A 56,811-nucleotide genomic window follows, 5' to 3' on the forward strand; every position below is an offset into this window, starting at 1 on the left:
TTGTTATTTAAAAATTTTTATAATTAAAAAAGTTTATTGATATTTAAAAATTTAAATTTAAAATTTAATTTTGTAAAATTAAATCTAATATTGAAATAAAGAAACAAAGTGAAGGATGATAAAAGGGAAGAATAATGATAATAATATCAGATTTAGTACATAACTGAAATAATATCAGATTTAAAATATTAAAAAGTGTAAAAAGACCAAATTGCCCAAACCCTCCAAAACCCCACAAAAGGGTATTTTCGACCGAAAATAGTGAAAATGATCATTTTTAAGATAAACCCTTAGTCCATATCTGGCTATATTTTTAAAGTCCAAGGACTATGAGCGAGATAAACCCATAGTCCATGGACCATTTTTGTAGTTCACTCTTCATAAAATTACGTCAAAAGTGAGATAGCGACATGCTTCCCAACTCTTGAATAAGACCATTTGTTCATATATATATCGAATTTGATGTGACCATCTGATGACGAATTATAATAATAATATGAATTATAATAATAATAATAATAATAATAATAATAATAATAATAATAATAATAATAATAATAATAATAATAATAATAATAATAATAATAATAATAATAATAATAATTACTATCTTCGTCGTGAGATGTGAGACATGAGACGTTTATTTTCAGTATGAAATATAAGAAAGTGGTGTTTAGCTAGTTAAGTAGAGAAAGAATAAGTAGGAAAGTGAACAAAGTAATGAAGATTAAAAGTGTTTAGTTTTGTTTTCTTGTTAAATGAGACGTGAGACGTTTCTTTTCGGTATAAAATTTAAGAAAGTAGTTAAGTAGATAAATAATCTAGTAGGAAAGAAAACAAAAAAATAAAGATTAAAAGTGTTCAATTTTATGAAAAGATGAAATGACTCAGTTACTTTGATACGTTTATAAAGTAAATACGAATTTATTAATAAGGAACAGATAGGGTATTATTATCGTAAATATATAAAGAGTGCTCTTCTCGGTGTATAATTGACAATAATCATGCATGCGTTTCATGCATTTAGAAAAGCTCAAAGCCAAAAATGCCCGAGCAAAGATCAAATGTACAAATCAAAGGTTAAAGAGCCAACAAATATAGCAAAATCAGCATCGGACAAAAAAAAAAACTAAAATTTGTAAGGCCAAGAAGTTTGCATGCGTTAACATGGGTTTTTTCACTCGAAATTGTAATAGAAAATAAAAATTCGTTTTAAAAAGTAACATAGAAAGGATCAATTATGATTTGGCACGTGAGAAAGAACGTGAACCCAAAAGTTGATTTCCACTTTCGGATTAATTTAGATATAATTGTCATCACTTGAGTGTATTAGAGTAAATAGCTTTGAGATTTGCACTAAATTGAACTATATATACAAATGTTTGTTCCTTTTGTGGTAACATGTTTTACAGTTAATATACTCTATCCGTCTTATATTATTCATGCTTTTTATTTTAGGTCACTAATTTGGAAATAATTTTCTAGTATAATTAAATTTATATTTTAAGTATAATAAGAGATCATTTAATATAAAATATTTAATTAACTTTATTATATTAAATAAATATGTTAATTTTTATTAAAAATATAAATAATTTAAGTAGTTTGGAATGAGTCCAAATAAAAAGTGTAAATAACATGAAAGAGAGGGAGCACTATATATAGTTATAATATACGCACAGTGCCACTAATTGTCTTTGTATGTCACCAAAATATTTGCACACTGCCACAACAACTGAAGTGGCAATTATTACATAAACTATTTTATTATTGGAGACATCTAAGTCAAATATGTCATGTTCATTTATATAGGTCCGATTATAACTCTTTGTTATTGAAATAATAATTTAGTCCATTTAATTAAATAAATATCACCCTCAGCTCAGAATGTATATGCATCATCTAGTCATGCGGTGCTATTTATAATATTTAATAATATGCACCATATAATAAATAACTCAATTTGGAACATATATATATATTTTGATTTAGATTGTGTGATTTAGATTCAATCCTGAAAATTATTACTCTCTTCATCGGGAGTTCCATTTTGTGGCTTGTTCACGAGTTATAAGAAATGTTAAGAAAAGTGGATGAAAAAAAATTAGTAAAATATATGTTTCACTTATATATACTCTTTTCGTTCAAAGGAAGATGACATCTACATATAAAAAATGAAAGTGGATCATCTACAATGGGAGGAGGGAGTATTAGTTTTAAATGAAATGTGAGTAAAATATTAGCCGTGAAAACAACCGTCGGTTGACGATTCTCAGTTTGTAGTCTGATTCAGTTGGCGTGCGACCATCGATTTGCTTTCAACATCAAGGTAGGTTTAAAAAGTTCCGTTTTTTGGTCAGAGACACTTCTAATTGTCGATTTTGGCCGTCAAACCACAACATAGTCGACGATTCACAGTGTTCTAGTAAACATCGTCATGATTTTCACAAACGTTTGGTCGATCTTTGTGTCAATCTTGAAATCATGTTCATTTTTGTTAGTTTTCTGTCCATTATTGAAGTTTAGTCGACAATTCACATTGTTCTACTAAACAACGTCACGATTTTCACTAACGTTTGGTCGATCTTTGTATGAATCGTGAAATCGTGTTCATTTTGTTAGGTTTCTGTCCATTATTGTAGTTTGTAGTTAATTACTGCTTTGGATTAGTGTTTTGGTTGATTTTGTGGAGGAAATCTTATGGTTTTTTTTTGTAGTTGTATCACAGTGGTTTGAATATACGACATACCAAAAATGACGACGAGAGGGAGACCATTTAAGAGCCAACCCACCCAAAATGAAGGTGAGCAGGATTAACATGATTTGGCCTTTTTTTCATCGATTAGTTGTACATTGTGGTAGGCGGAGGTGTACATTATGTGAACAAGAATGTTACTACTTGCTATGCTTTTGTTTGTTTTGAACGTACTGTCTATCATGGTTGTGTGGCTATAATTGTTGGTTGGATTGTTTCTTTTGTGTACATTATTTGCATGATTTTGTACATTATGCATATAAATGGATATTTAAATTACATTACATTTATATGTTACATTATTTATACCTTGCAATACATTACCTTAGATTAATGTGGTACATTATTTAACCTTTTCTGATGTATGATTTTGGGCAAGTTCCAAGCAACCTAGGGTGGCTTTTAAGGAAGCAATGGATGATGTAATTCCACTTGCTCTTGTGCAGAAGTTTCGACAGAGGTTGGCTGAACAATTGTAATGTACGACTATATATTCATTCCCATTATATTCAATATAATTGTAATGTACGACTATAGTTATTTCATGTATATTTCTCTTACTAAGTAATGTACGAGGATAGTATTTTAATGTATGTTTTTCTGATTTTGTTTGTGATCAGATGGGATACCATGATTCGAGAAACTCTCCAATGCTGAAAGATATAGAGAATGACAATGAGAAGCATATGCAAGATGAAATATTGATATTTTTTAACTTGTTTTCCAGATGTATTATTTTTTATACCTGCTTTAAGACATACATTATTTAGTAGTTAAGTATTACATTGTTTTGGAGTTATCCCACTTTATAATTTTATCCCTACTGTTATTATGTTATAAATTTACATTACTATATACTTTTGACCCATGGATTGCTGAATCCAAATGGCATGAATTCAATTTCCTTTCAACATTATTCTCTTCAATATGTACATTATTCACTGATCTGTGCACATTATTAGATACTATTGGTACATTATTTACTGTACCAAATCTTAAATGCATTAAAAATGAAATTTAATTCATGTGGTGGTGCTATAACCTAGCCCCATGGGTTGCTAAACCCAAGGGGAATTATTCAAATTCTCTGCCCTTTGTGATGGTTCCGTTTGTGAGTGGGTACTACAACCTAGCCCCATGGATTGCTAAACCCAAAGGACATGAATTCAATTTCCTTTCAACATTATTTTCTGATTCGTGCACATTATTAGATACTATTCGTACATTATTTACTGTACTAAATCTTAAACGCATTAAAAAATAAAATTTAATTCATGTGGTGGTGCTATAACTTAGCCCCATGGGTTGCTAAACCTAAGGGAATGATTTAAACTCTCTGCCCTTTGTGATGGTTCTATTTGTGAGTGGGTACTATAACCTAGCCCCATGGATTGCTAAACCCAAAGGGTATGAATTCAATTTCCTTTCCATATTATTCTCTTCAATCTGTACATTGGTCACTGATCCATGCACATTACTAGAGACTATTGATACATTATTTACTGTACCGAATCTTAAACGCATTAAAAAATTAAATTTAATTCATGTTGTGGTGCTATAACCTAGCCCCATGGGTTGCTAAACCCAAGTGGAATGATTCAAACTCTCTGCGCTTGGTGATGGTTTCATTTGTGAGTGGGTACTACAACCTAGCCCCATGGCTTGCTGAACCCAAAGGGTATGGATTCAACTCTCGTCAAACATTAAATACTTACAGATGTACATCATTTAGTATTACACATGTACATTAAAGGCCACTTGGCATAAATTATTTAGTTGTACTTAGCCTAAACATTATTCCTTGAAACACGTACATAATTCAAAAATGAATTTTGATGTATGGGTTAGTAATATTCCCTAGCCCTATAGATTGCTAAACCCTATGGGAATGGCTCTAAATCCCTTCTCGTAGTCAAGGTTTTGTTAGTGAGTCGGTACTGTACCCTAGCCCCATAGATTGCTAAACCCTTTGGGGAATGGTTTTAACTTCTATCACACATTAAACCCATTGTAATGTACATTATTCAAAGACAACATATACATTATACAACCATAATCGTACATTAATACAATCTACATTATACACTTAATATAGTACATTACTTGTCGAAAATTTACAAGCTGTAACTTACGAAAAGAAAACACGAAAATCTGTAAGCAATGGATGATTTCATGAAAAAAAACGACAATTGATGCAAAATAAAATTAATACAAAAACGAACTAATCACAAACAAATACAAAAGACCATAGATGTCAATTACACGACTAATACAATAACTTTCTATCAAAATTTATCAATAAAACAAACAGACGTCTTCAATTGAAAAAAGATGACAACAATTTCTCGAGAAGGTCTTCAATGGAGAAAAACATTAGGGGGAGAAGAAAAAACGATGAGGGAGGGAAGAAAAAACGATGAGGGAAAGAAGAAAGATTGTAGCGTGTAATCTGTAGAAAAATTGTCGTGATATTTGATAGAGATAATCAAGGAACTTACCATAACCAACTGATTTGTGTATACCAACAAAGCCCTTTTCGATTTTTTTAAATATTTTAATTAAATACAAGTGGCCCTATTTTTGGCCATTAGATCTTCAAATTATGGGGCTAAGATTTAAAGAGAAGATTGAACAATAATTAGAAAAAGGATATGAATGCATCCCTACTTCCCAGTCCACAAAAATAGTCCAATTTTCAAAACTGAAAAGTTTCTCTCTCATACTTTACCCATTTTTTCTCATCTCATACACTTTTTCTACTTATCTCTCATACTTAACTCACTTTTTCTCCTTCTCTCAATAAGACTCGTATCGTCATAGGTCTATTTTTTGTGGACAGATTGGAAGGGAAGAAAAACTCGTTACCCTATTGCCTACTCCATGACTGCCCAGATGACTGAAATGACACGTGCATTTGAAGCTGCCTTGTATGAGGATGAAATCCCAAACTCAGTAGAAGAAGCAATGAAGCACAAACACTGGAAGAAGCCATGAAGAAGGAGATGGATGCTCTTCTTAAGAACAATACTTGGGAAAAATGTGTAGAGCCAAAGGGAAAACGGCCAGTCGGATGCAGATGGATCTTCACTATAAAAAGACGAGCAGATGGATCGATTGAGAGATATAAGAAGGCAAGACTGGTAGCAAAAGGTTATACTCAGACTTATGGGGTGGACTATGCCGAAACTTTCTCACCAGTAGCTAAGATGAGCACATTGAGAATTCTGTTATCAGTTACAGCAAATCAGAATTGGCCTCTACACCAGCTTGACTTTACTAATGCCTTCTTACATGGAGAACTGAAGAAAGAAGAATTATACATGGAGGTCCCACCGAGTTATTCAAGTAACTTTGGCCCAGGAGAAGTATGTCGTCTAATGAAGACATTGTACGGTCTAAAACAGTCACCCAGGGTGTAGTTTGGAAGGTTTTGTCAGGCGATGGAGAAGTATGGATACCAGTAAAGCAACTCTGATCATACTCTCTTCCACAAACAGAAAGGTGACAACATAACCTGTATTCTGATATATGTGGATGATATGATAATCACAGGAAATGACACGGTTGAAATTGAGAAGCTGAGAGGAAATCTTTCCCAAGAATTTGAAGTACTTTCTGGGAATAGAAGTGTCACACCTCAACCCCTCTGACGTATACTCTTATAATAAATAAATCTCTTATCATAAAAGCAATCAATACACGTGTCTAATTCATAGAACACACATATTATATAAGTTCAAACCAACACTTATCCGATACATATTTCAAAACATCCTGTAAAGTAGTGGAACCATCTCACCACTCTATATACTATACATTTATCTACATGCAAAATGATGAGGAGAAGAAGGTTGCCAATACGCGCCAGCCGCCGAACCTGATTACACGTGGAGTTCCTATGACCTACGTCAGTCAAAACTTTATTGCTATCTTATTCCTGAAAAATTTAGTGGTTTATATGAGCCACAACTCAGTATGTATAAATTTCCACCTTCAATCTCACATGATATAAACATCAAGCATATTCTTTTATCAATACATATAATCAGAAACAATAAGTAACATAATTTAAAAACAAACCATTTCATATTCATATGCATATGCCACTCTATTCAGTTTATTATTCTGCAACAGTCAGGCCTGATATCTGCCCGGGATTCCTCTATGACCCGAAGGTCTCTCTGTAATTGGACTCATAGGTCCCTCCGTATTTGACCCGAAGGTCCCTCTGTAATTGGACTCATAGGTCCTCTATATTTGACCCGAAGGTCCCAATATGTTTGACCCGAAGGTCCCAATATGATCGACCCGAAGGTCCCAATATATCCACTGTGATTTCAGATCCAGGGCAAAACCGTCACAGATCCTCTTTAATCCAATGATTCACATAATCGGTATCATAAACATATCATTTGCACCAATAACATATCCATATCATATTCCATCAAATTATCCAATATATCTAAACAAACATGTCCATTTCAGCAATCAAATATTCATATCATATTCGACCACCAAAATCAAATAATTCATAATCATATCAATTTCACACCACATAATCCAATAATTCACTCCAATTCAACATATAACAATCAACCACATAACATATGTAAAACTAAAAGTGTGATTTATACACACCTTATCACGATAGGTAATCTAGTCGGGAACTTGTTCCTGCTTATCGCTCCACAACACGTGATGCTATTTGCCGAAAGCTATCTTCCCCTTCTCGTTGTTTTTGTTTTTTTTTCCTTCCACTGAACTCTCCTAAAAATCTCCTTTCTTTATATATATATATTTATGCATAAATATGAATACTAATTTACAAACATTCCTGTCGGTCACTTGCCGACTCATACATATAAGTTTGATAGTTTAACTCCAAGTGGCATGTTCTTAGTTAAGTACTAGTGCTACGCGTCACTTATATAATTAGTGATGAGGTGAAGATTACTAAAAAAATATCATTTCATATATTATATATAAATATATGAACATAGCTTAGTAATTAGAAAAGTACTCCTAGTCTAACACGTACATATACATAAGCATCTAACACATAAATCCATAATTCTAATTTAAAACTCAATTACATGTAATTATGTGATACATAATTGCTAATATCATGAAAGTATATTTCTAGATACAAAAAGTTATAATTAACTTAACCTCTCATAGTTTACTAAACACCATATGATATAGCAACCCACTCAAATCTCTAAAATATTTCATGTAATTATAATAAAATAGGTAATTATGCAATATGATGTATGAGTTGGGTTACGGATGTCACAATTCTTCCCCTCTTTAAGAATTTTGTCCGCAAAATTTGCTTTTCCCATGAGTTAATGCATCCAATAAAATCACTAACCCGTAAACAGATGTGGATAGTTCTTTCTCATTTTTTCTTCAGTTTTCCAAGTAGCCTCTTCGACCATGTGATTCCGCCAGCTAACTTTAACCATTGTGATCTTTTTTTTTGCAATTGTTTAACCTGTCGGTCTACAATATTAACTGGTTCTTTTATGTAACTTAGATTCTCAGAAATCTGTATATCAGGATCTTTCAGAACATGTGAAGGATCAGATCGATAACGTCAAAGCATACTGACGTGGAAAACATTATGAATTTGTACTAATTCCGGAGGTAGTGCTAACCTGTACGCAAATGGTCCAACTCTTTCGACAATATCATAGGGCCCAATATAACAAGGACTCAACTTACCTTTTTCCCCGAATCGCATGACTTATTTCCCCACTTCATATTCCATCTCTTTTCGATGCTTGTCATAATAACTCTTTTGTTTATCCCATGTCACTTTCAATCTGCTTTTAATGATATCAATCTTAGAAACAGTTTCCCTGGATAATTTCTGGTCCTTCTAGAATCTCCATACACTGAACTTTTACATTTTCTACTATACAATGTCTCATACAGCGTCATAAATGAAACTGGTTACTATACGCAAACTTTATCAAGACTAAGATAGTAAATTGCAGATTTCTGTCAGACATATAAAATACTAGAATACCATATAAATGTACTTCATCTCTCACGTACTTTGCAGCTAAGTGATATAACGAAGAAATCCAACGTATAGATAAGAAATGTGCTGTTAGTCTGTCTACAATCATCTAAACAACATCTTTTCCCTTTTTGTGTTCTCAGTAACCTATAGCAAAATATCGTAATTGCATTCTCATTTCAAGACTATAATAGCTAAAGGCTTCAACAAACCTGTAGACATCTGATGATCTGCTTTAACATGTTGACACGTCAAACACCTCGAAACAAACTCTACGACTTTCTTCTTCCTCTTCGACCAACAATAATACTCTAATAATGATGTTATTTGTATATATGTAATCACTCTGCTTTACTTGTAACTCAAAGCATATGTAACAACATTCGCCTTCTTAAGATGGTATTACGATGGTGTAATCATAACCTTTAAGAAAATCTATCGAACGTCTCTGTCTCATATTCAACTCCTTCTAACTCATCAAATATTTCAAACTCTCGTGATCAACCAGAATTTGACGAAGTCCTCCATACTAATAAAGAAGCCAAATCGTCGAAGGAAAACAACACTGCTAAATCCAGATCAGAAATAGAATAAGAAGCTTCATGTACTCATGATTGTCCTTGACGCATAAGCAATAAACTTTTCATTTTTTTTAATAGAAGAAAACCAAATCCATGTTGCAGTGCATTACTGTAAATAACATAATATCATGTACATGTGGAACTAACCAATATAGACGACATAGTCAATCAATGCTTCAACTCATCAAAACTGTTTTGACATGCTTCACTACATATAAGAGGAGAACTCTTCCGGAATAACTTCTTCATCAATTCAACCATAATCAAGAATCATTTTCAGTCGACAAATACTTCAATATTCTGTATATCCATTTCTATTCTTCAACCTGATACCATGTGTCCCAATAATACCACATGATCTAGCTAGACTCACACTTACCCAACCTTGCAATAAGCTGTTTATCTCGCAAAACTTGTAATACTGACTGCAAGTGATTAACATGCTCATCTGTACTTCGTGAAATATACTAGTAAGTCAATAAAAATAATCACTAAGTGATATAGGAATGGTTGAGAGACTTTGTTCATCAATACCATAAATAATTGTAGGTGCAATAGTTAATTTGAAAGGCATAACTAAAACTCAAATGGTCGTATTGAGTTTAAAATGGTGTCTCTGCAATATTCTCTTTAGCTATCTTCAACTGATGGTATCTTGACCGAAAACCAGTACTCGAAAACAGTTGCATACCTTGAAATTGATCAAATAAGTCTTCTATTCTCGGTAATAGATATTTATTCTTCACAGTCACTTGATTCGACTTCCAATAATGTATATGATGTCGCAGTGTGTCGTCTTTCTTCTACAAAAATAATATTTGTGCTCTCCAAAGTAAAACATTGAGTCATACATATCTCTTGTCTGACAACTCTTGTAACTATTTATTTAACTCTTGAAACTCTAATCAAGACATTTGATAAGGATGAATAGAAATAGATGCAGTACCAGGTAGTAACTCAATAGTGAAGTTTGTCTCTTGATCAGGTGATACTCCAGAAATATTTCCACTTCGAATAAATTGAAAAGTCGATGTAGCTAATATAAGACAAGTTGCAATTGGTCGATACCATTAAATATCACTCGATCTCGTCTCGATTATTATATTACCATTTCTTTAACATGACAAGCTCCCTTAGTTCGATGAAATGACAACCAATTTATACCCGTGATAATATCAAATTTGTGTATGAACAAAAGAATCTATGTTCGCTAGCAGCTCAACTGAATTAACTCACACCACGTAGTCTAGATAAACCGTGTATACTGAAACAATGTCAGCTCATAATCAACAACAAATATAGTTCCTTGTGAAGACAAAAACTCTCTTTACTTCTCATCACAATACACTTCTTGCATATATTTATCATTAAATTCTCTAGGAAAATCGTCTGAACTGAGTACCAGATGTTGTATCATGGATTGTGGGACTGTTTCTCACCAATAGTAAGTATTGCTTCAAAGAAGCGACACTGTGTAATCAAAATGCTCATCTGACATACAACTCATCCGATTGAACACATATTCTATCCTTTTCAACCATATCTCGGCCTCGGTCGGATCAGTAGTCTCATAAAGTCAACAATTCCACTTTTCGGTGCTATTTAATGTTTCTACCTCTTTGACTCATCATTGGTCCATGTATTTACTGGAAACCACCATATGATGTAATATGTAAATGAGATGTTTCTATAATTAATTGACGATGCAGGGCGGCTGACCCTTCTCTCCTCGGTGACACATGTTTGTGATAACTGAAATGCAAATGAAACTTATAACATAAATGTATCATATGATATACATGAATACTATGTCCCAGCGAGATTCTATCCCCGCTCTGATACCACCTAAACTGTCACACCTCAACCCCTCTGACGTATACTCTTATAATAAATAAATCTTATCATAAAAGTAATCAATACACGTGTCTAATTCATAGAACACACATATTATATAAGTTCAAACCAACACTTATCCGATACATATTTCAAAACATCCTGTAAAGTAGTGGAACCCTCTCACCACTCTATATACTATACATTTATCTACATGCAAAATGATGAGGAGGAGAAGGTTGCCTATACGCGTCAGCCGCCGAACCTGATTACACGTGGAGTTCCTATGACCCACGTCAGTCAAAACTTTATTGCTATCTTATTCCTAAAAAATTTAGTGGTTTATATGAGCCACAACTCAGTATGTATAAATTTCCACCTTTAATCTCACATGATATAAACATCAAGCATATTCTTTTATCAATACATATAATCAGAAACAATATGTAACATAATTTAAAAACAAACCTTTTTCATATTCATATGCATATGCCACTCTATTCAGTTTATTATTCTGTAATAGTCAAGCCTGATATCTGCCCGGGATTCCCCGAAGGTCTCTCTGTAATTGGACTCATAGGTCCCTCCGTATTTGACCCGAAGGTCCCTCTGTAATTGGACTCATAGGTCCTCTATATTTGACCCGAAGGTCCCAATATGTTTGACCCGAAGGTCCCAATATGATCGACCCGAAGGTCCCAATATATCCACTGTGATTTCAGATCCAGGGCAAAATCGTCACAGATCCTCTTTAATCCAATGATTCACATAATCGGTATCATAAACATATCATTTGCACCAATAACATATTGATATCATATTCCATCAAATTATCCAATATATCTAAACAAACATGTCCATTTCAGCAATCAAATATTCATATCATATTCGACCATCAAAATCAAATAATTCATAATCATATCAATTTCACACCACATAATCCAATAATTCACTCCAATTCAACATATAACAATCAACCACATAACATATGTAAAACTAAAAGTGTGATTTATACACACCTTATCACGATAGGTAATCTAGTCGGGAACTTGTTCCTGCTTATCGCTCCACAACACGTGATGCTATTTGCCGAAAGCTATCTTCCCCTTCTCGTTGTTTTTGTTTTTTTTCCTTCCACTGAACTCTCCTAAAAATCTCCTTTCTTTATATATATATTTATGCATAAATATGAATAATAATTTACAAACATTCCCGTCGGTCACTTGCCGACTCATACATATAAGTTTGATAGTTTAACTCCAAGTGGCATGTTCTTAGTTAAGTACTAGCTAGTGCTACGCGTCACTTATATAATTAGTGATGAGGTGAAGATTACTAAAAATATATCATTTCATATATTATATATAAATATATGAACATAGCTTAGTAATTAGAAAAGTACTCCTAGTCTAACACGTACATATACATAAGCATCTAACACATAAATCCATAATTCTATTTTAAAACTCAATTACATGTAATTATGTGATACATAATTGCTAATATCATGAAAGTATATTTCTAGATACAAAAAGTTATAATTAACTTAACCTCTCATAGTTTACTAAACACCATATGATATAGCAACCCACTCAAATCTCTAAAATATTTCATGTAATTATAATAAAATAGGTAATTATGCAATATGATGTATGAGTTGGGTTACGGATGTCACAAGAAGTCTTGCGATCAGAAAAGGGGATATTCCTGCGATAGAAGAAGTACGTCCTCAACTTACTGGCGGAGACAGGACTACTGGCATGCAAGCCAGCAGAGACACCAATGGTACAAAACCATGGCTTGAAGATAGAAGAATGAGCCAAATCAGCAGACCGAGAATGCTACCAACGCTTAGTTGGAAAACTGATCTATCTAGTTCTTACAAGGCCAGATATCGCGTATGCAGTTGGAGTGGTAAGTCAGTTCATGCACAGCCTGCAGGAAGAGCACATGAATGTGACAATGAGGGTGGTGAGATACCTAAAGGGAATAGTAAGGTATGGAGTTTTGCTAAAAGGCAGAGGGCACTTGGAAGTCTCGGGATATATTGATACTGACTAGGCAAGTAATCCGATTAACCGAAAGTCTACTGCTGGATACTTCATGTTTATAGGCGGTAACCTTGTCACTTGGAGGAGCAAGAAGCAGAAAGTTGTGGCACTCTCTAGCGCTGAAGCAGAACTTCGAGGAGTAAAAAGTGGAATCACTGAAATACTGTGGATACGAAGACTACTGACAGAGATTGGTTTTCCACCTACTTAGAAAAACAAATTATTCTATGACAACAAGGCAGCAATCAGTATAGCTGAAAACCCTATCCAACATGATTGCACAAAGCATGTGGAGATTGACCGCCATTTCATCAAAAAGAAGATTGAAACAGGGATCATTGAGTTACTATTTGTTCGATCAAAAGACCAACTGGGAGATATTCTAACCAAAGCAGTCAACTCCAGGATGTTTGAAGAAGTACTGGACAAGCTAAGTATCGGAGATGTCGTCACTTAGCTTGAGGGGGAGTGTTAGAACATAGAGGAAAATTGTTAGGCTCAAGGAGTATAACATTTATGATGTTATTAGTCCCAATAGTGTAGAGTTCTTATGCTCATAAATTGTGTAAGTTCAAGAGTCTCCAACACTTCTATAAATACATGGGTGTTGGATATTCAAAATATAACACAGAAATACAATTTTCCTACAATGTCTTCTTCCTCTTCTTTTTTGGATATCAAATTTAATAAGATGAAATATATATTTTGTAACTATGTCGTTATCTTTTATCACTTCATTCCCCATGAAATGAGAAAAGCTATTTAGAGCATCAATAGCGCCATGCTCAACGCCTAAGCTTGGCACTGCAAAGCCATGCGCACGCATGAGAGTATCCCGTGTCATTACCTAAGTGTGATAATTGGGATGGTGAGAGTAATAATATATATTCATTTAAGGAGTATAATCTTTAAATTTATTTCAATTTTATTTTTGTAATTTCAGTTTAGTAATTTCGATGCTTTGATGAAGTTTTTGTATTTTTATTTATTCGTAAAGTATTTAATTGAAAGATAGTAAAAAAAATAAAAAATACGTAAGGAAAATGAGTGAATATTGTAGTGCTCAATTATTTTCTAATGTTTAATAGTTATAATATGTGCTGAAAAGCATGCATAATAAAAAGGAACTGATGTCACTCACGTCACGTCTCACTAGCTATTATTGGATCTTCTGAGAGCATCTCCAATGCCGGCGTCAAAATCGCGACGCCGATTTTTCGCCGACGCCGGTTCTGACGCCAAACCATTGGAACCGGTGTCGGCGAAATCGGTGTCAAAATCGGCGTGGCCATGCCGATTCGCGCGATGACGCCGGTTCTGACGCCGATCCTCACGGCGCCATTGTGGGTCCCGGATCGGCGTCAAACCGGCGTCAGATTTTATTTTTTATTTTTTTTTCTTTTGAAAACACTATATATACGCGCTTTGAACGTCATTTTCATTCGCACCACTTGTTTTAACGAGTACTCTCTCTCTACCTTACTTTCTGTACAAGATCAATTTAAGAAATGAGTAATGTCGGTGGTAGTGGTGGGGATGCGGATGAGTACGAGCGTATGCTGAACGAAGAGCTAGATGCCTATATGAGCCGTGAGGTTGATCGATGGATGCAGAGTTATATGCAGCCGGCGGCACCTCGCCCACGACCAGTTGTCCACTGTCGACAAGTGGTTGATCGTGATCATGAAGCTGCACTTTTTTCTTTTAAATTATTGTACTTTTTGAAATTTTAATAGTATTATTCAATTTAAATGTATATGTCTCGTAAATTAAATTCCGTATGTTGATACGATTGTAAATTAAATTATATAATTGTTATTAGTGATGTGGATATGTAGTGTGAAGGTTATGTGAGGACTATTTGATGTCCAGTTGATGTGGCAAGCTGATGTGGCAGGAGAATTGTAGTGCTGATGATGTGGCAGTGTGAAAGCTATGTGAGGGCTATTTGACGTCCAGTCTTACTGGAGATGCTCTGATGACTTCCTAATCAACATCTTTCATAATTTCCAATTTACCACAAATTATACGTAGAAAATGCATTACTAACCCAAAATTCCGTTATCGAGTTACACACATCTTTATATAAAATGATTAGTATTTTGGGAATTATATTCTCATTTTCCAATTCATTTATTTAAAAATATTTCTGTAGTTAGATCTTATTCCCTTCTCAAGTGGGAATATTAGTAAATTGTATGCATGTGAATAAAATAGTATTCCCTTTGTCCCACAAAAGATGTCGCAATTGTGGGACAACACGAGATTTTAGGAAATTTTATTTTGTGTGTTAGGTGGAAAGAAAAAATATAATATTTATATTATTGTGAGAGGAAACTTTTTCTAAAAATAGAAATATGACATTTTTAGTGAGACAAACTAAAAATGAAAATGAGACATCTTTTACGAGACAGAGGAGTACCACTCTCATTCATATAGGAGTACAACTCAACTTGTTGAGTTAATGCAAGTATGTAACAACTAAGAATTATTCTATGTAATAGGCTCTATTTTCAAGACTCAGATAGCAAAATCTAAGCTGGTTTTATCAATTTGCAAAATGAATTCTTGGTTCATGATTTAAATCGCATAGTTATGAAGCCAAAACTTGTAACTATTTTATTTTAATTCTGTCATTTAAAAACAGAATCACATTATTTTTTTACTCACAACAAATTATATCTCCATTTTCCACAATTGTCCAAATTGTCATGATACAGTTAAAAAGTACTCTCTTCGTCTCATTCAAGAAGTCTATCTTTCTTTTTGTTTGTTCTATTCAAAAATGTCCATTCTATATTTAGAAATAAATATTTCTCTTTATTAAAATATTCAACTATTTTTTTTCTCTCTACTTACGAATGTGAACATTTTGAATGGGACTAAGGGAGCACTATTAATTGATTGATGAGAGTGAAACAGGACATGGTGAGTGGTGAGGAGGGATTTATGAATGATTGTCTTGATGAGGTCAAGGGGCAAGTAAGCAAAATGCTTTAATTAATTCATTAATACCCTTGTTTATTACTCCAAATCTCACAATTTCTATTCCATTTAATTAAACTGTCACTCCACTGTTCCTTACGATAACAACAAAACACACACACACAGTGATGACTACAAGTTACAATATCATTTCACGCCCATAATTTATATCCAACAGTTGCAGTGAACCTTTTCCATTTTTCTTCCTCTGTTTTTTAAAAAAATTTGGTCATTTAAATAGAAATATTTCGAAAAAGATGTCCCCTTTCCAATCATATTCGATGCTTCTCCACTGCTCCAAAGGAGAAAACACAGTTTTGCAGAGGGCCTTCCCTTCACCATAAAACCTCACTTCTCCAATCCAACTGGTATATCTTAGGGCTGGCAATTTTCGACACGACACGATAATCCGACACGAATCCGCACGAAATTATTGGGTTGGGGTCAAGTCTTATTGGATCTGTGTCCTTATCGGGTTGACCATTAAGAACCCGATAATTTCGGGTTGGGTTCGGGTCGGATGCGGGTCGGATACGGGTAACCCATTAAGAAATAATATTATTTTTTTATTATTATTTAAAACTATATATATATTACTTTAATATTTTAATTTCTTATAAATTAGGTTTAAATAGTATAAAACGAATTTTAATTGTGTAAATTAGGTTAAAAATTAAGGTTTAATCGTGTAATATTAGGTTTTAATCGTGTAATATCAGGTTCGGGTTGTTATCGTGTCGTGTCAACCCATATTATATCGTGTCGATAACGGGTTCGTGTCGGGGTGCGGGTCGTGTTCGGATTTGAAGGTAGCAGGTCGGGTTCGTGTTCGGATTTACAGTTTCCTTAACAGGTCGGGTTCAGGTTAGGCCTTATTGGGTTGGGTCATTATCAGGTTGACCCGATAACGACCCAATCCGCACGATTTGCCAGCCCTAGTATATCTCTCCCTCTTCTTGTGTTTGTGTTTTTGAAATTTCTTGATTTGGTTTGTCATTTTTGCATTGATAATTGAAAATGAGAGTGAAACTATACTCAATATTAATTAAATATATAGTGTCTTTGGTTCATGAGATTGAATCTCACAACTCAATCGTAGGTAGATGGATAATCATGTGATAATTACATCGTTCTGACAAAACAAAGCGTGAACCTACATTCATCAGCAGGTGCTCTCGCCACACCTCGACGACAGCAACGTCTCGATATTGTTAATCTCAGGCAGTCGTGTCAGCAAGCAGAAGACGCACTGTCGCAGGGGATGGAGAAACTGCAGTTCATCCTAGCACAGGTCATTGCCGACGGCCTGCTGCGTGAAGGGAACTACCTACCTCAGATTGGAGCTGCCATGAACAAGCTCGAAGATCTAGTCAGGTTCGTCGTTCAGGTAAAAATCTCGATCACCCAACAACGTTTTAATTTTTCCTTCATCTCCATCTCCAACATGGTTTTCGTGCAAGCAGGCTGACCATCTCCGACAAGAGACGCTGCAGCAGATCTCGCGCATCCTCACCACCCGTCAAGCAGCCAGTGGCCTTCTAGCCCGCGGAGAGTACCTGCAATGCCTTCGAGTTCTGAGCTCATGCTGGTCGTCTCGCCCCCGTGATGTCTGTGTCTAAGATCTAAGGCTTTAGCACAATTTTGAGGCGCTTTCCTATGATTGAGAAATTTGTAGATATGATCAGATTAGCTATCTGTGTAGATGAATTTGTCTATTAGACTACTTCATGTTTGATTGGGGCTTTTCTATATTGTGTAAAACAAGCTATCTTAGCAGTTACAACTTCAATTTCCTAGCTCATGTGTCTACAATTAGATGAACAAAAGCACCTGAAACGAGCAAAATGTATAATATAGGGACCGCAAAGGTGCATCGTGGATAGTATAGAGCCTAAAAATATAGTTCACTCCGGATCTTATTGAGGAGCAAAACTTAGATATTGAAAAAACCCCATAAACTAAAACCTTTATTTAATTGATCCTCAAACGTTGAAGAAATCGAATTCCTGAGCTTGTATGCTTAAGAAGAGGAAATTCTGGTAATTAAACTAGATTAGGATAAAGCTGATGGAGTAGAATAGAAGAGAGATGTACAAAACTAAAACAGATATGAAGTGTGGCTATTATAAACACAAACAGATATCCAAACGTATTACTCCATATTAGTGCAAACAACTGATGTCAATCTGCATAACAACATCCTCCACTCAATTTGATCAAAACCATTTCTTTTGCAGTGGTCTGCAGCTCAAGGAGGTAACGCAGATGCAGCTCGACGTTCAGAGGCGTCTCCACGAGCAACTAGAGGTAGCAAAACCATTTCTCAAAATGTGATGATTTTGTTGATGCAGATTCAGAGGAACTTGCAGCTGAGGATTGAAGAACAGAACAAACAGCTGAAGATGATGTTCGATCAGCAACAAAAGACCACGCGAAATCTCACAGATACGATCAGTAACAAATGTCTGAATCATAATAGCGTGGTTAGGGATGAATTTAGGGAAGCCAAAAAGTACATATCAATAAATTAAAGAAAAAAAAACGATCCTTATAACAAACTTTATTAATAGTCATACAGAAAAAAGAATATCATTCCTTCATGTTAAAACAATATCACCTAATAAGGGGCTTCTTGGTATGATGGAATGGAATGGAATGGAGGTGGGAATGGAATGGGGATTCCATTCCATTCTTGTGCTTGGTAAGCACAAGGAATGCAAAAGGAATGGAATTGTTATTCCTTGATTGATTACATTCCTATGTTTAATAACTACAAATTAATATAGAAATGAAATGGAATGAAATATGAATAATTAATATGTTATTCTACCAAAAAATATATATTTAAGATTGTGTTCGGTACCATGGAATTGAGGGCTTGGAATTGGAATATGAATAATTATATCCATAACACACATTTCACACAGTTCACACACTACACACATTTCACGCACTACACACATTTCATACATTTCACACACTACACACACTTCACACGCTACAAACACTCCACACAGTTCAGACATTTCACACACTACACACATTTCACATATTCACACACTTCACATTTCACACACTTCACACACTACATTACAAACACTACACACATTTCACACACGTCACACACTACACATACTACACACATTTCACACACTACATACGTTACAAACACTACACACATTTCACACACTACACATATTTCACACACTACACACACTACACACATTACAAACACTACACACACTACACACATTACAAACACTACACATTTCACACACTACACACATTTCACATATTCACACACTTCACATATTCACACACTTCACACACTTCACACATTACAAACACTACACACAGTTCACACACTACACACAATTCACACACTACAAACACTACTCACATTTCACTCCCTTGAGTATTGGAAAAATGCAGGGAGTGAAAAATGTAATGGAAAAAAACAATGAGGGAGTGGATTGTAAGTTATCAAATGTCATGTAATCTATAGTCCAAAAAATAAAATTAGAGAACTCTTCAAAACCTTTCACTTTCCCCACTTAATATTAGAATTAAAAAAAAATAATTTCCCACAAATTAAAACCTAAGCATTACATAGATTGTTATCAACTTTGGAAAATGAATGACAACAATGCCAGCTATTGCATTCCTATGAAATGAGTAATATTTATAAAGTTTATGTTACAACTTTTCACAAGTTTTTGGTATTAAATGCATAATAAAATTGGAAATTCAACTATTTATAATAAATGTATAATAAATTTGAGAAAATGAAATGGGAGCCATTGGAGCACTAATCTCACAATCAATATAAAATAAAATAAGAAACTGCATTGAAAATCGGTAAAAACTTTTTTACAAAACTCGGCTTTTATATTGTATAGATTCAAACATGGCGTAGAATAGCTACCTTAGATGCTGTGAGTGCCGTCTCTTTTACGGTTATAGTCAAACACTTAAGCCTTTGCGCGACGATCATAAATCCTTTCAACGCTTCGAAGTCAAACAACAGCCTCCAACCGAGCTCTCTCTAATAACCATGACTTCAAAACTACAAAGTGAAAGAGCACAGCTCAAGAAATGCATCAATGTATGTGTGCATCATAACTATGCAACAAGATAATCCCCGATTATCTTCATAATCTCAAGATCCGGTCAATGTCTCCATTATGATAGTAATCAATCATAACATTTCCTTTCACTAAGCCTCCCATTCAAACAAACTACAAACTGTAATCAAAATAGGCAAGAAAGGGTCGCTAATACCTCCACCTCAGCTATGCCTTCTCAATGGCAACGCGTTTGGGCATCCCTTCTTTCCTGCTGGCAGCGGGCTTCTTGCTGGGAGAAGAAGACCCAAGTGCCCCAAGAGCATCAAGAAAGAACCTTTTATTCGGAATGATGCCATCTTGATCCATACGCACGAGCAACTTCTCCACCAGCTCTTTCATGTCCGCCTTTGTATAAGCCTTGTATAGCAGCTTGTAAGTAGTCGAATCAATGGGGAGCATTCGAGAAGCACATGCACTCTCAAAAAGCGTGTCCGCCTCCATAGGTAAAGAGTTCTTGCAGTAGACATCAAGCATAGCATTCAAAGTCGAAACCTTTTTCTCCCTCTCCGACTCAACCATCTGGTCAAATATCGCCCTAGCCCTCGACACGTTATCACAGTATCCATACATCATGATGAGGCTCTCGTAGGTAATGAAGCTCGGTCTATAGCCCATCTCTATCATTTTCTGGTAGACCGAATCCGCCTTCTCTCTCAGACGTGCCTTCCCATAGTTCGTTATCATGGAATTAAACGTGGGAAGTGTTGGCTTCTCCTTGGAGCGGAGCAAGCTCTTGAAAACTTGCTCCATCTTATCGAACTCTTGCTTCCTCCCATAAGCATCGATCAACAGATTGAACGTGATGATGTCGGGCTTTATCTTCATGCTCTTCATCCGAGCAAGAACGAGCTCCATCTCCCTAATCAGCCCTACCTTCCCGTAAGCATCCATCACCCCGTTGAATGTGAAGGTGTCAGCGCTAACAATGCTCTCATCGAGATCCTTAAACAAGGCATTGACTTGATCCACATTCTTGGCCTGCGCAAAAGCTCTCAGGAGGATGTTGTACGTGACAATGCTCGGCTTGCAGCGCTCCATCCCCTTCATCTTTTCGAAATAGGAGATGGCCTTGGCCAGCGCCTTGGCCTTGTCCCGGGAGTGGAGATGGGCTGTGATGAGAGCGTTGTAGACGGATGTATCGGGCTTACAGCCGCTGTTACGCATCTCAGAGAAAAGCCACATTGCCATTCGGCTCTGCCCTTTCTTTCCCATCACAGAAATCAGTTTTGAGTAAACCCCATTATCAGCTACATACCATCTCTGCTTCTGCATCCATCTGAATACCTAAAAAATTAATTAAACCAAATGTAGCTCAACAAGATAGGAACAATCCCCAACATTACGTCATATAATACGCAATATACCAGGCACAAATCAAATATGGAGAGAGGATAAATTCGAATCAAGGTCAATGTAAAAGCACTAGAAATATGTAGCAAGACATGAACATCCCCCGAAAATTAGGTTATATCAGATACCACCCCTGTCTCTTAAAAATAGAAACTTTCTAAACTTTCTATTTTAGGAGGTGGACCCCAAAATCCACTAACTATATTTCTACTACTTTTTCTCTTCCTCTTTCTTACTTTCCTCATTTTTCTCCCCCTTTCTCTTACTTTACCAATGCTTCTATCTTATGTTACCAATTGTGCATTAAAACTCCTGCCGTTTCAAAAGTTTCTATTTTTCAAAGACGGAGGTAGTAGAAAAGACAATACGCAATGGGAGAGAGAGAGGGGATACCTCAAGGCACTGAAGCCACTTGTCACTCTTTCCGAGCTCCTCGAAGAGCAAGAAACAGTGCTCGGTCCGGACAAATTGCACATACTTATTAAGAGTGGTCAATAAAGGCTGCTTATCGGAGATGTTCCTGATGATTGATCGAACCAATTCTTCAGCTTCTGAGTATGGAGTGGAAGGGATTCTCTTGCGGGTGGTCCTTTTGGGAGGCGTTTTGGTTTGGGGTGGAGCCGAAATCCGGCACATTCGGATTCTTGAAATTGCGAATGAAGAGTGAATTGGGGCATAGACATAGCTGAATTTGGGTGTGGAGGCGAGTTGTAGAGAGGCCGAGGCAAAGGGAAGAGGGGCGTTCGTCGTCATGCCCTGCACTCTTTTATCCAATTTGGTGGATAACACAAAATCGATCAACATTTATCCTCGGGTAAACCAACTTCAAGCAATTGCTGTAAATTTCATAGTTGTGGATTGAAACATAAAATCTGATTATATTTGTTCGGAAAATTTATATGGCCATTGGATTTAATCTTTTAATTTTACTACTCATAAGTATAAATTAATGTTGAAGCGAAATGTGGAATGGAAGAAACACAGATTCGGAAATCGGAACTACAAGTTCAACATTGAATTTCTAATTAAGCTCCCATAAAAAAATCCAAACAATAATTTGATTCTGCCCGAACCCGAAAATCGGGATTTTACGAATCGGGTATCCAATACCCATTTTTTTAAAAAAACGAAAAATTCCTCTTTTTTTACATTTAGGGTTCAAAAAAAATTCAACAAAATTCATACCTGGGGCTGGGGTGGTCGGCAGGCCGACGGCGGCAGTGGGCGCGGCGTCGATGAGGGCGGGCACTGCCTGGGTCGATGGACAGTGCCTAGGGTCCTGGGGCTGGGCGGCGGCGGGGAGTGTGAGAGAGAGGGTGAACGGAGGTGGAGGTGGAGGTGGAGGTGGAGGTGGAAGCGTGAGTGAGAGTGAGAGAGCGGTGCGAGTGTGAGAGGGGACGGAACCATCAAACTATTTACTTTTATAATTATTTCTTTTAATTTAGAACTTCAATATACTAGTACTATAATTATTTCTTTTAATTTATTTCAATTGTTCTCCATCTCTTTTTGATATAATATATATACAATGTAAAATTGTGTCAACATATTTAAGGAATCACATTGATATTTTATATATACTATATTAACATTTAATCCAAAACCTTAAATTTGGTCATTCTTCAAATCTATTTAAATTTAAATAATAATAAAAAGGAAATTACACATGCCAATTTATAGATCACTAGATCTCTGAAATCCTATGAATTAAATTTAATTGTGGTTAGCAATTAAGTGATGAGTTAGCAATAGATCCCTCCCATGTTATTGAATATTGAATACCTTCTGAATCTTTTTTAATTGATTAACGAGATGATCTATGCAGTTGATTCTGTCGTTTTCTGAATCTTGAATATGGTATGGAAATATATTTCTTTTTGTTTAATCTTTTTTACTTAAGAATTGCATGTGTTGAGTTAAAAATTATTTGCACGTATACACATCACAACTGTACTTATTAACACAGTGAAAGAGATTAAGTGTTTCCGAAAAAAATAAAATTAAACATAAACAGAGTCAATAAACAATCACTATGAGCAATTCATAATCAGCTTTCATCTTCCTACTTCTTAAGTAATGGAAAAATGCAACATCAGTTTCATAATACATTCTCTTCAACACAAAATTGCAAGCTCAACTTCATAGTCAAATAATTATGCAATGAGATCGAATTGACCATCTATTTTTCCCATACAACATCATACTTCCGGTCATGTATTCAGAATTTGGCCATTGTATGCCAACAATAGTTCTTCAGCCTCGGCTTGAAACGGTTGAATATAAGTCTCCAAGAACTTATTCTCCAGCAAGCACATTGCCCTGCTCAAGCTCGGTTCCTTCTTCAAAACCCCCTTCGACTTTAGAGCCTCCAGCACTTTGTATCGTGGAACCACCCGTTCTTCAAAGTTCAGCGACATGATTCCAGGAAACTGAACGACCACCAACCTGCTGAGCTTAAGATCATTCAGCAGAAACTCAAGTTTGCGTCTCAAAGTTTCAACAGACAGCCCAAAGATATATGGAGACTTCCGAAACATTAAATCAATCTCTTTCTTGGAGAACCCGAAGGCCTTGTAAATTCCGTACTTGACTTTAAAAGTATCACTGCTCATACAACTAAGAGAATGAATGGCATGGACCAGCATTCTTGAACCCATAGTGAAATTCATCGCCAGAGCTCTTGAAACAATCTCTTCAAGTTTATCGTGTTTGAGAGAAAAGATCCTGGGCAGTCTAAACAGCAAGGACGACAACTGTGAGCCAACAACTCCGCAGCTCTTCAGATACTGAATGTTTGATTCCAATGTGTGTCTCGCAAGGACAATCCTTCCGCACCTTGTAATGGTCTTAAACAAATCATCGTTAACACTCTCAATACTTCTATTTCTTCCATCACTTTCGAAGATATTCCTAATGAAATTAATTCTAGGCTTCAGACATCTCTCCAGTCCACACTGCAATATAAGATGCAGGGGGTTCTAGAAACGAAAGAACCAAGAAGAGGTCCAGAGAGACCAAGTTCTTGAAAGAATTCAACTTTAGGTTTCAAAGTATTTTCAGTATCAGCAAAGAGAAGCCGGGGTACACTATTGGCTATGGCTCGGATATGTGCATCAGAAAAACCAAGACCTCTAAAGAATCGGACTGCTTGTTCAGGCTTTTCAAGAGTTTCGCAGTGTGAGAATTTGCTGGAGGCTGAAAGGGCTTTATCTTTTGAGAATTTTAAGGAGCCGATCAGGTAGTTAGCTAAAATAGAGTTCCTCGCATGTGGATTCGGAGCAATGGCCTTCTTCTGAGAGGCTGTGGAGTAAAGTGCAATCCACGAGATGAGTGACTTGCTAGGGCTGTAGCTATAATTTTCTGATAGTGAAGGTGGGAGAATAGATCTGATTCGGAAACCCTGCATCAGTTTCTTCATAATTTCCTGCACGTAAAGATAAAGACGGTTCAACTTTCAGACTCAATCAAAGAGGTTCTCTCTCACACACACAGAGAGAAGGAAGTGCATAGCAAATTGATAACTAGGAAAGCTCAAACAACGCAATGGAGAAACAAGATAAGTTCTACGTACTTCTTTTCTAGTTGATTAAAAAAGTAGAGCTCAAACAATGCAATAGAAGAACTAGACAAATTCCAACCATTTTCTGCTTAGTTTTGGAACAATACACATTGTTCCAGCTAGAAATTCAGCGAACGACACAGCTAACAAATCAATATATGACAAAGCCATATAAACTCATTGTAAATTTCTATTAGAGAACATCAATTATTTGGCACTAATACTGAAATCTCAAGAGACATGAATGTATTATTCTATGCAACCACAGATATTATCATAATAAGGGAAAACATGAGGCCCTTGAAATGGGTTCCAATAACTCAAGTGAATACAAAAGAAGTGGGAAAATTCAACAACAGTATAAACGATTCAAAATTAGGGCATATAACGCACGTCCACATGATTCTGAGAGCGGCAACAAATCTGTAGTTTGGAAATGACAAAAAACCGTGAAGATTCACTACTAGAAACCGCGATAACAGCACAGACAAATACAGAGAAATACTGCAGGAATCTAGGAATTATTTGAAGTTACTCTTAAATGATGATACTTGAATCCCTAAATCGATTGAACTGAACATTCGAACTCTGTTATTTAGCATTTGGATAATGTTTTATTTTCGTAGCATAACAACTTAACGACACTAAATAGAAGTAATTGAGCTTTAAGAAGAAAAATGAGAGACCTTCGTCGGAAATGGGCGGCGCCGCCGAGGGCAGGTGGCAGGAGAGCAAACGTCGGAATGCGCAGACTGCAAACAATAGAGGCCACAACTAATTTTATTTTGTTAATATAGAAATTCCAAATTTGTATTACTCCATTAATTTTAAATGCCATGATATAGGGTGAAGTGGAGATTTTTCGAAAATGCAAATATTAAAATTGAAAAGACTAGACTAACAACATTTTCACTATCTAAAATTATTTGTTAATTATATATATCGACTAAAGGTCATATAGTATAATTTTATCTCTTTGTCCAGTTATTATTTTTTTTGTGAAAAGTTCAGCATATGATTACTACTCCACCGTCTCATTTAAGATGTCCATTTACTTTATTTTGTCATACTCAAGATGTCCACTTTTTATATTTAGAAATAAATCACTCTCTCCTCGTTAAAATATTCAACTATTACATTTTTTTCTCAAACGGATTCATGGCTATTGATCCATCAGCGTTGAGTAATGTTCGTCCGCCTGTGTCGCGCTTCTTTCCATCGCCTCACAACCACACCGTCACTGCCAAGGTAACACACATACACAAAACGTTTCATGAACAAGCCACATTTAAACGTCCACGAATCGAAACTCCATCCCCGTTGCCAACCTTCAAGGTATGTAAATTTGTTTCTGACTTTTCATATATGCAGAGAAACGGATGATATACCTTTTAGCTTCTCTTCAACAGCAGTTGGTTTCACCTTTCGGAAAGGTCAATTTTTAAATAAATTTGATTCTTTTATACAAAAAAAATCAGTTCATGAATACTAATTAAGCTTTGTGATAAATTGCATTTTCAGACTGGCACTGCATCCGTGCTCCCACGAAGCTATCGAGTACATGCGGGATTAGAAGACGAAACAGATCCTATCAAGACATTCAGAACATCATCGTCAATCAGAAAATCCCCACTCACAATCACATCGCCCAAGTCTTTTGCTTCACACAAGTGTCTCTCTGTAACAAACTGAAGAATAAGCTCCCGATAATCGCTGGCCCTTGGCGCCACCCCTAACTTACGTTTCCTCTTCAAAACCATGTTCACATCAACCACTCATCCCATTTGGCGCAACGTCTCAGCCACAACTCTATACGCCATACAGTCAGGCTTACATTCTCTTTTCCTCAACTCCTCCAATGCAAACATCGCATCATTCGCCCGAAGCTCTGTGCACAAACCATGAACCACCAACAGCGCAACAACCGAGCCATTAACCCCCGAAAAATCAACCTTTTTTACATCATCAATCAAACCAAGAATCTCAACCAGTTCCATCTTTCCGCAAATCCTCCACACAAAAACCCCAAAACCAATAGTACTGAGACGAACACCTCTTTTAATCATTTCATCGAACACATTGCGGGAACTCTTCACATTCCCATCAGAAGCCAGCGCGGCCAGAAGCGAATTGCAAGCTTCAGGCCCTACCTCCGGCGCGATGCAGGCAACGTCGCAAAAGAGAGAGAAGGTCGTGTGAGTTCTCCTCCCAGCGACAAGAAAAGCAATGATAGAGCGATAAACGCAGGGGTGCAAGGAAACCCTCTGCGCTCTGATTTGCTTTAAAAGCTTATCGATTGAGTTGAATTGGCGGGAAATGGCTAGGGATTTGAGGAGGGATTGGTAGGTGTCGGAGGTGTGGGAGAAGCCTGGCTGCTGGGACGCCTAATTGAAGAATCCGGAAGCGAGAGAGTGGTGGTTGAGGAGGAAGGGGTCGATGACTCGGGCGATGACGACGGGGCACAGTGAGTGGCGGCAGCCGAGTTGGTGTAGCGTCTTCTCGTGTGACGGCGTCCTTGCGCGGCTCGACGCTACGAGTAGAGTTCGGCTTATGAGGCTTGCGAGCTCCGCGGCGGAGCCTTGCATGATTGCATCTGCTGCAAATCCCAATTCAAATACCTCTTAAGTTCTTAGGCTCGGAAGCAGTTGAATTTGAATCACATCAATCAAGAATAGAAGAACAAATCTATAATCTATAATCTATAATCTACAAATATATAAAAAGGCAGTTTTTTGGATTGCCATGTGGCACACATTTTGGCGGGAAACCCATCTATTGGGACAATAAATGCAGATTCTACTGGGAAAAAATTGGTCCAATGTAGAAAATTGGTTTCTCAAGGAAGATTAAGCACTCATATATACACACAACATCAATTGAAGGAACTAATTTTCTGAATTTTTGATTGTAGCATAGCAGGATCTTGGAATATAGCTCCATCCACAGGCGACAAGGCTGTGGGAAACGGGGATGTGGCGGAGAGAAAGGCGTGGCACTAAGACGGACGGAGAGAAATTGAGGGATGGAGAGAGATGTCGGAGATGAGGAGGACACATGGTATCGGCAAAAGGAGCGGCGTGAAGCTCGCGGGCGAACTGGCGGAAGGAGTGGTGGAGGTGGGTGATACGATCTTAGCTCGAGATCTCCCGATTTTGATCGATATCACGTAAAACCCAATGTAAATAGCAAGCAATCACACACTATAATGGATAATAAACCAATAGGAACTATACTAATGGAACTCCAATGACAATCAACAAGCAATTAACGAGAACAGAGAAAATACAAGGACAATTGATACGAAAGTAAGATAGATGTAACGGATCCACAACCCAATGCTCACGAGCAATCACACTCTCAACATGCTTAATAAAGGTGGTGGCCTCTTCTATAAATATTCTTCACTCCTCACGCGTTTTGCATTCTTCCACGTCGACCTCCACCTAAGCGAAGCCGAATGGGATAACATCATGTGCCTTATTACTCCACGTCATCTTTATTGAATACGTATGATAACACACTCCCTCACTATCCCAAGGTTGTGCCCGTTGCATGCATGATACATTCATGGTAAATTCATGCATGCAACAATACCCTCCCCTTAAGGTTCCTTGTCCACAAGAAACCATGGAAACCGTTCTTTTATCACATCCGCGAACTCCCAAGAAGCATCAGCTGGGGACCTACTTTCCCAATGAATGAGCCATTGTGTCACAGCTTGATTATGGCGTTTGACCATCTTCCTACCGAGAATGGCTTGAGGAATATCATCCTTGATGTAGGACATAGATGGAAGGTCTGGAACTGGACCGGTTAGGGCAGACGCCGGATGCAGCAAGGAGACATGAAATACATTGTGGATGGAGGCCGAAGGTGGTAAGTTCAGTTTGTATGCCACCCACCCAATGCATCAAGCACCTTATAAGGACCGAAGAACTTAGGTTCAAACTTTTGGTGTTGGCCTCGGATGGATTTCTGTCTATAAGCCTGTAGTTTCAACCATACCCAATCACCAATGTCATACTCCTTATCACTCCTACCCTTGTCTGCCTGTTTCTTCATTCTGTCAGCTGCTCTCTGCAAGTTCTGTTTTAATATAGCAATCATCGTCTCTCTGTCGCGGAGAGTAATATCCACAACCTCTACATTGGACTCACCCGGTAAATATGGGATGTGTAACGGAGGAGCAAAGCCATAAAGAGCCTCGAAGGGAGTCATTTTCATACTAGAGTGGTAGGATGTGTTATACCAATACTCTGCAAGTCCCAACCATTGATTCCATGAATGTGGTTTTTCCCCCCACAGAGCACCTCAAGTAGCATTGGAGGCATCGATTGACAACCTCAGATTGACCATCAGTCTCCGGATGGTAGGCCGTGGAATACAAGAGCTCCACACCAAGGAGACTAAGAAACTCCTTCCAGAACACCCCAAAAAAATAGCCCCTCGATCACTCACAATTTTAATCAGCATCCCATGGAGTTTATAAACATAATTGAGAAAAACCTCAGCCACATCTTTTGTTGTAAAGGGATGTGTCAACGCCATAAAATGTGTATATTTACTCAACCTGTCCATCACAAAAAAATAGTGTTTTTACCTCGAGAAGTAGGCAGAGCTTCTATGAAATCCATGATGAGGTCCGTGAAGATGGCAGCAGGAATTGGCAGTAGCTGCAATAAGCCTGCGGGTGGTGTATTCCCTGGCTTGTACCTTTGGCAAGTAACACATAATCGCTCGAATTCCCTGACATCCTTCCTGAGTTTTGGCCAATAAAGAACTGCTGAGATTCTTTTGTAAGTTCCCAAAGAGCCCGAGTGACCTGTTGTTGCTGAGTTGTGGAACAAGGAAAGTATCTGAGCTTTTAATTGTAAATCATTTCCCACCACCAACTTCCCTTTTCTTTGCAGTTCACCATTATTCCAACTGAATTTCAAGTGAGAGGCAGGGTCTTGCTCTTTATCAGTGATAAGTTTCTGAGAATCAGTAGGCCAAGAAGCCTTAATCTTAGTGATGAGCTCCAAGGGAATGATATAAGAAGCAAGTGCATACACCATAGGCTCGGGTACTCTAGAGAGAGCATCAGCTGCAGAGTTATCAACATCCTTTTTATATCTTATTTCATAATCAAGGTGCATTAGCTTTGCCATCCAAGCTTGCTGGGTCGGGGTGGTGAGTTTCTGCTCCAACAAACACTTCAAACTTTGATGATCAGTGAGGATAACAAACTTCCTGCATTGGAGTTAGTGGTACCATTTTTTTACTGCCAATAAGATAGCAAGAAGCTCCTTCTCATATACAGATAGGGATTGATATCTCACTGATAGTGCCTTACTGATATAGGCTATTGGGTGTCCCTCCTGCATCAAAACGGCCCCAATACCAACCCAGAAGCATCAGTCTCTACTACAAAATCTTTGGTGAAGTTAGGAAGTGCTAAAACTGGAGCAGAGACCATAGCCATTTTCAATTGTTCAAAGGCTAACTAAGCCTCTTCAAACCATTTGAACCCTTCACCTCTGATTATATTCACCAAGGGTCGTGCTATCACACCATAATTGAAACAAATCTTTTATAATACCCAGTGAGACCCAAAAAACTACGCACATGCTTGATAGACCTTGGTCGTGGCCAATTCTTTACTGCCTCGACTTTCCTCTCATCAGTGGCTACACCCTCTTGAGATATTATATGGCCCAAATACTCCACCTTAGTACAACCAAATGTACACTTCGACCTTTTTGCTACCAGCCTGTGTTGTCTCATGACATTAAATACCATAGATATGTGTTGCTCATGCTCCTTCTTACAGCTGCTGTAAATTAATATGTCATCAAAGAAGACCAAGACAAATTTCCTTAAGAATTCTCTAAACACTGTATTCATGAGATTTTGAAAGGTGGCCGGTTCATTAGTCAACCCAAAGGGCATGACTAGGAACTCATAGTGTCCCTCATGCGTTTTAAAAGCTGTTTTGGGTATATCTTCAGTTGCCATCCTTACCTGCCAATACCCAGAACGCAAATCAATCTTGGAAAACCATTGAGCTCCCCCTAATTCATCCAGTAGCTCCTCAATAACCGAAATGGGATATTTATCCTTAATGGTAATTGCATTGAGTGATCTGTAATCAACACAAAGTCTCCAAGTTGAATCCTTCTTTCTAACCAGCACAATAGGACTTGCAAAGGGGCTACTGCTATGCCTGATCACTCCAATATCTAACATCTCATTCACCATGATTTCTATAAGATCCTTCTGCTTAGCAACATATTTGTAAGGTCGAACATTCACTGCATCAGCCCCCTCCTTGAGTGTTATTCTATGATCTTGTTCCCTTTGTGGTGGAAGCCCTTTTGGTTCCTTAAATAGATCCTCAAACATAGTTAAGATCTGATCTAATTCCTTCCAACCCTCTTCTAACTTCAGCTCCCAACAGCCACTAGAAAACTCCTCAACAGTAGGCATTAGTAAACTCAATTTGCTGTGAAATACATCAGTTTCTTGCGGATTTAGAATGTATAAAGCATGTAACTGCTTGTTTTTTGTATGCCATGTTTCCCCTTGTAGAGCCACCTCCATCCCCTTCAACACAAAAATCATGCTCAGCTTATCAAAATTCCACTGAATTTCTCCCAGTGTAGACATCCATTGGCCCCCAAGAATTAAGTCATAAGACTCTAGTGTGATGATGTAGACCTCAGAATTAAATAAGTACCCCTGCATTTCCCATTCTAGGTCAGTGCATTTGTGAGTGCATTGCAAAACCTGCCCATTAGCCACCTCTACAGCTCGAGGAGCCACCTGCATCAACTCACATTTAATCTTTCAAGCTACTTTTGCACTTAGGAAATTATGTGTGCTTCTAGTATCAATCAATATCCTCAAGGGTTTTCTCTGGCATACTCATCTTACTCTCATGATCTGGGGGCCCTCTCTTCCCCATACTGCATGTAGAGAAAGCTGGAGATCAATTCCATTATCTTCCTCATCACCCTTCACCTCTGGCTCTTCCCTTTCTTCCTCCTCCTGCATTATGTGCTCCAGCATTTGGATTACAAACGATTTCCTCTTAGCACAATGGTGGTTCGGGGTGAACTTCTCTGTACACCAAAAACACTCTTTCTTCACCCTTTTTTCATCTAGTTCTTTCGGTGAGAGATTGGTACTTGCTCTGATTCCCACTACGATTGCCCTCTCTATTACTCACATTATTCCAACCTCCAGCCGCACCCGATTGTTTGTAACTTGTTGCTGTCACAGCTAGCGGTTTACTACTCGAATAATGGCTCCCAGATGATGATCCCCCACTCTGTATTCCCCTGACTTTCCCTCCTAAGGCCTTCACCGTGAGCTCTTGGAGTTTAGCTAAGGAGTAAGCATCTCCCATACTCTTTGGCTTGAACATACGAACTGGCATCTGCAGCTCATCCACCAATCCTGACAAGAAAAAACTGAGTGCCTGACCTTCTTTAATCTCTGCTCGTGGATATAACTCATCAAACTCGTCCATGTATTGCTGCAATGTGCCCACTTGCCTCAGATTCCTCAGATCAGCCAACGGATCTTCAAAAGCATGCGCTCCAAAATGAGCGGACAATGCCGAGATGTAACATCCCCAATCAGCATATGCGACATCACCATGCAAGCCTGCAAAGTCCTTATGCCATTGCAGTGCTTTCCCATCAAGATGGATTGCCGCTAACTTCACCCGATTTCTCTCCGGCACCTTTGCTACCTCAAAAAAATACTCCGCACACATTACCCATCCTTCAAACCCATCTCCATCAAACTTGGGAAACTCATAACGTGTGGATCAACCCCATTCTTCCTTCTCCTCACCTGAACTCACAGATCCACCATGAATTGCAGCTGCACCACCACTAGATCCTTCCCCTTTCTCCAATTTCAGCTAATTTTGTTGATTCTACAAACTAATCGCAGTAATCGCCTGCATCATCTCCTGCATTTTCTCCCCATGCTTAACCGCGAATTGATCCAAAATTTCACTCACCCGATTCTCCACCAATTCAACCACCTTTTTTTCCATTTCTAAACCTCGCGTCACCAATCCTACCCGGAATCGAGGGCTCTGGATACCACTTGATATGATCTTAGCTCGAGATCTCCCGATTTTGATCGATATCACATAAAACCCAACGTAAATAGCAAGCAATCACACACTATAATGGATAATAAATGAATAGGAACTATATTAATGGAACTCCGAGGCAACCAACAAGCAATTAACGAGAAAAGAGGAAATACAAGAATAATTGATACGAAAGTAAGATAGATGCAATGGATCCACGACCCAATGCTCATGAGCAATCACACTCTCAACATGCTTGATAAAGGTGGTGGCCTCTTCTATAAATACTCTTCACTCCTCACGCGTTTTGCATTCTTCCACGTCGACCTCCACCTAAGCGAAGCTGAATGGGATAACATCATGTGCCTTCATGTGCCTTATTACTCCACGTCTTCTTTATTGAATACGTATGATAACGCACTTCCTCACTATCGCAAGGTTGTGCCCATTGCATGCATGATACATTCATGGAAAATTCATGCGTGCAACAGCGGGGCACTGCGGAACGAGGGTTGGAGCGGCGGGACGGGCGGTGGTCGTGGCGGCGCTGATAGATGGTGGCAAGCGAGACGTGTGGTGGTTGGTGGCTAAGCTCGCCAAGAATGAGAGGGTAAGGCTAAGATTAAAGTGAAGGAAGAAGACAATTGAGGGGTTTCACTTCTTTTTTTCCTTTTTTTCACTTCAGAAAGTTAGTAAAACCTAAATTAGCTTAATGTTGTCTATTCATATTGAGTGGGATTAATTCAGTTTAGAGTGGTTTATAATTGATGGCCCAAAATTCAAATAAGGAATCAAAATTGTTTGTATTAGTAGATTTTTTTAATATTAATTTGTTATGTTACGTCTATACAACTATGGCTACGTGAAACAATGTATATATTTGTAATTGTATGCAATAATTATATGGTGTTAGGTATTAAGGGGATTTATCAAACAATTTATATAGTATTATTACTCTAGATATGTCATTAAATAAATACTTAATTCTATATATGTCGTTAAATACATACTTAATTCTAATTTGTTGTATTAGCGTAATAAATTTAAGAATCATAAATTGATTCTTTTGATTGAGTGAGACCCATAACTAAATATAAACATAAAATACTTAGTAAAAAGGCATTGAAAATTTGGAATGAACCGAAATAAACTAATTTCATTTAAAAAAAATAGAAATACTGTTGGGATGTTTATTTAATATTCTAGCAATGCAATTTATAAATTTAATCATACTTAATTTTAATAACGTAATTCGTAATAGGTATGTTTTTGAAGAGATGGAATTTAGGTGTCATTTCTATAAAAGATGAAAGATTGCTAAATACATCAATTATGTTCGATTACTAAGAGGTATATCGTAATTGGATGAAATATTTTATTTAATCACCGATTATTGTGATAAGATTTTAATATCGATCATGCGTCATGTAAAATTAGATTTTATTTACTCTCGTCTCTCGGGCAAAAAATGAGATGTATTTAAATTTCTATAGTTTGAGAATGTATATCTCCAAGTATGATGTGTCTCAATTCTCATAAAATATAAATGAAACAACATGAGATAATTTAGACACGACTAGGGGTGAGCAAAAAAACCGGAAACCGAATATCCGAACCGAACCAAGCCGAAATTTTGAAATTCGGTTCGGTTATTTCGGTTTTTCGGTTCGGTTCGGTTTTGAAAATACAAAAAATTCAGTTTTTCGGTTTGGTTCGGTTCGGGCGAAGAAAAAAACAGAAAAAACCGAATAACCAAATTATATATATATTCTATTAATTTAATATATTATATTATTATAATATATAGTATATTCTTTAATAAATTCTACTATATTATATATTATATGTATTATTAATTTTATATTGTATATAAATATTCTATTAGTATATATAAAATAAAATAAATTACACACACATATATATATATATTAATATTATATTTATTTTTTCGGGTTTTTCGGTTTTTTCGGTTTTGTTCGGGTTTTTCGGTTTTTTAAGTTCGGTTTTCGGTTTTTCGGTTTCGGTTTTTCGGTTTTTCGGGTTCGGTTCGGTTTGGATTTTGAACTAAATTCGGTTTTTCGGTTTTGACAAAAAACCGAACCGAAACCCGAATGCACACCCCTAGACACGACGCAGTTACTTTGTAATTGTAGATAATTTATGTCAATGATGTGGGCATGGTAAAATAATTATTTTGCGTATCTTCAATAATAAGCATTTAGCATTTGACTATGCATCCTAAATAGAGTTTTAATTTTGGTGTTGGAATGTATTATTTTGTTTTAAGATAGGTTTTAATCGAACTTTTTATTTATTAGATTTTGTATAATATATATTTAAAATTAAATTCTTTCTTATTAACTAATTAAATTTTAAGTGATAAAATGTTATCACTTATTTTAAGTGATAATTTACTTTTTATACGTATATATTATCTTTTTCCTATACTAAAAATACATTTAGCCAAAATATCAAGTTATGTTATGGTCTATATTCTTTATTTTAATCTATTTAGCTGTAAATATATTTCATTATTTGAAAATTTTTGTCCAGTGCATAGCACGGGTGGTAACACTAGTTTGATAAAATGTAGAAAGATTTAAATTTTATATGAATTTCAATACATCGACTAAAAAACTGTGTATATTTGCATAGGATTTTTTAATTTAATACTACTGTATAAATAAATGAGCTTTTGATTACTCGAATTTACTCAAAATTTATTACTCCGTATTTTAAGCGTAGTATAAATTTATTGCTAAAAAAGGAAGTAAAAATCAATTAAATAACCTCGTGTTGATCAAAGGTGATAAATATATGGCGAATTTTCACCTTCGAATCCAAAATGCCGGATTACTTGACCAATCGACCTCTATTTAATTGTCAGATATGATTCGATACAAAATTTATATGCTAGTCATACAAAAGTTTAAGTAATAATCTCTCCGTCCCACAAAATTTTAATGTTAGTCATACAAAAATTTATGTAATATTCCTCCGTCTCATAAGAAGAATCACATTCAATGTATCCACGGATTTTAAGAAATACTCCCTCCGTTTTTTAAAAATAGCAATTATTTCCATTTTTAGTCGTTCCTTAAAAATAGAAACTTTAGAATCTTTCTATTTTAGGACATAAACCCCACAATCCACTAATTCTACTTTCACTACTTTTTCTCTTCCTCTTTCTTACATTACTCATTTTTCTTTTCCTCTTTCTTACCTTTACCAATTCTTCGCACGTTTCAGTATAATGACAATCCTAGCATCGTTAGATATTAATCACCACTACCCAATATATCAGGATTATTGGGTTGCGAAAAACCTGCACCATTTGATAAGTCAAAGCAGTGCATAATCAATACTGTATTGATTAAGAAATAAATATTTATCAAGACCTCGTCTTTCAGTAGATAGCATAAAGACATGTCTCGCTGTTAGATCCGTTCAGTGCTATATCACACCAATGTCATCTTATTTTAGTAAGGCTTAGAAATATGTGGACTAACATTGCAACCTTTCTCGATAGGTAGTCTAGGCCTATCTGGGTTGTGAAATTCTTCTTTCTCTTTGTTCAAAACTGACCGCGTTACCTTAAAGTGGACGTCGCCCACAACCGTCTACTAAAACAAAGACTTAGACTTTGTTAACAATCTTATACATTCAAATATGTAATAAAACAACCATTAAATGTAAAATATAATAACATTACGATAAAAATAATCTGTTTTATTCATTGGAAAATAAAATAAGAGTTTTTACATTATTCAATCACTCGAAATGTGATTTCTAGTATACAAACTCTAACAGATACCCGATTCAGATATTCGGATACCCGAAATCAGTTTCGAATCGGGAATCGGGTAACAGTTTTTTGGGAAATTCGGCATCAGGTAGCCGAAATTTTTGGATCGGGTATCTGCGGGTACCCAATTTGACAGGTCTAAAAGTAAGAGAGATGAAGAGAGAGTAAAGTAAGAGGGAATAAGGTTTTAACCAAAAAAAGAAATGACTCAACAACTTTGGGATAAACAAAAAATAAATACAACTCAACTACCTTGGGATGGAGGGAGTATTATTTTATTAATAAAAATAGTTAGAGGAAACATCTTTTTAGGTCCACGAACTTTGCTAAAGTATCATTTTAAGTAGGTGAACTTTGAAAATATCATTTTAGGTCCATCAACTACAAGTTAATATCATTTGAGGTATTTTGAACTTTTTTCGGACGAAAATGCCCTTAAGACCTTCAAAGGACAACTTGGACAATTCTTTCTCCACTCATCTTGACGGCATATTTTTATATTTAAATTCAATTTGGATGGTAATTGATCTCCATTCTGAAATTCATATAAATAATACTCCAAATGACAATCCAAATTAATATAGTTATCTAATTCTAAAATAAATAAACAAAATATAATTCACAAATCAATATAAATAATACTCCAAATGACAATCCAAATTAATATAGCTATCTAGTTCCAAAATAAATAAACTAAATATAATTCACAAATCATCTATAGTAAGTTCTTAAAATGCAGTTTAGATTGAAAAAATAAAATAAAGTATCAAGTCTCAATTCACTATCCCTAAATAATTGGTTATCTAATAATTGAAAAATTAGCACATATTTTTTAAGGCAAATTTTAATTATATTTAAATTCAATTTGGATGGTAATTGAATCAAATAGTAGTAAAAAAAATTTGTTGGACTCTAGGTCTTTGACGCAAGATGAGTGGCGAAAGAATTGTCCAAATTGTCCTTTGACGACCTTAAGGCCATGTTTGGTTGGCGGGAAAGTAAAGTTGGCAAGGAAAATGATTCCTGGGAAAATGAATCCCGGGAATATGATTTCTAATAACTTTACTTTCCCGTGTTTGGAAAATATCAAGATTTGAATGTATATATTTGATTTAAACACTACACTAAAAATATACTTATCATTTTTTATTTATAAAAATAATAATACATATTATTTAATAAATTATTAATTACAAATGATAATAATTATATTATTTTATTTATTATTATGATGGATAGTTTAAATATGGATTATACATCATAATATATAATAATAATATAATAAATAAGATTTTTATTATTATTATCATTATATTTACTTAATTTTTATTTGAATAAATTTTATAATTTAAAATTTCACTACAATTTTATTGTTAATTACTAATTTTTAAATTAATAATTATTATATTATTATATAATTTTAATTATATTTAATTATTTAATAAATTATTATTATTATGATAATAAAAATAAAAATAAATATTAATAATATAGTTATAATTATGAAAATTTGAATTATAGTTATTTATTATCCTGAAATTAAGTATGGTTTATACTTTTAAATTATTTTTAAAACAATGTAATAAATATTAACAATAATAATAATAATAATAATAATAATAATAATAATAATAATAATAATAATAATAATAATAATAATAATAAACTGTACTATATTGCATTAAATAGGTAAGAATCCTAAAACTGGGAAAAAGAATACCTAAGAAAAGTTAGGATTCAGAATCCTGGAAAGTTGTACTAACTTTCCTTGTTTCAGGATTTTGATTACTTTCCCAGTTTGATTAAAAACGGAAACAAACACAGGAATTTAAAATTTAAGAAATCAGATTACTTTCCCTGACAGAATCCTGACAACCAAACATGACCTAAGGGTATTTTCGTCCAGAAAAAGTTCAAAATACCTTAAATGATATTAACTTGTAGTTGACGGACCTAAAATGATATTTTCAAAGTTCACGGGACCTAAAATGATACTTTGGCAAAGTTCATGGACCTAAAAAGATGTTCCCTCAAATAGTTATTACATTTTTAGTTTATTTTTTAAATAAACTATTCCCTCCATTTTCTAAAAATAAGAACTTTAGAAACAGAACGTGTTTTAATGTAAAATTGGTAAAGTAAGACCGAATAGGAGAAAACAAGGGTAAAGTAAAATACTCCCTCTGTCGTATTAAAAATGAAACGTTTCTTAAAATGGAAACAATATCATCTCTACTTTTTAATCTCTCTTACTTTATTCTCTCCTCAGTAACTCACAAAACAACACTACATAAAATCTCGTGCTGAAATGAGGGAGTAAATTTGTAGAAAAAGTAGTGAAAGTAATGATAGTGGATTGTGAATGTTGATGCTTTGAGCAATTACTTGTTTATTATTTTTATGAACAGGAAATAGTATAGAAATGTTACTTTATTCATTAATAAAATTTGTTACGATATTTTTGCAAAACTCCTTCCTATTCTAGTGGTGAGATTCATTGTTCTATTTTTTTGTATTTGTTTCTACAAAATCAAATTTTATGTAGAGTTTGCACATTGATTTTAATACTGACTTTAATGTTCGTAAATAGGATACTCCGACATAAAAACATTATGCCAACAATTTATAATGTCAAAAAATCATTTTCTTTTTTATAATACCTATATTAAAACATAAAAGCTATGAGACATAAAATGTGATTTCATTTCTAAAATGTGGTAGGCGGATTAGGCGTGGCAAATTAGATTTGAGATATATGTCTATTATTACAATAAATTGTATTTTATTGTGACAATCATGTCAAAAATTATACCCGAAAATTGCTATAAAAGGTGAAGCCAGTAGCATAAGTTCTATATCAATTTCAAACAAATTTTCTCTACCAATTTCAAAATCAAATTTCTAGAAAATGGAGTCAAAAAGAGTTGCTACCATCATGATGGCTATTTATGTTGGACTAATTTGCATGTCTTTGCTTTTAGGTTCTGTGTCCGCAGGTAAGGGAATTTATATATTGGTCTTATATTTTTTTTTTGATTAATTATTTTTACATAAACAAGTCTGAACAATTGACTGAGTTGTTTTATTTATTATTTTTTTTTAAATTTTTAGAGACACGTGATAAAGTAACAAAGATTCTTCAAGGACCATGCTCAAAGTATCTAGATTGCAACGAGCATTGTGTTAAAACAGGATATCCAAAATATGGAGGAAAATGTGTTCCACTTGTTCCTGGAAAAAAATATCTTGTTTGTGTTTGTTTAGTGCCAAATTAGATATTGTTATGATGATAATATAAATATCAGAATATTTAACCTGAGTTGTCTCTTGGATCTACATTTTAATGCATAATTTGAATGTATATGATACTTATATTTTCTATGATTATACTTTATTAATGCAGTTCAGATTTGAAATCATTATATTCCCAGTTTTTTTAACACGTATGTATTTAATATATAAATTATGTACATAAATAATAGTTCATCCAGTCCATATATATCTCCATTTCTAATTAAACAACACCCGATTGGCGATAATTTTATAAAATCGATTATATTATGAAAGATAAAATAAATTTTCATAAAATTATGTATTAACATAATACCCTTCAATTTAGAATTGGATCGAATTGATTCTTTGAATCGGTTATAATTTTAGTGCTACAATTTCATACATAATTTATCCTTATTACCTAATTTTGGATATTTATACCATTATTATTTTAACTAAAAATTACTCCTATTAAGTAGAATTTGTATGAATTAATTCTGGTATTAATTAATTAACATACTATGAAATTAAATTACTATACTTGTTTGCAAATTAAGTTAATAACTCAATAGAGGACTATATACCTTTTCAAATATAATTTCATTTACATTTATATTTCAGGTTAATTTTTTTATTCTTGTTTTTTATTTTCTTTTAACTTTAAAAAACAAATTACTCAATCATTTATCTAAATATATGAATAAAAAATAAAAAAAGAGTATGCCTTTTTACCTTATTGAAATTGGAACATTATACTAAACAAACTAATGTAGTAATAATGATGAAGCATTTTTCTTTTAGGCTATCATTAATTTTTTTGTGTTATTTTACTTAGTTTGTTTTCTTTTTCATTAAGTATTCAAAAATAAATCATTATGTGAATATTTTGTGTTACATTTTTCCTTTAACGTGTTTCTTTTTTTTCATTAAGTTTCTAAAAATCAATTATTTTGTAAGTATTTTTTAATTTATTTCAATAATTTTTATATTAAGGAAATAATAATCATTATTTGTCCCTTATTTAACGTAGAGGGTACTAATGAGTAATGCAGAGGATGATTAAGTAAAACTGAAAATTCAGTTAAATGGATGAAACCCATTATTTTCTGAGATTATAAAATTCTTAATAAAATCAAATAGTTTCATCTAATTAGATATTATTGGTCAAACCCGATAATTCATGACAGAACCAAATAAAAATGAATTTAATTTGATATATTAAGTTAGGACATTGTGATTGAGATTTGAAAAGGTGCAAATAATCATCTCTAAATCATATCTCAGACGTTGTCTTCTAAAGTATATTGTGAGTATGACAATGGTCGGACATTAGTTGTTAGCATTAATAGTCTGTGCTTGGATATATAATTCGCTTACTAATTTATAAATCTCTTACACCTTAAATTTTACTAATTCAAACTCATTTTTATATATTTAAGTACATACATTAAAAATTTCAAAATTAATAAATTTCATCAATAATAAGTATATTACTATATTATAACAATTGAAAAATAATTAACAGACACTGGTAATGATACACTATAAAAAACTATCGCCAATACAGTTACACTTACACATATGAGCTTTGATTTTATTATACAAATGGTTATATTTATAAATGCGCGTAACAACAATTTAAGTGTATGACACAATAAATTTGATTTACAATATACAAATAAAATTATATATATAAATTATAAGTATTTATTATAATTATTGTTTTTCTTATATAAAATTATATATATAAACAATTCACCGACGCTATTTAAAAGCGTCCTTAATTGTATTTGACACACCCATAATAAGGACACATTTTAAAAGCTTCGGTAGTTTATTTAGAAATATAAAAAAACGTCTCTAATCTAATAAAAAAAGGGTCATTAGACATTTTTTCTTGTAGTGTATTAATTTTTTAATAAAGGATTACCAAATAATAAATAAAATTAGCTCACTTTTATTTTATTAAAGTATTATTCTGCAGGTGTGTATCCACATAGATTAATTATCTAATTGAGTGCTTCAAATTATTATCCTTCACTGTCCAGACTACTAAAATGTTGGGTGTTTACTAGATCGTAACTGCTAATTATCTAAAGCAAACGAAAAGAATTTTTTTTTGTTTAGAAAATATGAAAAAAAAAATTGTAGAATTTTAAAATCCAACTATTACAACCCAATAATGATTAATCTCACATACCCTTTACCTTTATGTGTCTCGGTGATTATTACGAAAATTGTTACAATAGAATAAGCTATCTCTCGAGTGCACCTACCCAGTTGATTAAATTCTAATATCAAAGTCTTCTTTCAATACTTCAAATCTAACTCATATAGCTCTTCAGACTCAAGCCCTCACTAAGGCATCTCTTCTGTCAAGTGCAAATAATCTAATTGTTGTTTGTTCCCTCAGCCACGAAAAGCTAATTATATCTTAATTAATTTAGCTAACGATCAAAGTTCTAATGTTGGTCAGACAAAAGAACAATAAAAATACAAGACCAATCAAGATAATCACAAGAGTTAGGAAAAAAGTTCAATTCAATAAATCAAAACATGTTCATGATAATAGTCTTCACCAAAAATTCTACAAAAGAGGTTTAGCTACTCAGGTTCAAAACAGAAACACAAAAGTAATTGATACGCTCGAATTTTGCATTGTTTTAAGGCCATTATGTGGTCCGTTTTGAGTGTCAATGGTGCATTACATGGCCATTATTTGCATAGTTTGTCTATTTTGGTATTTACGTGTTTTGTGAGAAATGTGCAAAATAGAGCCTGAAAAGATAGAAAAGGTCGAAGTTGGAAGTCTGGAGCATTCGAGCCAGCCAGCGGTCCGCTAGACCTCACTCAGCGGCCGTTGGCGCCCGTCGACAGTTGTCCATGCAGCGGCCCGCGACCAGCGACCGCTCATCAGAGTCCAGAAGCTACATAATGTTGGTCTGCTACCGCTAGACTTTTTCCAGCGGCCCACTGGGAAAACGTGGCGCATGAAATTTGCCCTACTTTCTCTCCAAGACTTACCGTACTATGCTGAAGAATTGTCATATCATTATACACGACTTGGAGGCTATAAATACCCCCTAAAGCTTCATCAAAGGAACATTTTGCTGCATTCTACACCAGAGAATTACTTTTGAGAGTTCCACCATCACCATGCTTGAGGGTTTTTGAAGCTTGGAAGCAAAAGAAGATCAAGGCTACGAGATACAACATTTGGGTTCTATTATTTTAATTCTTATGTTTTCTATGTTTTCCCTACACTATGGGTTTAGTATATTTGTCAATGAGTAGCTAAATTCATAGAATTCTAGGGATGTGTTGGTAACGAGTTTTGTTTATAGAGTTCCTATTTATTTAATATTCGTTTTGTTCATTGCTTGCTTTATTCTAAGTATTGGATAATGCTTTATGTTTGCGTGACACATTCTTATGATGATTTATTGGCTTGCAAAGTAATCGAAAGAGGATTTGCATGTTAGAATAACTTAGTTAACACTGGAATTAATCCCCCCTTAAAACGGTACTTTTAATTGAGATTGAAAATAATAGGAGTCTTATATGCGTTTGGGAGTTGCTAATCTAAGATTGACGACCCTAGTGTGTGATCTACTTTGTGCCGCATGGACAATACTTATGTGACTCGTTCTAGTAATGCTTTGAACATTGTGCTTGAGTGTTGTAGTTGGAACTTGTATAAACCATAACTGTCAAAGCACATCCCTGGAATTCTCTTTTCTCATTTGTTTTATCTTTGTGTTTTATCTGCGATTGTTTTATTTGTTTTCTTTAATTTTCAAGTTTTTAGGTCTTAAAACCAAAACCAACCGTGTTTCCAAATAGTTGAAGAAGCTTAGTAATTGATAGTCGATCCGTGATCGTTTTCCTTGTGTTCGATATTTGGTACTGACCTTTAACTATACTAGATCTACCTTGTATATTTGCAGGTTTGTTTAGTGTTAATAAAAAGTGGAAGAGTAATCCATCAAAAATAAGAGAAATATGAAGAGTAATGTATTACTAATTATCCAAGATATGAGTTGAACGATGTGAAATCTTAGTCTTGATGATCAAGTAATAGCTCTCATCTTATTTTTTGGTATTTTGGGAGCCGAAAAGTTGCATTGAAACGTGTGTACATTGCCTTTTTATACTTTAGGAAGAATAAGTCAGTGGACGTTCCAACAATGTACACAGCGAGTCGCTGGCTGATCTCGGGACTTCGGTGCTCCCAGCTAGTCGTTGAGTGAGAGTACACTTCGGGACTCTTCTTTACCTCATTTCATCCTGTACATTTTCTCATCCCATTTTCAACCTATTTAAGCTCATTTTCTGCACATCTCACACAAACAAGATATAATCACGTCGATTTTTGGCCAAATATGAATAATTACAATCAAATCTTGTCTCTAAACTCATGCAAAAATCAAGCATATCACAGGTATGAAAGAAAAAGAAAAAGAAAAAGTAAAGTAAAAAGGAACATAATTTTTTTGCTAAAATAAGAAATGGCTCAACTATCTTTGTACAGCCTAAAAAAATGAAAGGAATACAACTCAATTACTTTGAGATGAAAAATATAATTTAATTGGTTAGTATAGTGTATTAAGACTTTAGAATTTTAAAATATTTTCATTTTGAATTCATTATATATAGAGACCTTTTTATCATTATTACGGTTTTAAATAATATTATTTTACTATTTTAACTATAAATATAATCAAAACTTAAATAAAATTTATGTCGATAAACAAAATTTTATACTCCCTCTATCCCTCAAAAAATATACAAACTTGTATATGACATGAGTTTTAATGTATATTTAGTAAAGTAAAAAGAGATAAAAAAATAAGAAAGAGGGAGAGAAAATGTAGTGGAAATAGTGTTAGTGGATTGAGAGGTCTGCATTATTAGTGATTTGTACTTGGTTAAAAATTTTCATATTTAGACTATGTCTAATTTTGGAGGACGGTCCAAAATGGTAAACTGGTCTATTTTTTTTAGGATGGAAGAAGTAATATTTTATTAATAGCATGAAATAAACAATTGACAAATTCTTAAAATATTTTATTAATAGCATAATAAATTAGATTATAGAGAAATTCTTCAAAAAGCCAACTTCTCTGTATTTTATTATTGGATAATAATGATGTCCAATATTTACCTTTCAAATTTTAACATATTTCGTTATGAAATAAATTTTTATAATAATCCTAAAATTTTCTTTTTATTAGTACAGACAGTCCATATTTTAATCAGATATAGGTTTATACTCCACTTGTAATTATTTTTTTGATTTATTCGATTCATCTTAAACTGCACCTCACTCGCGATTGAATTCTGAAACCTCTTAGCCGTCTTCGTCAATCTTCAGTTCATGCTCTGACCTTTTTTGTGCTGAGGAACCTAATTGCCGTACAATCGCATGCGAATTTCAAAAGGGTTTTTTTTGGGTGACTCCTTGTGAAATTTCATTCGAATTGCTGAATTCTACCGTCGAAAATTGTGTTAAAGATGAGCGGCAAGCAATCGGATTCCTTACCGCTGATCGCACCGCCGCTGATCGCCACCCCCTCTGAGATTGACCTTGAGGCCGGCCCCGATGAGCAAATTCAGTGCCGAATTTGCCTTGAAACTGACGGTAAATTGGTCAAAAGCCCTAATTTTTCACTCAATTTCTACCTGCTGGTTCTTTTTACAGTGGAAAAAAGTCGTCTTGCTTTGAATCATTCATGAAATTCATCTTGTCTTTGTGTGTGTGTGTGTGTGTGTTTTCCTTAAACTGGCCTGCAATTTGCTGCGAATTTGATTGCGTTCTAGCTGTGAGGTTTTCCAGAAAAGCTTGTGTAATTGATAAGTGAAATGTAGTTACAAATTTGGGCATCATTATATATTAGCTGATCTAGTTGAATTGTGCCTAATAAAAAGGTTTGAGACTCTCTCAACTCTTGTTGTGATCAGGTAGGGATTTTATTGCTCCTTGCAAGTGCAAAGGCACATCAAAGTACGTTCACCGGGAATGCCTCGATCATTGGCGTGCCGTGAAGGTAAAATCTGTTTTCTTAGTTCTAGATATAAATTGTGTTTGAAATTTTCATTATGATTGGAGTTGCTTGTGCAATGTGGCTTTGCTGCATTTTCTGTTGATTCTCCGGCAAATTTCAGTTTCTTTCTTATTTTGATGCAGCAGTTCTATCATTTTCTTTTCGATTTTTGGGTGGAAATGTTTCTACGAGAAATTATTGCTCTGTTTTGAAGATGAAATGCCAAGATATCGAGGTTCTGAATTTTAGGGCTTCACAGTTATTCTCTGCTGGTTTATAATATTTCCTGTGGTGAATTTATCGTTGTTCTTGCGGTTCTTTAGTTCTTGAGGTTTCTGTTTCAACCAACCTGTGTCGTGTGAACCCTCGAAGTTTGTGTTTGAGTAGGAGGGTGTTAATACATTTCCTTTGTCCTGCAGGAAGGTTTTGCCTTTGCTCATTGCACGACTTGCAAGGCTCCGTATTATATAAGAGTTCACGGTGTTGCTGATAGAAAATGGCGGACATTGAAGTTTCGATTTTTTGTCACTAGAGATATTTTGTTTATCTTTTTCTCTGTGCAACTGGTAGGTCTTTGACTATATGCGTCTAAAGTTTTTTACTGTGAGTGTGTAAGGATGGGTGTGTTTAAGACTTATAAAGCCCAATCATGACAGTCATGCTACTTGCTACAGGTTATTGGCCTGTTGGCATATTCAATGTATCTTATAGATCGTTATCAGAAATTTTGGCTTCGTCACATCTGGGGTTTCGACAGTGAACTGAGTTTCTACTACATATGTGGTAAAATATTTCTTGTCCACAATGGTCATGAAATAATTGTTTATTATATCTAATTTGTTGGTGCTTTTATAATTGAACAAATTTCCTCCACAAAGTCATTAGATTATATTCTTTAAAGATACCTAATTGCATGGTTGAACTATATATAGCCTATGTTTGAATTATAGACACATTTATGTTTATTGTAAGACAAGATTGCTGTGAATTGGAGGAAGTACCTCAAATGAAATGCTGCAAATCTTATATGCTTTTGATTACTTTAATGAAGTATATTTGCATTTATCTACATATCTTAAGATTTTTAGTTACATTTCTGGTAAAATTTGTATTATAAATCCTATAAAATTTTTAGTTTAATATATCTGTATAGGAGTAGTTGAGTAGTTTTGTTAATGAATGAGAAACTCTTCCTAATAATCTGAGTTGTGAGTTCTTAATTCGTCTTTCTAATTTCAGTCAAAAGTCAGTCTTATGGGAAAAATTTTCATTAGTTTTAATGACATTTGCAAGAATGGACTGTTGAGAGTTGTTGGTTGCGTCATTCGACAACTAGCTGTTTAAATTATCATCCAGTGCTACTTGTTTTTCAATTGTTGGCTTTCAGACCTGTTGATCACATTTATGTTCGATGTAAAACCTATGGTTTCATTTCATACAACAATGAATGCATGTTTTATTGTTGCACTAATTGGGACATTTGCATACATCAGCACGCACTTATTTGGAGCATATCTATCCTTTAACTGTGGTTTACTCCTTCCGTCTCCTAATAAGAGTCCTATTAGGTTTCGGCACGGGTTTTAAGAAATGTAAAAGAAAAGTTGGTTGAATAAGTTAGTGGAAGATGGGTTCAACTTATATATTATTAGTTTTATAATATAATGTGAGTGTAATAAGTTGGTGAAATGTGGTAAAAGTGAAATATGACTCTTAATGAGGGACGGACGAAAATGGCAAAATATGACTCTTAATGAAGGACATAGGGCCTATCAGTTACTGCATAGGCATAGATGTTGATGCTAATATGTCTAAGCAACCCCATTTTATTTTTGACAGGGGCATTATTGTTTTTCGCTTTGCTGGGCTTATCCGGTTGCTTTATAACTTGTTACGACAGAAGAGTGCGGAGTGATCTTGCTCAGCCTTGTCGAGAATTGTGCGTTTCTTGTTGCCATCCAGGGTACGTAATCTATTTTGAGGCAGGTATTGTGTAATAGAATGGGTCGTTAATATAACTTTTTTCGTCATCGTCTTCCATTTTATGCAGTGTATGTGCTGACTGCCATTTACCCGGCACTCTTTGCATGTGGACTGATTGTACCACATGCTTCGAAAGCTGCGCTGGGGCGGCCAGTGAATGTGGTTGGCTGGGAGGCGCTGGTGAAGCCGGATTGCCAATACTGTTAGTAGTGGCCATTGTAGTGCTAGGTTTATTCACCATCATCGGCATATTCTACACTATCCTCGTCGCCACCATGGTCGGGCAAAGGATATGGCAACGGCACTACCACATCCTCGCCAAACGAATGCTAACAAAGGTGAGTGAGCTCTCTCATGTCTACCATCTTTTCATCAAGCCTCGTTGTTTTCCCAACTGAGCATGCTTCTACATTGCTTCGATTAGGAATACGTCGTTGAGGATGTTGACGATGAGATGACCGGTGGAGATTGGTCGCCACCGTCTCTCCCCTCCGAGCACGTTAATCAGCTGAAGGCGCTCGGGCTTCTGTAAACACCCTTACGAGTTCAATAAGACGTATATTTTCGGCGTCTGATGTAAGTCTTTACACCTACGAAGAATGTAGCAGTTGATGTGGTTTCAATCTGGGTTCATATTCTGGGGTGAGAAACACTAACTATATTAACTGATATATTTTTCATTTGCTGCAATCAAAGAATTTATAACTGTGCTCGTGTTCTGGGATGAGCAGAAACTAACTGTATTAACTGTATAATAGTATTTCATTTGCTGAAATTAAAGAATTCGATAACTGATTTTCTTCTCATCATATTTTTTGTTTTCTTTTTAATTATTGGAGTTCCTACTTCAATTAAATAAAGCAATATGTAGATATTGTATTGTAGGAATTTTGTCCCATCCCATGTGCTACCATGTGCAATTAATTAGCAAATTATAGTATGAAGTAAAGAAGTTCTTCCACTTTTTTACATTATAATCTTGAATTTTATAAGTCCGTGATTAATAAAGTAGAAACATAGTAATCCATCTGTTCTAAAAAAAAGGTTCATTTAGGATGACACAAGAATTAATGCATGATAGAAACATAGTAGAAACACAACTGAATTAATTGTGTTTCAAATGATTTTTTTTCTTTTAGGCGTATATAGTACTTTAAGCTACCAAAATAGGATTTTGTTTCAAGTTTCATTTGGTAATTCTAAATTTGAGAAATTCAGCTTTAACTTTAATTAATATCCGAGCAAAAAAACGAATTGCTATGCTTGCACAAGCGGTAAAGGAAGGCGCCTGCCAAACTTGTTCTATTAATTATTTTGCTATATTTAATTTTAAAGTAATCATATAAATAAAAATACCTTAAAGTACAAAATGATGTTACTTTTTTTAGAAAATGATGTTACTTTTTTTTAGTGAATTTTAGTAAAAATAAATAAATTTTCATTTACATAATTAATAATAAAAGTAGAATAAAAAATATACTAATGATTTAATTATTAGAAAAAAACATTCAACTAAAATAAATTTTATTTAACTTTTAATAAAACAACATTTTTTTGAGTGAATAATAGCTAAAAATAACAATTTTAATTATATAATTATGTAAAAGTAAAATAAGTTATTAAAGGTAAAAGAAAAAAAACTAGTATCATTAAGTGGAAAACCCGGACTAAAGCTAAGTTCTTAAATATCGGCTTTAAAGCGAGTTTTTCAAACTCGGGATTACTAAATTTAAAAAAAATCACATTTTGGGAGCCTAAATTTTATATTTACCATAAAGAAAAAAAATCTATTTTTCGAAACATTTATCGAATAATTTTGTAGGTTAATAGTAGTAGAATAAATCGGTGGAAAAGAGCAAAAAAAAAAGCAAGAGTACAAGCAGCAAAGGCGGAGGCGCTGAAAGTAGTTGTACCATTTCGGCGCCATTCCTCACAAATTTCTCAAACACAGTCCATTTTCCATTTCCAAAAATAGTCAAATTAAAAGGTGTTTTTTTATTTACGGATGGAGAAAGTACTTATAATACACCATGATGGGATACGTACTAAACAAGCCCAATAGCAGTGACGGCCCATCAGCCCAAAGACCAAGGAAGAGTATCAGTTCGGCATTACCAAAGAGTTCGGCCCTAGCCTACAGCTCGGTAAAAGCCGACCAATCAGTTCGGCATTACCAAAGAGTTCGGCCCCAGCCTACAGCTCGGTAAAAGCCGACCAATCAAGCTCTACTCTCAGATCGGCAAAAGCTGCTCGGCAATAGTTCAGCAGTTCGGTCTCAGTATTCGACCGAACTGGGAGATAGTGGACTCATGCAGAACCTCCACGACCTCCACTACACGATCTATTTAGTGGTGGACCCATGCAAGATCTCATGACCTCCACGACATCCACGATCTAATTAGTGATGATGTAAGCCACGACCTAATTAGTGATGATGTAAGCCACGACCTAGTTAGTGGTGATGCAAGCCACGATCTTAGTTCAATGTATAAATAGAACTTAGATCAGATAGGAGAAGGGGGGCTCGAGACATCAAATAACATATAGCAAGTCTGTATTTGTAAGCTGTAAACCAGATCAAGCAATACAATCTTGCCCTCCTTTCTTCCCGTGGACGTAGATTTACTTCAGTAAATCGAACCACGTAATTCCTTGTGTCGTGATCTATATTCATTACCTGCATTTACAACCATCAAAAATTCGCCCAACCATCACACCACATAAAGATTATCAAATTAATTCATGCACTATTCTAATTTCTAAGTCTAATTGGCTAAAGATTACGTGTAGCCAAAGCTATTTAATTAGTTTGGGCTTAAAGCAACTCTACATAATTTATTCATCTCCCTTATTAGAAATAACAAACCTTCCAACAAAAAAAGATCTCGTATCTTATTAAAAAATGTTAGGATTTTAAAAAATAACTACAAAATGAGAAATAGAGGAAAATCGCCGGTTTAGAAATCGTCATTTAAAAAAATTTATTTAGATTTGTCTCAGATATATCCAAAAAAGTGAACCATTAGCCTAAGTTAAACCCCTCTTTAAATTATTAATCTCATGAAAACTGCTGTTTTGGTGGGCATGACCACAGAAATCGGCTGTAATAATATAGAAAAATAAATAAATAAATAAATAAGTAATATAGAAAAGAATTAAGCAATTTGAGTTTTAATTAGAGTGCTTTAAAGAAAACAATAATCCAGGGAGAATAGTTGATCTAAATAAGAAAAGTTGAATATTTTTATGGAAGAAAGAAGAGATAAATTTTATTTTTAGGTTGGAATAAATTAAAAGGAAGCTCAACCTTTTGATTGTTGAATAGACCGTGAAAACGAAATAAAGAATTTAATGGGCCCAGCAATATAAAAGGACATGGGTAGGCCCAGCACCGCAGATATTTTGTTTCCATGTAATAACCAATAATACTAAAATTGGAGTCTAAATTTACTTTTCAAATTTATGTATTGTAATTTTTAAAAATATTATAAATAAAGAAATTATAATGATGTTTAGAATGCAAAAAATTATTTTGAATGCAGAATATAATAATGTTTTGAATGCAAAATTATATACTCCCTCCGTCCCGGATTACTTGCACTTATTTCCTTTCTGGGCGTCCCAAGTTATTTGCACTATTTCCATTTTTAGTAAAAAATTTCACCTACAGCCGTAATATTTGACTTTGCTATACACTCATTCCTTAATCTCCGTGCCGAAAATGAAACGTGCGAGTAGTGCGGGATGGAGGGAGTAGTATTATTATATGGACTATGAGATGTATTAACATGACAACTCTTGTAACACCATACCACCATTTTAGGTTGTTAGATCTGAAGATCGTGTGATTCTCAAGCTGCCATGTGGCAGTCTATTTTAATTAAATTGGAATATAAAAAAACGCTGAAGAACAAAATCGGTATTCTCTATTTTCAGTCTGTTATCAGATTGCAGTGTTACTCAATGAATATTGCAGTGTTACGCGTTTACACCATTCGTGATACTAGTTTTTTCCCTTACTAGATTGCAGTATTACTCTATTAATATTGCATTATTACCAAGTAGTATTTGCAGTTTACATATTACCAAATTCGTTTATGATTTAAATTTTTGGAAATTGACTAAAATACCACGCCTGCAATATCCAACACATAAGACTGCAATCCAAACTCTATTTCATCAATCCAATCTTAGGTATCCATCATATAAATCTAAGGGGCAAAATTAGTGTTATGGCATCACCATAATGCTTCCCCGTGGAATATTGCTCAAACCTCTTGAATTTGTACTATAAATGTTCTACTAAAAGTAATTAAATAATGTTTCAAATTGAGTAGGAGGACATGATCAATTTTATAATACTACTATCAATTAAATTTGAGAACATAGATAAAGTTAGAATATTAATGTAATTAGGGATTACAATTTATTTCCCTTGAAGTCATAAAGGAAGAATTACATTCATGGCAAATTTTGGGGCCTTATTACAGGCTTCAAATTTTGCAGCCGCCACTCCCACGGTGGGCGGACAACGTTTTTTCCGGCCTTAGGGCATTCACTATAGGCACGGCGGTGGCGGACGAATTTTTTTTTTGTTTTTTTTAATTCAATTTAATGTACCTATAAATACACCACATTCCATTCATTATTTTCATACTATTCCAACTCATCAGTCATACTTTCTCTCACTAAAATTTGTGGATTCAATTGGTATAAAAAATGGACGATTTGTGGAATGACGAGTGGAATTCTCTGATTCAAGAGGTGCAGAACCAAGCCGACGAGGAGGATGCGGCACGCGCGGCGGAATTGGCGGAGGCCGCGATCCCTCGTGAGATTACTCGTCGTCGGACCATCCAACGAGACCATAGCGCAGCGCACCAGCGTCTAATGGCGGACTACTTTGTGGATAACCCCTGTTATCCACCCGAGATTTTCCGTCGGCGATTCAGAATGTCGCAACGGCTCTTCAACCATATAACGACGAATTTGGCGGAGCGGTACCGGTGCTTCACCCTCCGGAGTGATTGCACTGGCCGGATCAGGCTGTCTACTTTACAGAAATGCACCGCTGCAATTAGGCAGCTTGCCTATGCCGGACCGGCTGATATGTTCGACGAATACCTACAGATGGGTGAGACGACTAGCCTAACGGTGCTCAAGCAGTTTTGTAAGGGGATCCGGGAAATATTTGGTCCGGAGTTCCTACGAAAGCCAACCTCTGATGAGTGCCAGAGACTGCTAGATATGTACGGTTTGGTTCACGGTTTCCCAGGGATGTTAGGAAGCATCAATTTCATGCATTGGGAGTGGAAAAACTGCCCGGTGGCATGGAAAGGCCACTTCATTACTGGTTTCAAAAGCAAAGGTCCATCGATGATTCTAGAAGCCGTTGCTAACTACCGTTTACGGATCTGGCATGCGTACTTCAGTGTTGCAGGTTCAAACAACGACATCAATGTTCTTCAGTCATCGTCTCTCTTCAATGATGAGTGCCGGGGGGAGGGTCCAGAAATCAGCTTCGTAGCCAACGGAACGCAGTACCGTAGGGGATACTATTTGGCAGATGAGATATATCCTCGGTGGCCCGTATTCGTCAAGACAATTCGCCAACCGGTTGGACCGAAGAAACAATATTTTGCTCGAAAATAAGAGGCTGCTAGGAAGGATGTTGAGCGAGCTTTTGGTGTTCTCCAAGCGTGATGGGCCATTATACGGTGCCCGACACGAGTTTGGCACGAAGATGATATCGCGAATATTATGTTAACATGTATCATATTGCACAATATGATAATAGAAGATGAAGGATTTGTTGCAGAGCGCTGGGCACCGGAAGATGGCGCAAGTACAAGTCACGGTGTGGCCTCCGTGCCGATACAGATGGGTGTACCACGTAGTAATGAATATTTGCTCCAACGTTTCACTGATATGCGCATGAGCACAGCACATACCACACTCCAGGCCGATTTGATTGAAGAAGTTTGAGCACGTAGGGGAGGTGGCGCAGCGTGAAGAACATTGTGATTTTATATAGATTAAATTTTCGTTGTATAATTTTTCCATTACTTGAATACGACCAAAATTTAGTGTTTAATTTTAATTTATTTAATTATAGCCGTTTTTTCAAATTACGTATACTCCGATAATTTTAATTATAATTGAATTAAAATAAACAAAAAAAAATTGGGGCTATTGGAAGTGTCCACCTATAGCTGCAGACACTTTTTTTTGGGCGCTTTTTTGGGTGCGGACAAATAAGAAGTGGGCGTGGAAAAAAACATATTTGGGACTATTGGAAGTGTCCACCTTATAGTGGAGGCTCTTATAAGCTATTTTAATTCGCAAAATGTAATTGAAATCAATTTTTATTTAATTTCTATCTCTAAATATATTTATTCTTCGTTTAGTTATCTGGTGCGTAATAATTGAAATTTGACTCTATTCTGTCTTCATTGAATATCTCATAATTTTTTTTATTTAAATTGTCTCTCATTAATACTCCTTATTTTACTTTCACTATTAAAATATTTAATTATATCAAAATATTGTCATTGTATTAATATTTTATTCTACGTTATTTGTTTTCTAAATAAAAAATTAAGAAAAAATTAAATATGAAAATGTTGAAATAAGTTGAGATATTTTATGCTGAAATTGGGGTTACTTTACTATAAGTATTGTGACTGAAATTGAAAATGATGACTTGCATTAAAAAAAATAGATTATGACTGATTTTGTGGCTGGTTCAGGTAGTGGAATACGGGAGAAAAGGAAAAAAGCGAGAATTTATAAAATCAATGTTCCTTTAAAAGAATTTAATCACTCTCCCTGCATTATAAAATAATTTCAATATCTTTTTCCTTAATGTGATAATTAAGGTGCTAAGTTGGGGATAAAAAAAGTTTGAAATCATACTTACCCATTGAGCTTAATTTATTTAAATAGAGTCTCAAATAAGTGAACTATCTATAGCTCAAAGGAATACTCTCCCCACCCACCATTATGAATCTCATTTGAGTTCGATACAGATTTTAAGAAATGTAAAAAAAAGTGGGTGAGAAAAGATAGAAGAATGTGGGGTCCATTTTTATATATTAATTTTATGATAAAATGTGAGTGAAATGAGTTAGTGGAAAGTGGTCCGACCTACCATTTATATTAAAAATAAACTGGGACTTGATAAGACCTATTTCATGCATTGGTTTAGAGGGTAAAATGTATGCAACTTGATCAGTTTTACGCGGAAAGCGAGCGTTAATTGTGCAGGAATGCCGTTTGACCAAGGGCAGCAAGGCCAAACTGATCATGTTGGCGCAGAAGGCGAAAAAGGCCCAAAACAGCGTGGGTTGATCAAGTTGGTGGTCAAGGAGTTAGCCGGAGACCACTACAAAAAAGAAAGAGGGCACGTATAGCCGATGCGCTGGAAAGCGATCCTCAATCGGTTATCCAAGGACCACGGCGAAACAGAAAAGGGGACACGTATCGACGGATGAGACGCGCAATTCCAGCAAGGACGAAGATTCGCTGCCAAATTTGTTATCACAGCTGGAGGTTGTTACGAAGAGCCTATAAATAGAGGGCGCATCACCATAGCTGGGGGTTCTTCGGCTTTTTCTTTCTTCTCCCGTTTATTTTCTTTTATGAGTAGTTTTAGTTCCGTTTTCCAGTAGAGAGTTAGAATGGTGAGCTAGAGAGTAGAAGGGAGCGCGACAGAGAGATCCGGACCGTTCGCCACCGCTTCAGTTCCGACCGAGGACCTCTCGGATTTATAGCTTTCTTCCATTTCAGTTCTAGTTACCTAGTTAACTTTCGTGTTTGTTAAAGTAGTTGAAAACGATCGCTTTTGTTTTGTATTCCGCATTTTCCAAGATCTGTTCTGAGTTCTGTTTTAAATCAAAGTTGTTTGTTTTTGGAAATCTTGTTGACTGTGTGACCTTAGTTTAGTCTTAAATACCCAGATCCAAAGTTTGAGCTTGCATAATGTTGAATGGAAAAGTGTTTCGTAGATTTGTAGCATGTTAAAGTAGCTAAGTCATATAATTTCAGTCGGTCGCTACCTGATCAGTTTACAGTTTTCAGCATGATATGTTCCTTGATCAAGTAGATAGTTACATTCCGCCAAGTTTAATTCAGTAGTTTAAAACTCCTAACTTAAAGCGTGGTCGCATCCAAACCCTGTTCACTAAACACACACTCAACGCACCAGTTTCTCTGTGGGATCGACCCCGTACTTGCTGCTTTACCGTTAAAAATAGGTTGCATGTTAGGGAGTTATAAATATTTTTGTGTGAGAGAGAAGCGCCTTGATCAAGTCGCAACAACATTTGCAAACTGATCCACCCGGTAGG

The 56,811-nt window shown here is 35.2% G+C and overlaps 4 protein-coding genes and 1 pseudogene across 4 annotated transcripts; 2 read left to right on the plus strand and 3 right to left on the minus strand.

The window, feature by feature from the left end:
* The first annotated feature begins 17,142 nt into the window (after positions 1-17,142).
* Positions 17,143-18,026, plus strand: LOC121766611 (TGACG-sequence-specific DNA-binding protein TGA-1A-like). The gene is made up of 2 exons (XM_042162895.1): positions 17,143-17,617; positions 17,694-18,026. Exons 1-2 carry the CDS (start codon positions 17,492-17,494, stop codon positions 17,847-17,849), a joined length of 282 nt encoding a protein of 93 aa, XP_042018829.1. The 5' UTR covers positions 17,143-17,491; the 3' UTR covers positions 17,850-18,026.
* A 238-nt stretch (positions 18,027-18,264) lies between these two features.
* LOC121766610 (pentatricopeptide repeat-containing protein At4g39620, chloroplastic-like) lies at positions 18,265-23,112 on the minus strand. Its single transcript, XM_042162894.1, has 5 exons — positions 22,893-23,112; positions 22,101-22,470; positions 20,512-21,641; positions 20,156-20,296; positions 18,265-18,695 (listed from the first exon to the last, which is right to left on the minus strand). Exons 2-3 carry the CDS (start codon positions 22,458-22,460, stop codon positions 20,523-20,525), a joined length of 1,479 nt encoding a protein of 492 aa, XP_042018828.1. The 5' UTR covers positions 22,461-22,470; positions 22,893-23,112; the 3' UTR covers positions 18,265-18,695; positions 20,156-20,296; positions 20,512-20,522.
* A 577-nt stretch (positions 23,113-23,689) lies between these two features.
* Positions 23,690-25,125, minus strand: LOC121766833 (transcription termination factor MTERF15, mitochondrial-like). Its single transcript, XM_042163070.1, has 2 exons — positions 24,793-25,125; positions 23,690-24,685 (listed from the first exon to the last, which is right to left on the minus strand). The coding sequence occupies exons 1-2, from the start codon at positions 25,123-25,125 to the stop codon at positions 23,918-23,920; spliced, it is 1,101 nt and encodes a 366-aa protein (XP_042019004.1). The 3' UTR covers positions 23,690-23,917.
* A 1,691-nt stretch (positions 25,126-26,816) lies between these two features.
* On the minus strand, positions 26,817-27,851 carry LOC121766834 (annotated as a pseudogene).
* Positions 27,852-45,721: 17,870 nt separating this feature from the next.
* LOC121769231 lies at positions 45,722-49,269 on the plus strand. Its single transcript, XM_042165969.1, has 7 exons — positions 45,722-46,077; positions 46,398-46,483; positions 46,900-47,046; positions 47,155-47,263; positions 48,320-48,443; positions 48,531-48,801; positions 48,888-49,269. The coding sequence occupies exons 1-7, from the start codon at positions 45,951-45,953 to the stop codon at positions 48,993-48,995; spliced, it is 972 nt and encodes a 323-aa protein (XP_042021903.1). The 5' UTR covers positions 45,722-45,950; the 3' UTR covers positions 48,996-49,269.
* The last annotated feature ends 7,542 nt before the right edge of the window (positions 49,270-56,811 follow it).

The sequence above is a fragment of the Salvia splendens genome, chromosome 15, assembly GCF_004379255.2.
Source record: "Salvia splendens isolate huo1 chromosome 15, SspV2, whole genome shotgun sequence".
Lineage (NCBI taxonomy): Eukaryota > Viridiplantae > Streptophyta > Magnoliopsida > Lamiales > Lamiaceae > Salvia > Salvia splendens.

Bases quoted from the DNA above. Each gene is read 5' to 3' on its own strand.
- LOC121766611 (XM_042162895.1), top strand. From the start codon at position 17,492: ATGGAGAAACTGCAGTTCATCCTAGCACAGGTCATTGCCGACGGCCTG. The intron at 17,618-17,693 runs GTAAAAATCTCG...TCGTGCAAGCAG, and splicing joins TAGTCAGGTTCGTCGTTCAG to GCTGACCATCTCCGACAAGA.
- LOC121766610 (XM_042162894.1), bottom strand. From the start codon at position 22,460: ATGACGACGAACGCCCCTCTTCCCTTTGCCTCGGCCTCTCTACAACTC. The intron at 21,642-22,100 runs GTATCCCCTCTC...TTAATTTTTTAG, and splicing joins AGTGGCTTCAGTGCCTTGAG to GTATTCAGATGGATGCAGAA.
- LOC121766833 (XM_042163070.1), bottom strand. From the start codon at position 25,125: ATGAAGAAACTGATGCAGGGTTTCCGAATCAGATCTATTCTCCCACCT. The intron at 24,686-24,792 runs GTACCCCGGCTT...TTTCGTTTCTAG, and splicing joins TCCGAGCCATAGCCAATAGT to AACCCCCTGCATCTTATATT.
- LOC121769231 (XM_042165969.1), top strand. From the start codon at position 45,951: ATGAGCGGCAAGCAATCGGATTCCTTACCGCTGATCGCACCGCCGCTG. The intron at 47,264-48,319 runs GTAAAATATTTC...TATTTTTGACAG, and splicing joins GAGTTTCTACTACATATGTG to GGGCATTATTGTTTTTCGCT. The intron at 48,802-48,887 runs GTGAGTGAGCTC...TGCTTCGATTAG, and splicing joins CCAAACGAATGCTAACAAAG to GAATACGTCGTTGAGGATGT.